The 72089-nt window shown below is 40.3% G+C and overlaps 1 protein-coding gene across 2 annotated transcripts; it reads left to right on the forward strand.

Moving 5' to 3' along the window:
* Window positions 1-1399: 1399 nt before the first annotated feature.
* On the forward strand, window positions 1400-47442 carry LRIG3 (leucine rich repeats and immunoglobulin like domains 3). 2 transcript variants are annotated; one of them, XM_007179715.2, is made up of 19 exons: window positions 1400-1928; window positions 7666-7737; window positions 7955-8029; window positions 28443-28574; window positions 29128-29271; window positions 30308-30451; window positions 30762-30905; window positions 31314-31457; window positions 32406-32486; window positions 33476-33547; window positions 35728-35799; window positions 36316-36479; window positions 38624-38944; window positions 40734-41015; window positions 42000-42452; window positions 43232-43390; window positions 45031-45174; window positions 45265-45540; window positions 46808-47440. In XM_007179715.2, the coding sequence occupies exons 1-19, from the start codon at window positions 1693-1695 to the stop codon at window positions 47050-47052; spliced, it is 3360 nt and encodes a 1119-aa protein (XP_007179777.1). In that variant the 5' UTR covers window positions 1400-1692; the 3' UTR covers window positions 47053-47440. The 2 variants fall into 2 exon arrangements, with proteins under 2 accessions (XP_007179777.1, XP_007179778.1); XM_007179716.2 differs by lacking the exon at window positions 45031-45174 and having other exon boundaries at window positions 46808-47442.
* The last annotated feature ends 24647 nt before the right edge of the window (window positions 47443-72089 follow it).

Here is a 72089-nt window from a genome sequence, read left to right on the forward strand (position 1 = left end):
TTATATGAAATAGATGAGAGAGACTGAGCTGGAAAATCCATACCATGACTGGGGTGTGCCTTGACACTCCCAAGCAGGCAAAATGATAACTCAAAACTGAAGTACCCTCATTATAAATATTTTCTAATTGTACATCATTTTTAAAAAAAGGCGGTGGGGTGTTTGTTAACAGTAGCTGGAAAGAAGAGGATGGGGTATCCTATCTAAAGTGGTGTGCCTCAACTTCCCAGTTGAGTCTCTTCCCGCCCTCGTGAACGGTGTGTTCATACAGGTAATTTGCCACAGTGGAAATCAATGGGCATGAGGTGAAGTTAAAGTCTCAACTCTCCAAGCGATCTCCACTCCTCAACAACGAGCAGTTTAAGCAGCCCCAAAGCATGCTTTGGCAGACAACATGCAAGAAACAACGTGTAGAGGTGAAAGGATAAAAATAAGTTTTCAGTTTTTGCCACAAGCAAGTGTATCTCCTCACCCAGAGGAGGAGGGTGTCCCCAGATGGGCTCGGAGGTCTCCATCATTTCCTGTGGCCTCAGTCACCTGCAAGAGTAAGTCAAGGCACAGACTTCACTGGCAAGTCCTGTAGGCCTGAATCCTCCCCTGGCAGAGGGATCCGGCAAGTACTACTTCTAGCCTGGTAGCACGCTCAATCAGGATTTGTCAGCACTCAAGGCACAGGTGGGCCATGGTGCATGCATTAATTTTTCCTGCAAGGTCCTTGTTTTCCTTTGGCTTTGAAATATTATGGTGACTACTTTTATTATTTTTACCTATTGCGTGCGATCTATGATTGCCATCTCGGTATATTAGAAGGTCATTTCCCCCCAGCTCTATCCAATGCACTAACGCTGGCTATTTGTAACTCTACCATTTCCAACACCATGACTTTTTCATTTTATTATTCTTTTTACTTTTGGAGCTGACATACGGAAAAAACGCGAACAGTGTTAATGTTAAAAAAAAAACTATATTTTTATTTAAACCATTGTTTCCTCTGTGAATAGTAGGATAATTTATACTTATTTTAAAATTTGGAATGCAAGGTTTCCTCGTAACAGAACTAACTTTACTCCCCTAAAGTGCCCCCAAATACCTCCAACTCCGAGAGCTGGCCTAATATTTGCTCACTTGGTTGCTCACTCCCTTTTTCTCCTCAGCTCCATTTGATATATGTTTCCCAGGACGTAGTGGAGACTTCTGGCCCGAGAGGCTGGAAAATGTAACTCGGAATTTCCTACAATCTCAGCTCCGCTTTCTCAGCGCTCCGACCCGGGGCGGGAGCCTTGTTATTGTCACGTGGCCACGGGGGCGAAGCGCCCGGCAGGCCAATGGGCTCGCGCGGGCCTTGGCAGCCCCGCCCCTCGGCTCCGCCGCACGGGGACTTGGCGCTCCGCCGCGGGGAGGAGGCGAAAAAGTTTCGTTTGCGGGCGAGGAGAGGCCTTGGCGCGCGGACGCTGCTCACACTGCAACTCTGCCGCAGCTGGCCGTTCTTTTCGGTTTCCCTCTCGCTTCCCCGGGGCATGAAAGAGCTTTACTGCCAGGACTAAAAGAAAGGGGTTTACCTGGGAGCGTTAGAGGAGGGCGCGCGCACACGGCCCCGAGCGCGGGCGTCCACTCCCGACTGGAAGTTGGTGCCGGGTCCCGAGCGCGCGCCGGCGCGGAGCCCGGGTCACAGCGAGAGACTGCAGGACCGCGATGGGCGCGCCGAGGCTCCGCGCACCCGCGGCGGCTCTGGGATTGCTGCTGTGCGCGGTGCTGGGATGCGCGGGCCCGGCCGAGGGCGGCGGCCGCGGGGCCCTGGGGCCGCCTTCTGGGGTCGGCGCAGAGCACTGGTGCCCCGTTCCGTGCCGCTGCCTCGGGGACCTCCTGGACTGCAGTCGCCAGCGGCTGTCGCGTCTGCCCGAGCCGCTCCCGCCCTGGGTCGCTCGGCTGTAAGTATTCTTCCTGAGGGCGGAGGGGGAGCCACTCGAGATTCGGGACTGCGGGCGAGGGGCCAGGATGCTCGGCGCGCAGCAGCTTTTTCCAGGGCACCTCCTCTTGGCCCAGGCCTCCAGCGGCCCTCCGCGGAGATGGAAAAGGAGCCGACCGGGCCTCAGTCTCCCTCCATCCCCCAGCGCCTGGCGGGCCGCGCAGGTGGGCCCTGAGTGCGCCCCACCCGGCCGCAGGTGGGTGAGGGGATGCAGCCGCTGACAACTCCCAGGGGCAGAATCGACGTCCTGCACCTGGAGCTCGCCAAGGGGGCTCAGATGCGCGCCCTGCCAGGCTGGGGCGGGAGAGTTGGCAACCTGCTGCCGCCCTGAGTTCGCAGTTCTCACTTTGAGAGGATGATGCCGGGGCTCAATAGTTTATAACAGTTTCATGCCACTTTTCGCGTTCCCAACTAGTAATCGAACGCGCTCCTTTCGTTTGGGAAGCCCCCTCTACAGAGTTCGGTCACTGTCCAAGCTGTGGTGGACATCTTTTTGTTGTTCTTTACCCTGGGCTTAATTTCGCGTTAGTAAATTCCCCTCTTCGACCAAACTGTAAGAAGTTGGCAAGAGTGATCAATGGATAAGGAAGGGAAGGAACGAGAGCTGTTCCAGAACCGAGAGCGTGATTTCTGTAGCTTCTCAGCAGGTCCAGAAGGTTTAGGAGAGAGCGCTGGGTGCTGTTATGCAAGTGTTTGGATGCTAGTTGTGGAGTCTGAAAACCTGAAATCACTGCCAACTGCCAGAACGAGGAAGAAAATGTAGTTTAGGTCCAAATGTCATCTTATTCTCTCCCACTCTAGTTTTGTTAAAATTGGAAGATTGGTGCAAAATGTAAACAGTCAAAACTTGTGTTTCTTTTTTTTCAAAGTAGCTATACTGTTAAAATAACAAAAGTGCAGTCCTTCCTTAATCCTTAGATTTGGCCGTAGCAGAATTGCAGTGGAAATTTGAAACTCTGGAAACAACTCTAGTCGACTGTCCTAACATCCAAATAATAGTGGTAGGAAGTTTGGTCAGGTAGTTTAAGAAATTGTGTTTTTAAATCCCTGTGCTCATCAAAGTCTTTATTTGTGAATTGTAGAATTGTGGACCATCAAAAGCATATTCTTTGTGTTAATATGCCTTAGTTTAATAAAAAAAAAGTAGAAGTAGAGAGTTTTAGATTGATATGTAATCTCTTATCATGGGATGTCTTGTTTAGTAGTTTTTATTACAATTGAAGAAGGAGATAAGGGCTTTAACCTAAAGCAGGAAGACTTTCAATTAGTTGTGGCTAATTCTGTTCAATTGCCTCTTGTGGAGGTCATGTTGCCTTATTCATGAGATGTGAATGGCTCTATTGACATCATATGGAACTGAACATTTGAATGACTGGAGGTGAACATGTATGAATAATAGAGGGATGAGAAAGAGAAAGAATACAGTGCTTCCTGGGGTGTGTTTAGAAATGCTCGAATCATTCACCAGATCTAACTTATTATTCAGTAGTTTCTCAATGTTAAGTGGCCTATCGGATCATGCCAGTGTGCAGTATATTTTTGTGTGTGTGTGAATGAATGTCTCTTTTAAAAATTGGATGTCTTAAAAAAAAAACACAACTGTATTGCTCTTGATTAGAAGTTGAGTTAAACCAAAAGGGGTTTGATACCTATTCAAACATTGTCTTAAAAGTAGCTGACCTAATTAGGATTTTGTTTTGCAGATAATTTGGTGGCACACTAAAAACAAATTACAGTTTATTTGGTTAGCACAATCTTTAATTACATTTCCGCCAGCAGTAAATTGTCTTAATACAAGTCCACATTCCTTAAATGTATGCGAAAATAAGTTCCACTTGTACAAATAAGCACTACGCCTGTTGTCAGAAACCCTGCTGTGATCACTCATTGGACAGCTCTGTCATTCTTGTACTTGTGTGACTTTGTAGTTGTCACCAAACCATGTGGTCCAAATTCTTTATTGTAAATGTTTCTTTTGTTTGTGCCTGAAGCTCTAGAGGTCTCCTTTCTCCACCTTTGAAAGGAGCAGAAAAATACGTGGAATTGAGCTTTAACTTCTCTTTAACTTGGTATTTGGAGCAGGAGGCATAAGATAGCTGCTTCTTAAATTTTACATAATTTGAAAAGCTTTTAAGTAGACTGTTTCCAGAGTTCAGAAATAAGTAGAAAAATGCATATTGTTCTACCCCATATCTTAACTTCCTTTTCCTCAGGTAATTAAGAAAGTAAAAGTTCTCCTTAGGAGTACTTCATGAGAGCCCTCTTCAGAAAAAGTTTGGTGTCTAGCTTTTGTTTCATTTGTTGAATTGGTAAGTTAAAAACTTAATCTATTTAATGTACGTGTGTATGTATTTCTTTCCAGTTTATTCAGTTGTAATTTATGGCCATAGGAATCCCATGTGTGAAAAGTTGAATTGTTTGACCTGTAAAATAGTCATATTGTAGTTAGTTCTCTTTTCAAAAAGGAACTTTTAATCCTTTCATGAAAGTGGCTCTTAAAACAGTCACTATTTGCAGCGTTCCTTACAACTGCCTTTAAAAGCAGACTTGAATTTACATCTAGAGTGTGTGCTTACAAAGAGTTGGGAACCCAAAGAGGAGTGCTAGTTAGAATATGTTTACTTAGCCAAAAGAGGGAAAAGTTGCCCAATTATCAAGAAGACTTTCAAGTATTATTAAAATCTCAATGGAATTTCAGAACTATTTGTCTTCTCACATAGAAAGCTTTGAGTTAGCTGGGCTCAGGCAAAGAAAAGTCTGAAAGGTACTTTCTGCTGGTGTGGCTTCTTTAGTGTCTGCCTGTTATAAATCCTCTGGTTCGTACCAAAATTGGGGCTCGGGTTAGGGGTATTAGTCCTTATGGTTTTCACAGCTGTTTTTCTATATTTTCCAGACTAAAACTTGAACATAGCAGGCTGATTTATGAGTCACTTTGGATCAGTGTCTTAAAACAGCTACAGCTTGGCTTTTTGTTTTTCAGCTTTCCAGATTTCTGCTGAATTAGCAGCTCTGCAGGCCCCAGTGGGATTGATTAAGAAGCTGTGCTGGATTTGCATTTTAAAATTTGACTTGGAAGTCAGATTTCCAAATGCTAAAAGGAAGAAAATGAGAGCTGGAACCAAATGTTGTATATTAATTATTTTCCATATATATTTATTCGCTTGCTAATATGCAGGAAAAGAGACTTCTCTCTATTGTGTAGAGTTTGGTTTGCAAGTGTTTGGCCAGCTGAGTTTTGGGTAAATAGTTCACACCTCCTTGCCTCGCCACCTTTCCCATTTATTAACCTCATTACAAAAAGGTTTTTAGGAAAGGTTTCTGAGGAAGATGTTCATTACTGGAACTCTAAAAACAAAGAATCTGCCTTCCTTATTGAATGTAATGGGGTTTAAGAAAACATCGACATTGTACAAGTTGAATTTGTTTTTAATGGTCTAGCCATGAAAAACAATACAAGGAGATTTAGGAAAATGTGGCATCCTTTAATCATTTCTGAAACATAAACTGTATTAAATCTAAATTTAGGTACATTAAAAGTTTCATGGCTTTAAGTATTTAGCAGTAAAAGTCACTTCAGGGGTGATTTTTTTTTCTCCCCCATATAATGTGGTTTTAATAGTACACGCAGCTCTGGAATGGAAGTGTGCCACAATAACCGAAATATTTAAGGTTGCCAGCTCCTGCTTCTGGATCAGAAGTGAGGGGTCCCCAGCATGTGCCCTGTTCTCTGAAGGCACAGTTTCTCATTTTACAGGTCTTTTGTTGGGGATTTCATCCTGTTACTGGTCAGAAAAAAAAAAAAAAAGTTAAAGCACGCAATCTTTTTATTTATTTTTCCTCACGGGATTGCCCTGAGAAATAATCCTTAAAATGAAATGAAAAGTGGAATTTTCGTTCTTTTTCTAATCAAAAAGAAAATCACCTGTGTGAGCTGGAAATGCCAGATGGGTGCCCCCTTTCCACTGAACACTTGAAACAATAGGGGATGCAGTTGTAGGCTTAGTGCAACGTTCTTTAGTTGAGTGGGTCCAAATGAGCCTTTCTGTTGATTCAGGCTACCTCCCAGGTGAAGCCCTCTTTTCCACGGTTGTTTTTTAGAGCCTGTGGGAAATCTGTGACTGTCTGGGGTGCTAAAAGCACACAGGTTTTGTCTGAATCCTAACGTGAGCCGTGGGGCCCATGGTTTCCTTGATGAACTCCAGATGGATGCAAGCTGGGCCGCGAGGGAAAGTGTCTGGTTCCAGCGTGGGGCGCACGCACAGCAGTGGTTGTAATTGCAGGATTTTTATAGTTTAAAGACTGTGCCAGATTTTTTTTCATGTTATAACTCTACCGGAACAAATCTGCTCATGTCTGTTACTGTCTGGTAGGTCTTTAGGCAAACATGTTTCAAATAAAACCTTTTGCAAAAAATTTTTTTTTTCCTTTTAGGTGAACTAGAGAAATCCAGGTTTATTGTCAAAACAAAAATTCAAAGACTGAAAGGATCTCTGATTTCTAATTGTTACCCTAATGGATGTGCACAAAGTAACACTGTGCGTCTCTGGATGTGATTTCTCTGCCTTTTTTGTTGTTGTTGCGGGAGGCATGCTTATGTATTAATATATAGCAAATGGTTCCTGCTTTTCTCCAGTCAAGTCTGGTTATCTCTAACTTCGGTTATTCAAAAATCTTCACTTTTAAACGCTGAAGGAATTAATCTAGGAAGGGTGGGTATGCCTCTTTCAGGGGGAGAGCTTTCAACCATCCTGTTTGGCAGCCGGGTTTTCAGTAGCTGTTCAGCCATTTCATTTTCCTTAGACCAGTTTGAAGGCACTTAGTCAATGTATTGACCAATATAACCAAGTATTTGCCGGATTTTGTTTCACATTTTCATCCTCAATGCTGAGCTGACGTCCTAGCCTAGAATACTGCATACGTAGGAGTTCGGTTGATGTCCTATGGAAGTGGTTACTGAGTTATATTGAGTCTCTGAGTTAGAAGCAGGTTTGTTTTAATAATTGAAAAGAAATCTGATCACGGATTTCTGAACAGTCTCCTTAACTTTGTTAGGTGGTTGATGTGGTTTAAATTATACATTATATTGAGATATTGAGATTTGGAGAATTCAGGAAAGCAGAGAGTTTGGGTTGTTTCCTACCTGCTACACACACACACACACACACACACACACACACACACACACTTTAAATAATTTGATGCCTTAACCCAGGGAAACAAATATGTGTGAAAAGGAATTTCTACTTTATTTGACTGTAATAAGGACTCTGATGCTTAGTTTTGTGATAATAAAAAGGTTTCTTTAGAGGTTTTAGTTTCAGCCACCTGACTAATTAACCACTTTTCATAAGCTATGACTTCATCATATCAAGTTGGAAGTGAGGAGTTGGTAGTGGATGGGGAGGGTGAAACAAAACAACCAGTTAACAAAAGATCTGTTCACCCTGGACCAAAAACCATCTCCTAAAACATTTGCGGGCTTGGAGCATTTGAATCTGCCAGCCTCCTGAACTAACTTTGTCCTCAGAGTTTGTATTTTGGAGTTTGCCCTCTCGTTTATGGGCAGGGTGGGCCAATTATTTCTTATGCTGTCGCTAGCGTCGAGAGAGAGTTCATAAATCCACTCTGTCTTGTACATCATTAAGCACTATTAGTGATTTTTGGAAACTACTTATAATTTTATTTTTGTTTTTTCATAGGGACTTAAGTCACAACAGATTGTCTTTCATCAAGGCAAGTTCCATGAGCCACCTTCACAGCCTTCGAGAAGTGTGAGTTCAGCTATTTTCTGCTTGAGGTTTGAATCAAATGTACTACCCATCACAGTATTTAATTGTAAAGAACGTTTGGGTTACAGTGAATTATTTAAAACTTTTAACTTGGGAGGGATCTTTAAATAATTTTATAAAGTTTTCACCTCTGTGGATTACAGATTGCATAATCTGCTTCTCTCTCTCTCTCTCTCTCTTTTTTTTTTGGCGTTTATAGGAAACTGAACAACAATGAATTGGAGACCATTCCAAATCTAGGGCCAGTCTCAGCAAATATTACACTTCTCTCCTTGTAAGTGAACGTTAGGAGGGTTTTGAATGTATGTTTGCAGGGACCAGGGGGAGCAGTTCCATATGGGCTACAGTACAGATCTTACAGGCAAAATAAGCTTCCTTTAAACTGGTTGACTTGTTTCCTAGCCTCTCTCTCTCTCGCTCCTAAATTTTAAGTATCATTGTAACCAGAACACTTTACACTATGCTGTTATTGCTGCTGTGGCCTTCAAGACTCAGAGAAGCCGCCTTCACCCCACAGGGACATGTATTTGATTATGGTGGACTGAGACTTAAATTCTGGTATCACTCGATGGTTGGCATGGGATCTGTGGATTCGGTATTACATAGTTCCTAGTGGAGAGTGATCGGAGTTATTTGGGGAGGAGAAATGGAGTTGGTAATGAAGCATTGAGGTATCCTCTTTTATCCAAGTGTGGCGCCTGCAGTGGAAATCAAGGTCCAGAAACATCAAATCAAAATATCGACTTGATACAGTTAAAATTCAATAGGTCCTTGAAGTTAGAAATATCATTGCATGTTATTTTGCAGTTCTGAGTTTTCAGATAAGAGTAAAATTGTGTTAAATTTTGTGTATTATTAGGGCAGATCACGTGTTTATAGTCATGCAGTGGAGATGTTTTGGAATCATTTTAACTTTTGGCCTTTAAAGACAGCATTTAGAATGAGCATGGTTTGATTTCTAAAATTAAATAGTCTACCACCTTAATCTTGAATAATTTAAAAATATATTTCAGCCACTGAAGTTTAAAATGTTTTCCTCCTTTAAACAACTTAAGAAAAAAAAGCACCATTGTTAGTTGTATCTGGGAAAGGTGTTAGGAGGGTTGAAATTGTACAGTAAATTTCAGGAAAGCTGTTCAATTAATTACAGTGATCACTACCCGATTGCTTACATCTGGTGATTTATAGAGGTTTGTTTTTACTGAGGGCCCAGGTCAGCTAAGTCACGGGTACAGCCGCTGTGTCTGCTTTCCTCTGTTTGAATGAGAACTAAGTGACATTTGATACTGATGTGGTTTTTCCAAAGATCAGAAACAGAAAGGAATAAAAGAAAACGCAGTTGGTATTTGACAAATAAGCACTGAATTTAAAAAAGGTTTTTATGCTAGCATTAATACCTGTTTTGGCTTTCCCAATTGCTTAAAATTTTGGAGTCTGAATGGAATACTGCTTTTGGTATCTTTAACATCTTTAGCTATTCTCATTTGACCGCTGAGGCCTATTTAAATCCCAGGGAATGCCACTTCCTTGCCCTGCTGTCCTTGTCCTGTGTATTGGCAGATACTGTCAGCATGTTCAGGGGTCTTGAGGGTCACTGCGTGATTCATGGCTGAGAGGGTCTGCAGTGGAGTTTTGGAATCTGGGTGGGATGAGGAAAACAATCTTCACTTTGGCATGGTATAGAGGTGAAAGCGTAAGAACTTGTAAGGAAATTAGAAAGTTTGATCAGAAGTAAATAACCTAGTGATTTTTACACTTTAAAGCTGTAGTTTGTAATTAGAAAACTAGAAACCTTCAATATCTGAACTCTTCTCCATATTTTTGTTTGTGTTTCACTTTAGTGAGTGCTGAATAAACTTTACTAAACTCGAATAATCTCACTTTTTTCCCCTTAATTTGTCGTAGTATATCTAACCAGGGATTGCTTTGTTCCTCTTACATAATGATAGATCCTATTTATTACCTAGATCACATAGACTCTCCAAAGAGTAATTTATGTCACGGGCCTGCTAATTCTATGTGCATAGTAAAAATTGTTTTTATATCTATGAAATATCTTGAAAAATTTACTTCTCTGGCTGTCCTTTTCTGTAAATGTTTTGTTTCTTCTGTAGGCTTCTTTGGATTTCGTAATACATAGTCATTGTTTCTAAAGCACTGTTAATTTCTGTCTTGTGTAGGGTAGACTGTTTTTGTTTATATAGAAGCACTTGAAAATAACCAGAGCCAAAAGTCAGTACTTAAATGCATTTCTGAAATTTCAAAAACAAAAAATTGTTAAACCACATAACATGGCTCAGATTAGAAATTTGCTGTAGCACCACAATTAAATCCCATATCTTTCCAAGTAGTTCCTGAGACTATTTGACTTCTGTCAAGACTTTTTTTTTTGTACCGTTGCTGCTCTGTGCGGTGAGGGCCCCTGCCAGCTGGATGGCCTGGATGCAGGGAAGACTGTACCTGGTAAGACCCTCCTCTTCTCTCAGCTGCAGGAGCCAACAACTAATATTAGGTCAATTGTCACCCATGGCCAGAGATGAATTCACTTAGGGACCAGTTCTGATAATGTCAGGGAAGCCTGGTAAAATGCCAGCATCTTGGAATGAAGGTTGGATGAGCATTCAACTTCCCCATTAACAAAGCTCATCTCTGACCATGGGAACTTTCAGGAGGTAAAAGACCTGAATAGACTTGCTTTCCTTTGAATCCCACACAGCAGTAGCTCAGAAGTCAACTGGCACGCTGTGGGCAAAACATGGTTTGTACTTTGTGTTTATTTTTCTTAATTTCCTAGCCACACATGGCAGGATGGTATATTTTAAGGGAAGAAGTGGAATAATTTTTGGAATGAACATATCTTATACTAAAACTGTTGACCTGGCATAAGCGAGTTGATTTTACCAGATGTGATAGTTCTGGCTTCTTGCGTATTGCATGAGCTGCCCAACATTGGACATTTTTGAAACCTGTGACCTGAGTTAGGGCAGGTTTGAATCCATAAGTTATGTAACGTTACTGTTGAACAAGAGGCCTTATTGGTCATAAAATAGAGCTAGTTGGGTCTTGTCTTGACACTGATCGTTTATATGGTGTCATCCAACATGCAGGTGCTTTGCCTGGTATCTTAGACTTGAAAAGGTTTACGTGAAGGAATGTCAAAGGGATACCTAGATTACTGGTTAAAATGTAGATTTCCTAACCCCATCCCTAGAGATTCTGAATTAATGTGTTTGGGTGGGGCCCAAGTAAATCCATTTTAACACATCTACTTGAGATTCTGATCGGATATTACATACATATTTCTGAATTACTGAAGAGGCCAATTTGTCATAACCAGATAAGCCTTTTCTCATTATTATCTCGAAGGTAGAGCATTTCTCCCAAGTCCATCCTTTTCTTCATAACCTGTCATTTTTTCAGAGATGACAGTGTCATCCTTCTAGAGAGGTTATTACAAATACTGATCACTTTTGCCGGTGGGACCCCAACAGGTATGCTCCACCGCCATTGAAGTGATTTAAAGCAGAGTGAGGTGATTAGTTTTGCTATTGGAAAATGTCATTCTGGCTTTAGTGTGGAGAATGGCCTGGCAGTGGCAGGAGGGGGCTTAGAGGGGCCAGATAATGAGGAAGCCACCACAGTAGACCTGATGCAATGGTGGCCCTGTTGTCCCACAGTGCAGCTTCCGTCGAGCCAGTAGAACAGTGATTAAAAGCAAAGCTCAAGTTGGATGGCTTGCCGTTAATAGCTGGCTCTTCTCTTTGGTAGTTTGTGCCCTTGGGCAAGGTACAGTCTGTCTGTGCTTCCTACTGTGTAAAATGAAAATAATAATAGCACACATCTCATCAGGTTGTTGTGAGGATTGGGAGAGAGAATATAGTGAAACCTGCCTGGCATAGGCTGAGTGGTCAGTGGACATGAGCCACAGGCATGGGGATGATGGTCATTCATTCAAGGAAAATTTGTCAAAGAAACAAACAGTGCCAGGTTCTGTTTAGAGTGCTGGGGACACCACAATGAACAAAGCAGACAAAAAACTCCCTCTTATTGTGAAGCTGCTATCCGTGTGAGGGGTGAGAGAAAAATAAGTAAACAAACTTTAAAAGAAAAGATAACTTCGGTTCTTGATAATGGCTGTGAAGGAAAAGAAAGGAGAGCGAAGGGATGGAGAGCTCGGTCAGCTGCCCTTTAGGATGGTCAGGAAGGCTGCTTTTTGAAGACTTACCAAATCCTGCTATGTGTTTGGTGCTATTCTAAGGCCAAAGTTCAACAGTGAACAAAATAGACAGAAATCCCTGCCTTCGTGGGGCTGACCTTCTCATGGAAGGAAAAAGACGGAGAGTAAAATAAATAAGAGATGGGACTTCTCCGGTGGTCCAGTGGTTAAGAATCCGCCTTCCAATGCAGGGGACGCAGGTTTGATCCCTGGTCAGGGAACTAAGATCCCACATGCCGCGGGACAACTAAGCCCATGCGCCTCAACTGTAGAGCCCGCGTGCCGCAAACTACAGAGCACACACACTCTGGAGCCCGTGCGCCACAACTAGAGAGCCCACACGCCACAACTAGAGAGAAGCCTGCACACTGCAATGAAGATCCCGTGTGCCGCAACTAAAGACCTCACACAGCCCCCCCCCCCGCAAAAAAAAAAAAGAGAGATGTGATCAGAAGGAACTAAGTGCTAGGGAGAGAGGAGGTATAGGAGTATGTGTGGTGGAAGAGGGGGAGCAGTTTACAGTTTTAAATGGGGCTGAGGGGAGGGGCTCACTGGGAATGTGACACTTGAATTAGTGCCTGCAGGTGAGGGACGGAGTCATGAGGAGCATCCTGGGGGTGGGGCTCATCTCCGTAAGCCTCCCCTGCCCTGTCCAGGCCCATCTTGCCTTGTATATCCAACTGTTACATGGCCATGAGATGATTTTGTTCATATTTTTCTCCCCTACTATGAGGCCTCTGGGGCTGACTCTTGTTTTCCCTGGTACTTAATGCAGGTTATATGGCATACAATCGGTGCTTAATTAGTATATGAATTGAATTAAGGAATATTTATGAAACAACCACATGCATTTAACATTATTCAGACAGATCTCCTCCTAGAGACTTAGTCTATAGAGGCTAAAAATTTACAGTGGAGAAAATGCCTACCTATGTCTTAACCTGTGTTCAGCTGTGCATGCTTGGCAATAAACAAAATAAAAAATTACAGCAACAGCAATACTAATAATTAAAAGAAAGAAAGGAAGAACACAAGAGAAGTAATTTAAGTAGCAAAAGGATTTAGCTCACCATTCTACCCAGCAAGTACATGCCCTGGAGTGTGTGTGAAATGAAAGTATGCAGGAAATAAAAGCCCCCTTTCCCGTTTGCCTTTTGAAGTTTGTATATCTCAGACAACCGAGGATGACTTTGGTCTTCAGAGATAGATATATTTCCTAGCCCCTGTGCCCAATGTTCATGGGAACTACTTCATCAGGTCCTGAACTAAAAATTCAAAGTACAAAACAACAACAACAACAAAACACAAAATTGACCTGTCCTAAGACCAAAGGAAAAACTGGCCCTACAGGAATCATTGAGAGAGAGAGAAAGAGAACACATGTGTGCATAAAAAACCTTTGCTGGTGTTTTAAGGGTTTTTCAAGGGTGTATCAATGATAGATGATCTTCCCCCCTCCACGGGCTTTAGACCCTGATTCTGCCTGAGATGTAGCACCATCACATCATGGGAGATGCTTTGGGGATGCAGGAAGGTATGAGAGTCCTGCCTTCCATCAGAGGTCTGATCTGATTTATATGCTACGGAGAACAATCCTGGGTAGTAGGGAGTATTAGCAATTGCTGGAGCGTGAACAGTAGTCATTGTAGAATTTGGAGAAGGGTGGTGACCTTTCTTTCTTCAGTTTTGAAACTCCTACATGCGCAGTACCTGTGGTTCTCCCATGGCATTTGTCATACCTCTCACTCCAGGGTTGGACTCGTGTCTTACTGAGCTCTCTGTCGCCTCAGGAGCCCAGTCCAGTCTCTGGCACATAAGAGGTTCTCATTAAATATCTGAGCAGATGAGAGATCTCGGGCCCTTGTGCGGAAGTAGAGAGACCTGAGCTGGAAATGGGGCCCCCAGGTTTTTGTTTTGTTTCACGCTAATGACCTGTCTGACCTCAGGCAGAGCTAATGAACTCTGCTTTGTTTATCTGTAGGAACAGTGTAAGATGTCTGCCCGTCTATCTCATATGGTCCCGGTGAAGGATCAAATGGCATATTGTACATGAAAGGGCTCCGGATGGCCTGAGCGACCACAGCTGCTGCTGATACAGTTGCAGTGGGCTGGGGGGAGGCACAGAGACTTGGGGGGGGGGGGTGCACAGTGGATTCTCGAACAGGAGGGTCACAGGAGGAGGGCAGGATTTAGAAACATTATCCTGGTGGCAGTAGATGAGGGAGGAAGGAAGAACTTGGCATTTGGGGTGAGTTATCAGGAGAACTTTTGCTCTCTTCAAATAGTTCCAAAAAAATCAATGAGCACTCAATTATAATTAATAAATGAACACCGTTTCTAGCCTGAGGGTTTATATAACTATAAGGTGGATTTGGAGCTGTTTAAAGTGCCCCCAAAACACCACCTACTATGTGCTGAGTGCTGGAGAACGAAGAAAAGTAGCACTTGGCCTCTGCCTTCCAGGGACTTTGAATAAATATAATGGGCAGACAGACAATAAAAAATAAAGAGATACTCCAAGGAGGAGATGCCCTGGATAACACAGGGAAGCAGAGGAGGGCTGTCCTATCAATGTGTGTAGAGTGAGAGGGTGAGTGAGGTCTAGACCGGGAAGGAGATTTGGTTACACTGACAGGGATCAGCTTAGGTGTTTTACAGGTTTTGGGGGAGGAATTGACTTTTTTTTAAGCAGAGGAATGAAATAACTACATTTCAATTAAGCACCAAATCTGCTTCTCTCCTTTTTCTCAAGTAGTCATTAAACAGTGCTCATATTCAAAGTCAAGTGCCATAGACCACTCAGTAATGTGACTTTGATAATTAGCAGTTATGACTTGCCAAATACCTGTTATCCATCCACCTTTAGAACCGTTCTGTGCTCTGAGCCTTGCTGTATGTTAGGGCCACACCTTTTCCCACAAAAGGAAATTGGCCATGGCGTGGGAGTCATGTGAGCGTGGGCTCCTGTATGCTGAAAGGAGTAGAGTCGAACTAATGACTAGAAGTCAGATCTGCAGTGTTCTGTTATCTGTGTGCTGAACCCGGCACCGTGTCAAGTGGGAATTCCATCCAGAAGCATGCGTTCTCATTACAGTCCCCAAATCAGACTAATGAAGAATCAGTTTGGGAGACTTAAGAGGCTATTGCCTGGTTGCTTGGCACAGAATGTATTTAAATGATTCACCAAATTCTGCTTATAACTTTTAAAATGCATTGTTATTTTAATAGCTCACAGCTCAGAAATAAAGCTGCATGTGGGAAAGGCAAGCATTTTTATATGTTCTCAAGTGATGGTAGAGCTAAGTAATTTTATAACCATGAGGTAAAGCTCAAAGGTAAAAACAAAGTTTTTTTTTTTAAAACCAAAGCCTATATAAATCAGTATTGGAAAAGCAGTCACCAATTTATCATGTAAATTAAGGAAATTAGGGAGACGCTTCACTCAAAATGAGAACTTAAGTTTCTGGGGAATCAGGGTTCTGATGAAGTGGACACAAACGGTATCCCATCTTTACCCACATGTGGGTGTAGACGAGCCCAAGGAATTTGACCACCTTAACTGAAAAATTCATCCCCAACTGTGTGCTCTACAGATGAGGATAAATGGACTAGTGTCTTCATATGTGAAGGACATTGCATTCGAGGGCCACCACCTTCACCAGTACAAGCAAGCCAGACATTACTGTGTTTAATAGCAGTAAGCTCATGAAGCCCAAGTCTTACAGAACAAACACATAAACACCTTAATATGATAAGTTGCAATCTTTTCTTGGATTTTAAAATGTTTATATGTGATTTGCACATAAGAGAGCTTACTGTACACAGAGCCGTATGTGTAATACTCTCTAAGTTTACCTTCACATTTAATCATAAACTGGTCCCCAAAATATACATTTGCTAGGTTTTTGAATTCTCAAGTTACAGTGGCTGTATTTGAAACATAAATTTGTGATCGTGTCATGGCTCTTTAAACCCTTCAGGAATTTCCCATTGCTCTTAGATCAGGAGCAAAAATCCTTCTCAAGATAGACAATTCTCTGCGTGACCTGAGTCCTCCTTTCCTGTTAGCCTTCTCTAGAATCCTTCCTCATTTCTAGGAATGTGCCAGCTTGTTCCTGCCTCCAGTCCCTTTGCCTGGAGTACTCACCCTCCCCCAGCTTTTGCTAAGTCAGACTTACACATTTTCATATTTCCTTTATTTACAATGTCTATGTTGTTATCATAAATGCAATCTCATTTTCAGTTGTATATTTGTGATTCTTTAGTGTCCACTTCCACCACCAGAATGAAACTTTATAAAAGCTGAGATCATGTCTGTTTTTGTCCCCGTTGTAACCCTGTCATGTAACTCAGCGCCTGGCATATGGTGGCCACTCAGTCCATGTTCGCTAAATGAATGACTGAGTCAGTTTCCCAGTCCAAATTAATACATGGTTAATTGCAGAAGAGACTAGTCAGTTAACCTTTTTGTTCCTGCCTCTCTGTACACACTTAAAATTGTTTTCATTAACAAAACTTTGTTCCAAGGTGGCAACATTCTTAGATTTGACTTGGTGACCCATTGGGCACCTTTCTTCAATGATGGCTCTTGGAGCCCATAAAATTGACCCACAGTCCCTCGAACTTGACCTTCCAGTGTAACTTGCCACAAGAAGTCCTGTATTACCAGTGTTTATCCTGAACCTACAGCATTTTCTCATCCTTTCCCTCAACTTCACGTTAGCCTTTTGTTGGCTGCTTTGAAGTATCAAATACAGCTCCTGCCAGAGACTTCTCTCTGCTTGTGAGGCTTGTGCTTCCAAGACAGACAAAACAATAATGTTACAGCAGTTGCTTTTCATGACTGGGAGGCAAGATTCAACATGTGTCTCTGTCCTGGCCTAGTTACTTTTCCTCCTTCTCTCCCTTCTTTTACTGTCTGTGCTGTCCTCCATAGCCTAGAGGTATGGGCTCTAGTTGTTGGTTAGAGAGAACAGAACAATGAAACAGGGCTCTAACCAACACCTCCCCTTTTCTGTCTGGCTGCAAGTTGCTTAAGTACTAAATTCAAAACATGAAAGAAAAGACAGTTATAAATATTAGCACCACCTTTCTAGCACTTAAAGTCACCTTCCTGGCTGTCTCCCTTCCTCTCCAGAAAGCTTCAGCTGCTGGATAGAGCAGTCTCTAGAGTGAGGCTGAAGGCAGCATGAAATATTAAGGTAATATTCACTGCAGGTACCATTCAGCACAGGATAAACATGGTATACATTCTTGGACTGTCAGTTTTACAATGCACAAACCATTTTAAATTTTTTATAACAAAACGAACATACGGAGTTAGAATCAAAACGAGCATAATTTTTTTTGAAAAAAATAAGATGCTTTTGTACTTCATCACCAATGGCCATGTCATCCTGCATAAGATATTGGCCTGGGAATAGAGGGCAGTACTCTTTAAAGATGAATGCATGTTTACAGAATCAGGACTCTCATCAGTTCATCGTATAAATCCCTCTTTTCTCTTATTCTCCTCCTCCTGTCAGTCTTGCTTTCAGTTCCTCACCTCTATCCTCATACAAGTATCAACAAAAGGGTGAAGGGAATTAGAAATGGTTTACTATATTATATAACTGGTCAGAACCCATGTCTTGTTAGTTTTGAGTGTCTGCATGCAATCCTTGTAACTTTGAATTGGAAGAGATATTTCTCACTGAAGGGAGGTTATGCAACCTCCCCTTGAGCCCTTCCGGGGACAAAAGCTCACTCCTGGGTGAGGTGCTGTTCCATTTGGAATAGTTCTGATTGCTGGGACTCTTTATTTGTTAAGCTGGGCTCTGCCTTTCTGCAGTTGCTGCCTATCGTCCTAGGTCTGTGCACCAGGGAGAACAACTTCAGTCTATTTTCCGCATCATAACATAATACTGACAAGTCTTAACCTGTAAGGTCTTCTTAAAGCTTTCTCTTTTCCTGGCTCAAGTTCCATTTCCCATTTTCTGTACGATGTGGGGTCTAGACCAGTGCGGTCCAGTAGTGCTTTCTGCGATAATGGAAATGTGTGCAGTCCACGGAGGTAGCCGCTGGACACATGGGGATTGAACACGTGAAATGTGGCTGGTGTGATGGAGGAATTAAGTTTTAAATTTCGTTTAAATTTAAAGAGCCACATGTGGCCAGTGGCTATTATGCTGGACAGTGCAGGTCTAGACTCTGAAAGTCCTCCTGTCACCCTCGTCCTTTAGCATGACACTAAACTCCAGTGCCCAGAGCAAGATATTGAGATGTGGTCTAATGCAGAATATGGTGGACTGTGTCTCTTGACCAGAATATGGGATGTTAATGAAGGATAACATTATATTAGCTTTTTAAGGACCATGTTGTATTATGGGCACATACCAGGTTGCGGTCAGCTGAAACCCCCAAGTCTATTGTCATTCTCGCACGAATTGCTTCCAAATAGGCCTTTTTAAATGATTGATTAAAAATTGAAAACACTGCCTTTCCCCAGCTTAATTTCTCTAGTTGCTTCTAGACCATCACTTTAGTATATTGAGAGGTTTGGGATCATATCATCTAACGGATGAGGTTTGGGATCATATCATCTAACGGATGAGTTGCACTTGATTATTCACATCTCTATTCATATTCATACAAACGTTGACAGCACAAGGCCACAGGCAGCCTCAGTAGCAGGCCACTTAGCATCTTCCCTAAAGGTCCATGCCAGTCTCTGAATAAAGACTAGGGATGCAGACTCACTCGTCTATGTGATCATCACCACCGCATGTTCTGTGTCTTATTCACAAGGACAAGTTAAGTACTTGGTGAGATCAGGACATTCTGTGTTCGTGATGTTCCTAGTCCATTGGTCTGTGGACCACATCAGAAAAATAAAATGACATTAATTTAGCCTGATGTGTTCATACAGGATTAATCCCCTGTATGAGAACTGTTTATTAATTTGAGGTTCAGAATAATGATGCCATGTTTTCTGGTTCATAGTGTCATCTTAAGGTAAAATTTACATAGGCTAATTTTTTGTTAGACTATCTAAGTTGAATGATGTTTCAATTTAAAAAATTACAATAACTTTTGTGAGGGAAGGTTTTTAGAGAAAAACTGGTCTTATTCACTGATCAGATTCCCATTAAAGACGTCCTATCAGGCATGGTGGACTGAGCACATTTGTTTCACTCTGCTCCATCCTAGAACCCCCTTAAAATGAAAATAAAGGACTAAAGTGCACACCGACAGGAACAAAGAGAAAACAGGAGAGGAGACAGTCCGAATGAAAGATTTCATTAAAATCTTTCAAGCAAGCACACAAGTTGTAAATGATTTAGAGAGAGTGGAGTGAATCCCAAAAGAAGCAAACGCTTTTTTGCTGCAGAAGCCCAGGATGCTTCAGGAATTCAAAGTCGGTAAAGATAGGGATGCAGAGTAGGACTGAAAATGGGGGATTGGTGAAAACTCTTTTATAAGAAGCAGACCTCCAGGTTCCCCCTCCAGAACTTAAGGCCCAGTGACCGACCCTCCCTTGATGGAGGCAGAAAACTAGAAGTTTACTCTCTAGAGAGTTGAAACGAAGTCTCTGGAATTTGGGGCACAGGCCCAGCTGGGCAAGGGATGGGGATTGAGGGCAGCATCTTCTGCAGTCAGGGAAATTAAGTCTGATCTGAATAGGAGGGTGACAGTTCTCCCCTCAGCTTATGTTCCTGTTCACCTTCCCAGACACTAGCAGTCAAGCTTATCCCCACCAGCCCAGAGGTTGGAGGATCTGAGTGATCAGACAGGTGCCTGTGGATCCATCGTGAAACAGACCACCTGTGGTGAGACTCACCAGTCAGCAAGTCCTTACCTCACAGCCCTCAGCAAGCTTTCCGGGACTGCTTTTTACTAAATATGAGTGGATAGCCAGTGATCACTGTCTCTTGAAAGGGTTTGTAAGAATAAAGTCAGAGTCTGAAATACATAGGAAGAGGAAACCAGAGACAATGGAAGGAGAAGGGAACTTCAAAACAACTTAATATCTCCAGAGAGAAGAGAGATGTTATATCCACAAAATAAGAAAAGAGTAGTAAATAATAATAATAAAAAGGAATATTTCAGAAAATAAGAAAGGGACTCTTAAAAGTTAAAAATATAATAACAGGGACTTCCCTGGTGGTGCAGTGGTTAAGAATCTGCCTGACGGTGCAGGGGACACAGGTTCGAGCCCTGGTCCAGGAAGATCCCATGTGCCGCGGAGCAGCTAAGCCCGTGCGCCACAACTACTGAGCCCACGTGCCACAACTACTGAGCCCACAGCCTAGAGCCCGTGCTTCACAACGAGAGAAGCGACTGCAATGAGAAGCCCGCGCACCACAACAAAGAGTAGCCCAGCCCCTGCTCGCTGCAACTAGAGAAAAGCCTGCGCACAGCAACGAAGACCCAATGCAGCCAAAACAACCACCACAACAAAATATATATATATATATATATATATATATACACACATATATATATATAAAATAATAACAGACACTTTAAAAAGGTAATAGAAGTGTTGGAAGACAGTTGAAAAACTCTCAGAAAGAAGAACCAAAAGATAAAAAGATGGAAAACTGGAGAAGAAAAAATAAGAAAATTAGAGGATCAACTTGGAAATCTAATTGGAATTCCATGAAGAGACATCTATGGAAATAGAAAAGAGGAAATTATCAAAGAGGCAAAAAAATTTCCCAGAGCCACAGAACACACATTTCTAGGTTGAAAGACCCTACTGAGCGCCAGCAAATGGAAAAAAAAAAGACCTACACCGAGGGACATTACTGTGCTCTTTTAGAACATCGGGTTTAAAGAGAAGCTCTGAGAGGAGGAAAAATAAAATACACAGCAGGTCACCTGTAAGGATAGATAGTGGTTCTCCCCAGTGTAAGCCTCACCGCATCAGCATCACCTGGGAACTTGGCAGAAATGCAGATTCTCAGGTCGCACCCAGGCCTACTGAAACGGAAACCCTGAGTGTGGGGCTCAGCAATCTGTGCTCCAAGAAGCCCCCCACCCCCAGTTCTGATGCCTGTTGCAATTTAAGAAACACTGGAGTTGAGAAGCAGAATGGCCGCTGGCTCCTCAAACTTGCATCCTTGAGTGTTGTGATAGGGTAAAACAGTCTTCAAAACCCTAAGCAACATGGTTTCTAATCTCAACTTGGTACACGCCCAACTGTCAATCCCATAAAGACATTTCCAAGTATGAAAAAAAAAAAAGTACCTCTACAGATGGTTTCTTAGAAAGCTCATGGAGGATATGCCCCAGGAAAATGAGGGAGTAAACCTAGGAAGACTGGGCAGCCAGGCAGTGGGACTCCCCTAGGAAAGAAATCCCCCAAAAGTGAGGCCAGGATCTGTAAGAGGCTGCAATTTTATATGATGATTATGTGAAGCCTCTGTAGCACATCTGGTCATTTGCTGAATTGTCATCCAAATCCACAACTCCTTAGAGCTGGAAGAGGACATTTCCTTCCATTTCCTTCCACTGACATTGAGAAAATCAAGGTTTACAAAGTATGGTAGAACAAGACATACAACTGGGAACAGAATCAAAATCTACTTGCTGGGGAGCTGTGGTATGAACTGCTGCTTCAAAGAGATCCTACTTTTGACAGGTTGATTGATGTATGGAATCCCAGTTTTATGTTTACTTTTTCTGGCTGGCAGCTGTGGTGGTCATACCACTTTCTGATGGTTGTATGCATCTTGAACCACAGTGGAGGTACATCCTTATGGACCAATCTAAAGCTTGATCTAGAGTTTCAAGACTAATTAAGACTATTTGGTCACTTCAGCATCTTGAATCCATTCATTTAATCCTGAGTTTGGGGAACCAAATATGAATCAGAGATTTTCTTCAATCACAAGTAAATCACAAACTTGTGGGGAGACTCAAACTCACAGCTTAACCATAGCAGTGGTTTGACCTGTGAAAATGGCTGTGGAAGACCCTGCCTCAAAAGAGAGGTAGGGAAAATTTTTTTAATTTTACTAAATAAAAGTAGAGTTAATTTTTATTGTATATAATTCAGTTATTTCAGATTAAAATAATTGTTCAGTAAGTGTCTTGTTTAGGATCCTGTTGTCTTCTAGGACCTGCCCTTAAACTTCTGTTTACATAAAAGGACTAAATAGAATTTCTATTTGGGGATCAAAAAAGGTTTTTTATGTGGTGTAAATGAGTTTCCTACTTCTATTTCTTTTTTCAAGCTTACATGTATTATAATTGGCACATAACTAGGGGTCTGATTATTGAAGGATCTCTGTATTTTAAAACATTGTGGGCAACTTTATCATGTTCACAATCCAAAAGATAATTATATTTTATGTTGACCTGACTTTTAGCTGAGAGAACGGATTCTTTGCTCCTTACCGTGGCTCCTTTGCTGCTTAATATCACTGCTTCATCAAGAATCTTTCTCCTTGCAGAAGCTTCCTCAGTTGGCTTTATCCTTTGATGCCACAGGACCAGTGGACCGGTCTAAACATGTGTTCTTTTAATGAAACTTCTTAATTATCTTTTTAGGAAAAAAAAAAAAAGATGAGCAGAGACAGTTTATTTTTATCTGCATGGGAGAGGTTCTTTGCTTGCTAAGTCTCTCTGCTAAAAGAAGCCTAATCTTATGGGGTGTTAGTTATTCCAGCCAAGGTAGTTTTCAAGGAAGCTTTTTTTTTGGTGGGGAAGGGGGGTAGGGAGGGGAGAGGAGTTATTGTTGGAAATATAAGTGATCTTTAATGTGTTTGCAAAATGTCGTGTTTTCTTTAACAACTTGTAATACCTTTATAAATGGTGTTAAACCAGTTGCTTACAATTTATATATAGAAATCAGTATTTCCTTGGGGCCAGGCCAACTGTCCCAGCCAGTACCGTTAATGTGCTTGCTCTATGGTTGTACAGAGTGAGCACGGATTCAGCAATTTGTTGGCTGCAGTAACTGAATTGGATTTCAGGGATGTGGTCAGAGTAATGCATTCTAAGAAAGGGGGGCATTGCAACATGTTAAAAAAATGGTTTCAGATTAAATTTCACTGCACATACCCTCTCTAAAAGGAAAATGCCACACGTGCATACCTTCTCTAAATAGCCAAATTTGCACGTCTTTACACATCAAGCTGCAAAGCCTTCAGCTGCCTTTATGTTGTGCAGTAGGTAGGAGACACCTGAAACTATTGACAGAGATTTCTTATTCACCAAGAAGCTACACTTTAATTGGTTTCAGGAATTCCAGTGTGAAAAAACCTGATATTCCGGTTCCTCACAAAGAATATTCCACTGTGGGACTCTCTTCTCCGACTCCAGAAATAAACTCATACCGTTTATATCCACTTAGGTGTGCATGAAGTTCTTTTGAGACTCTCATGCTTTCTGGAGATCACAGTGAGTCAAAAAGAACCAATCATCATCGTACCAAGTGGTCAATAACCTCATAGATTATATTTTACTGTTATTAATCTAGTTCGGGTTTACATTTATTACAAGTGTTCCGAGTATCAGAACAAATGCACACATTTCTTATATATAAGAATAACACATTTGTCCATGTTCCTGGTGATCACAGACATGAAAATGCCAGAGCTGGGCTATTCTGGTCAGTAGCTTCTCACACCTGAGCAAGAGAGGACCCTACTCTGCTTTTGAAGGGGTCCCCCTGCTTTAGAGGGCCTCTCGTATAAGTGGACAGATCACAGGGGTAGTGAGTAGTGTGGATGGAAACTCCAGTAGTGCTGAACTGGGTCCCAGTGTCCAGAGGCTGCAGAGCTGGAAACCTGAGCCTGTATGTCAGGGGAGGGGGAAAGCATGGCCTGTGCCCTGGAAACCAGAGGAAGAACGGTGCTTCACCCCCAAAACAGGTGTCCAGGCAGACCGTTGCCATTATCCCTCCATCCCTCCTCTGTCCTCTGTCCTTCCTCTTGCCTGTGCCCCACCCAGTCTTTCTCCCCACTGCTGCCAGAGCAGTCTTTCCAAAATGCACATCGAATATTGTCACCCCACCATTCGAAATCCTCTGTCCTCCTTCCTCTACTTGATCTTGAGACAAAGGCTAAATGCCCAACATGGTTTACAGGGTCCCACTTGACCTACTCTCTTCTCCTCCCAGCACCTCACTCCTCAACTTCCTTTTTCTCCAGTGTCCACTGATTTCCTCAAGGGAAAGAAGCCTTGCCTTGCTCTCAATTGCTTCTGCTTTGAACTCTAGCCTTCTCCTTGCCACGGGAAGTTTGGCTGACACCCACACCCCTCCCATCACTTTTTAGGAGACTGTCCTTTGTTCTTCCACTTATCCCTCTGGTGGCCACTCCCTTTTGCCTGCCTGTTCTCCCCCACTAGAATTTCAGTGCTGTGAGGTCAGGGACCATATCCATCTTGTTCGTTGTCAGATCTTCAGGACTCTCAGAGCAAATATTATCATGTAAATATCATGTCGGGTTTGCTTCTGCTTAAAGGTATTTGGCAAAGGCTGAAAGGTGAAATTAGCGACGAAGTGAAACCATTATTGTTGAGCCTGAGAAGCCAAGGCTGACATACCTAGGCCTCCTGTTATTCCCATGGCATCTGAGAAGCCTGAGGGAACCATCTGCATTCCAGCTGACCAGGCCCCCAAGTCTGTGTTTGTCTGTAAGGGACTGGTTGACCTCAGCAATGATTTGACCATGGAACGCCTTGACCTCAGCAATGATTTGACCATGGAACGCCTTGTACTATCAACAAACATAGATGACCAAAATATTCGTGGTCCTTACGATGGATTTGCACAAGGCTGAAACGCCCTCCTATGCTCAGAGTACAGATTTTTGAACAATGGAAAGATGACATTTCCACATTAACTTAAGTAATGGAAAAAGATAGCTTGTTTTGTTTTGTTTTGTTTTTTGTTGAAGGATTGCACATTTCCTGCCAAAAATATTAATTAACTGCAGTGCTTTAATATGTTCATCAAATTTGGCATTTATCCATAATTGGAGAAAAATTGAAGCCAGAGTTGAATTGAATCTTTGTCTCCTAGAAGTGGTTACTTGTAACCCACTCTATTAAGAAGTATGTTTACTTTGAGGGTTTTAGGTGATAAAAAGATTTTTTAATCTAGTTTTTTAAGGTAGTTGTCTTTTTTTTTAAACCCTTCTTGTTTGACATAAAGCAAGTTTTTTTTTTCTTTTTTTTTAAACTTGTACATATTAGGTGGTTATTTGCCAGTTAGTCTGAGAGCTAATATGAAACTGGTATTTGGACTTAATTCAGTTCCATTAGAACAGAGTTAAAATTTTGTGATACAGGGACCATTATCCTGGCAGTTGTAAGGGATTTTTGTGCTGGGAAGAAGTGCTGACAAAGACTCACTGTACAGGCTCTGTTTATAACTGAGCACTTTCACACTGCAATTTAGGAGGTGTGCAGCTCAGGAAATTGCTGGCTTTGGCTGGAGCATACTTTAACTGCAAGGAAAATTTTATTCGTCACTCAAGTAACTGGCAGTTTTAATACCTTGTTCATAATTACCTTATAAACAAACGAATACACAAACCAAAGATTGTATGGCCTGTTATCTAACTTGTAGCCTTATTTGAGCAGCGTGATAGACACCTGTGGGTCTCCCTCTCCCTCCCACCAGAAACCAGTTTGCTCCATTTATTGCGAAAACCTATGGCTGTTTCTTCTTGTTGTTAAATGTAAGCGTAGCTGTACTAGCTAGCCCCAGACAACCTGGGGACCAAAACCAGGTGCAGAATTTGATGGGCGGCAGTGGCTGCGGACCGGACGGAGAGGGAAGGAGATGAGAGGAGGGTGCTTCAGGGTTACTCTGCTGTTTGTGGGGGTGGGGGGCTTCCTGGTAATGCAAACATTTGGGTTGTGTGTTTAAGAGAACATTTTTGTCCCCTAAAGTGTGGTTTTCTTTAACCCACACACCCTGACCCTGAGGCCCTGTGGCTTGTCTCTTGGACTGAATCCATCTCCGGGATGTAGAAATTGACTAATTGTCTCACTTGCATTACCCTGTACCTCACAGCTAGATCAAGGGGTTTACACACTGACGAATCCAGATGTGGGATATGGTCAGAATCAGAGGTCATGGCTGACTTGACTCTAAACAAAGTCTGTAAGACTTCATGGGAACCTGAGGGGTTTGATAGTTGTGACTTGTACATGGGACTGCTAACCACCCCCCGTTTTTTTAAACCTTACTATTATCGCAGAGTTCAGCTGTTAGGGTATACATCACCCCTGCCTGTTACCTTGTATAGGATTACTTTTAAAATAGGGTTAGATTTTTGGATGACTTGGGTCAAAAAAGATGATTCCCTGACAGTCCTTAGAAGTAACATAGGGAAGATTTTTCACAATATTTTGAGAAGTTTTGTTAGTTCATTGTTATTTAAATAGATTTAAAATGTACAACCTGGTTTCTCCACTTACTGGGGAAAGCAGCACCTGGCATTTGCACACATTCAGGAAGCTGGTCTTCTACTCTGTTGGGTGCCAAACACCTGCAAACTCTTGGTGACCCTCTTTTCCTCCTGGGGTGCAAGCACAGACTGGGGGGAACCCAGTTTCCAGGGCATCCTTAGTGTTGGCATGATGATGGCTCCGTGAGCTGGTGTGGATTCCCACAGCAGTTTGGAACCGGTAGCTCAGCATTTTTGCGAGAGTGGGAAGTTGCGGGCCTTTCTGGAGGTGCATCTTCACCTCCAGAAAGTAAGAACTTAATTGCCAAAATTAAGTTGTTTGAATGTTTGAAACTGTGTTCTATGGAACAGCCTTCAGGGATTGCTTTGGGACCAATAGGGACTTACTCTGTGAGGTGGCCTGGGGGGAGTGCTTGGACTTGTTACGTTAAAAGCTCTAGTTTCCTAATTTAAACAGCAGAGAAATGTTATTATAATTAAATGGCATAATATATGAAAAATGCGTAGCATAGGGCTTGGCATCCAATGCCCTCAGCGTTATTAGATTCCATATACATTCCAAGACGGGGATAGATATATAGCCCTGCTTTAAAGGAGCTCACAGTATGGCAGAAAAGACCAACAGCGTAAAAAGTGCTGTGTCACACACAGCAGAGGATTTTGTGAAAACACATAAGAGGTGCTCCTAACGCAGGAACCTTCTGTGATGGTGAGAGGCCTGAGAGTTACAGTAATGCAAAAGAACTTAATGAACTCAAAGCACTGTACAAATGCAGTTATTGGTAAGAAAGATACACATATGAAATCTCTTTCTAAGTTTTCCCCTTAAGTGAGGGTTTACCTAAAAATGGCAGCACGTGACTCATATGACATACAGAGGTCTACTTAGAGCCTTCGATTGTTTCATTGTTCCTTGAGCTGTAAAGCGAAGACCCTTCTTTGTAGGTGGACTCTGCCATCATCCCAGCCTTTCTCCCTTGACATGTCATTTTTCCCCTGCCTAATAATGGTCTAAAAAGTCCAAGCTACCTGGTCTAATATGACAATAAAGATGGCTTGCACATCAGTTTGGTTCCTGTTTTCTAGCAAGATTGTTGTTTAATGCTGAATCTCCTCCTTGGAAACTGTTGTATTGATGACCTTCTAAAAGCTTTGACTTGGCCTCTTTTTGTTTTATTTTGTTTATCTTTTTTCATTTGTGGTCTAGTATAGTGCTCACCAGTAGAGCTTTCCACGATAGTTGGGATGTTCTGTGTGTGTACTGGCCCATTTGACAGATACCAGGCACCTATTCAGGACCTGACATGTGGCTACTATGACTAAGGAACTGAACTTTAACATTTAATTTTAATTTAAATGTAAAGAGCCACATGTGGCTACAATATTGGACATCATGGTCTGGTGTTTAAGACAGTTAATGCCAAACTTTTAAAAAATCTAATTGCTCCCAGAGATTATTTAGACTGGTGTGCTCTTATTTTTATAATATTCAAAGCCTTGGAGCGTATCCACTGGTTTTGAAGACTATGGCCATGCATTGAAACTTGCTATTTCCAAAGAAAAAGAGATTTCTCTAGGATGGCTTTTAAAAAGCCCAATCTGAAGAGTATTTTAAGTTCATTGGCACCTGTAGTGTGTATGCTTTCCAAGAGAAGAATTAGAAATGCATTAGGACTCAAGAAGAAAGAATAGGGAACTAACACACCAGTGCCTGGAATGCCAACTTGGTGCTAGTCATTTCATATCCCATTTCATAAAATGATAAGGAAGAAAGACTGTTAACAAAATAACAAAGAAAAATCAGTTTAAGTGCATTGCATTTAGATAACCACAGCTGTTAAACACACCCAGATTTATATAGGAAAGCTTTTCATAATTCTAAAATTATGATTTACTATTTAATGCAACATTAAAGTGACTAAAGAGTTGCTTTTTAACGTGCTGTGTAGAACAATCAGTTTTCTAAATTTCTGAAGAACGAGTTAGAAATAGAAGATATTTTTCACCTTTCAGATTGTTGTACCATTAACCCTGTTATCTGTGCTATTCTTTAAATCCAGAGCTGGAAACAAGATTGTGGAAATATTACCTGAACACCTGAGACAGTTTCAATCCCTCGAAACTTTGGACCTGAGTGGCAATAATATTTCAGAGCTTAAAACTGCACTTCCACCCCTACAACTCAAATATCTGTAAGTCGTTTTTAACAGTTTTCACCTGTGATGAAAATATTGTGCTATATTAAAAAAAGGAAACAACTTTAAGATAGGGACCAGAACTCTGACCATTTCTTACTGCTGATGGATCAAAAATGTAACTTTCTTATTGACTGGTAATTTTCTGTAAGCGCGAACAACCACAATCTTCATTTTATTCTTACACTACTGGATTACAAAAATTGAGACTTCCTTTGACTCTTATAGAAAAACCAAGTGCTTCTGTAAAAAAATAATCAAAATTAAACCCCTGGTGTATTTCATTAATAAATGAATTTCACAAAAATTGGGTAAGGGTCTCTAACAAATGTTTGTTATCTTCCTATATTTTAGTCACTTTTTCCCCTAGAGATATGTGTGAATCACAGTCAATATTGGCCTGCAAGGGCCTAAAGAGTTAATTATTTTAAGTGCCCATTGTTACAAGTGATGGGTAGGTTCTCTGGAGAGTCTTTTATATACAGAGAATACATGCACTTTAACTTCCCGAAGAACCAGAAAGAGAAGCTCATCTTCAGACTTTCAACAGGTATATCAACAGCAACCGAGTGACATCCATGGAACCTGGGTATTTTGACAGTTTGGCCAACACACTCCTGGTGTTGAAGCTGAACAGGAACCGGATCTCAGCTCTCCCACCCAAGATGTTTAGACTGCCTCAACTGCAACACCTGTAAGTAAAATGTCCTCTTAGATTCTGTTTCCTCACCTCCTCTAAACCTTTGGCACCTACCCCCTAAAATCCACAATGTGGCAGAAGGAGTTTAGAAGCAAGGATGTAACCACCTTTCCTCTGAGAGCTGGAGTTGTAGAATCACTGACTTAGAAAGAGCCTTAAAAGTCACCCGGTACAGGCTTCTGCCTGACAAGGCAGGTTGGATTGTTCCTGAAAGAGTGAGCAGTGTAATCATTGAACAACCTTCGTACAAAGGCATCATGATGGCACTGAAGACATCATGGTGACTCTCCACAGCTGTGGATCGTGAGAACAGTACCAATGACTGCAGGGCCCCTGATAGCTTAAGGAGCTGTAAAGCACTGTCTCATTAATAACGGTGGAATAATCTGTGAACAGGCTCCTACAGTATAGTGGTTTTCAGCCTTGGCTGCACATTACAGACACTTGGGGAGCTTTTAAAAATCCCAGTGCCCAGGCCACACCCTAGACCAATTACATTAGAACCTCTGGGGGTAAGATCCAGGCTTCAGTAATTTTTTAAAACTCCCCAGGTGATTCCAGGGTGCAACCAAGGTTGAGAATGACTGCCTTAAAGAGGAAGCATTAAACACAGTACAAATCGTGACAGAGAGGAATCAACTTTTGTAAGCAGTTGAACAGGATAAACTTGACGGCCCTGCTCCTGAATAGACCTCGTGTTTTAATGTGATATTCAGTACTCCCATTCTGGATACTTTAAAGACCAATATTAATGTGTTTACTTCTATACTGAATGGACAACAGTTTAGAAATTGAAGTGCAGTCTGGTGACAGTATTTGATTATCCCAAAAATACATCACATGTTTCAGAAGGAAATTTACTCACTGCTAGTAAATCAAAATTCTTCTCAATAAAAATGCTTAGAAATTTAAAACATTCTATGTAATTTAACACAGGCTGGTTTAACTATATTGCAGTAATGTCACATTTTATTACTGCTTCCAGAGTTTGTCATATAAGCTAACTGTTTAACTATAACATCCAATGTAGTGAACTGAACCGAAACAAGATCAAAAACGTCGATGGGCTCACGTTCCAAGGGCTTGGTGCTCTGAAGTCTCTGAAAATGCAAAGAAATGGAGTGACAAAACTTATGGATGGAGCTTTCTGGGGGCTGAGCAACATGGAAATCTTGTAAGTGCGGGTGATCAATTCCTACTCAGGTGGTATGATCATGGAATGCTCAGTGAGCATTCAGCAGCGTTTATTTGAAATCCTATGTTAAAATCTCGTCATTTACAGTCTTATAATTTAGTATTAAGTTTTGTTTCAGGTAATGTGACTGAGAATTTAATAAGCATAGTATTTTCTGCTGATGTCTTTGTATAACAAAAGCTACACATCTCATGACAATAGGAATATGTAATAGGTTGTAATATGTCCCCTTTGAAGAGTCTAGATAATGAACTTGGGATCCTGCTTTTGATTCTTATTGTAAATGTAGGCAGCTGGACCATAACAACCTAACAGAGATTACCAAAGGCTGGCTTTACGGCTTGCTGATGCTGCAGGAACTTCATCTCAGCCAAAATGCCATCAACAGGATCAGCCCTGATGCCTGGGAGTTCTGCCAGAAACTCAGTGAGCTGTGAGTTGCCTTTTATTCTCCTCAGGTTTGAGAGCAGGAGTCATGCCAGAGCATGAGCTTCTTACCACTGATCTGTGAAATTTTCATAACAAAGTTTCCAAGGTGACAGCTTTTTTTCACAGGCAACCTGGTCATAGTTTTGTGATAAGTTGAAGCCAGCTCTGCTGTTTCAATTCTGTGGCACATGGGCTAAAGCCATGGTGGTGATTCTCACATAAAGAGAATTTTTCTTTAATTACTGGGATTAGAAATAATGTTTACCTGAGTATTATTAAGAAGGCAGAGTTTTAAAATAAGGGTAATTGTGGCAATATATATTACCTGTTTTTGTGGGGTTTTTTAAAACAAATCATTGCATTGAACTGGAAAATAAAAGCTATCGTTTTTTTGTTCCTTTTTTCTTTACAGGGACTTAACTTTCAATCACTTATCAAGGTTGGATGATTCAAGCTTCCTGGGCCTAAGCTTGCTAAATACACTGCACATTGGGAATAACAAAGTCAGCTACATTGCTGATTGTGCCTTCCGGGGGCTTTCCAGTTTAAAGACTTTGTAAGTTACACATTTTGCTCTTCCTCCATGAACCTAATTGGTTCCTAAATGCGCCCACTTTTCTCCAAGCAGATTTCCTTTGTTATGAAGGAAATGTGTACAGCCTCAGAAGTAGTGTCTTAATCTTTCCCAGATCAGTTTGATTAAGATCGGTCCATTTCATCCATGTGTGCTTCTTAAAGGGATTAAAAAGGACAGTGGTCAGATTGGTTTGGTGATTGCAGTCAGCCTTCTCAGGATCTCCAGGAAGCTGGTCACTGCTCAAGAGGAAAACAATTTTAGATCCACTAATTTTTCTTTGTAAAAATGCAGATTAAAAATTACCCAGAACAAAAAAGATATACAAAGGGCAGCAAAGGAAGACGCCTGTTTATCGGACCAGTTATATCCAGACTTGATCTCTGTCCCAAGAGAAAGAAGAGAGAGCTGGATTAAATGGCCTTTGAAAAATCGTTCAAATGTTAATTTTAACGTTGTGCAACGGGCTTTTGATTTTTGCACTGTCAGAAAGTTTTGCTGTGTTCACTGTTCGAAGCATTACATGACTGAAAGACATGCTGTGTGCTTTGGCGAGCTGCTGCTTGTGTGGTTGGAGCAGTGGTTTTAAAGTTTAATGTATTTTTCAGACTATTCAAGTCTTTCAGAATTTAGTCATCTTGGTAGAGGAGTTAATAGGGCCGGAATCAACTCTCCTGATCTCGGACAAAAGTATAAAATGCTGCTGAGGGTGGAGGGCAGGAGGTAAGATCTGTGTTAGGGAGAGAAACACTTTTCTGTTGTTTTGAAAGGGGCAGAGAGAGATGATATGGGGAGTTATGAGGAATTCTTCCAAATTACATGCCACCTGGGTGGTGATCTTAGCTTTCTAAGCATATCTCTAACAAGAATGCCTGTATCTTTTGTTAAGTACCTGGTACCACTTTCGGTAACTCTCCTTTTTTGAACCAGGGATCTGAAGAATAATGAAATTTCTTGGACCATTGAGGACATGAATGGTGCCTTCTCTGGGCTTGACAAACTGAGGCGGTTGTGAGTATGATGTGCTTCATAATTGGCGTTGCTTTTTGACCTAAACATTTTGGGTTTGGGGGGGGGGTTTTTTGGCTACACCACACAGCTTTCGGGATCTTAGTTCCCCAACCAGGGATTGAACCCCAGGGCCACGCCGAGTCCTGACCACTGGACCGCCAGGGAACTCCCTAAACACTTTGTCTTAATTGAGCTCAGTTCCACACACAAGTTGACATCTTTAAAGAGTTTTAAAATAGGTGCTTAATCTGGTTGCTATTGATTAGATTTTCTTCCTTGGGTATAGTGGTTTTACTCAACACTTGGGTTAGTGCAGCTGACTTTAGTATCCAGATAAGAATTTTAAGTTGTTTTGAGTGCTTAGACCCTTGGGATTACTACTGTGTAAAGGTTAGTGCACTAAGTTCAGCATTTGGAAACGTGCAGTGTTGCACTTGCCTCACAGGAATGTTTAAGTGAAGTGATCCAGTGACCAGTGATAACACTGCAGTGGGTTCCAAGCAATACAGGATAAAAACGTGTTTCTATTTAGCCACAAAATGGCCTTGAAGATGGCTAAATTCTGTGTTTTAAGCAAGCGATCTTCAAATTGACTTCCATTTAGTCCTAAACTTCTGTGGGTGATGAAGGTATCCGTGGTGTGGGGGGGTAAGGAGAAAGTCTCCAGTATTACCTGCTTTATTTATTAGTGTTCTGAGACATTTTACTTGGAATAAAGTTTCTACCTCTTTGAAAAATCACTGCTTTGATTTTACCATCAGAGTAACTTCTCAAATACCTAGTTTTGTTGGGTTCTCTGTCGAATGCTTTGCAGCCATGCTGAACCGTATTACTGAAATAGATGGCACGGATACATTTTTTTAAGGATATCTTGTTTAATTGAAGAAAATAGAATATTCACAAATGATTTAAAAAGCAGTTCTTTTCAGGAGAGTTGCAGTCCAAAATGGCTTTTATTAACTGTTCCATTATAATTTTTTTTTTTTAAGAATACTCCAGGGAAACCGGATTCGATCCATTACCAAAAAAGCCTTCACTGGTTTGGATGCATTAGAACATCTGTGAGTAGCAGGAATTTAGTTACCCTAAAGGCAGTCTGAAATGGTTATCTACTTATATGTCATGAAAGATAACACAAACTAGTACATAATTTTGTTGGTATCCTCTCAGTACAATAAAATACACACATCTATCCGTCCTTTGTCTACCTACCTACCTACTTATCTGTCTGTATATCTATATGAAAGTATAAGTGTACAGGTGCATATTTCTTTTGCCTTTAAGGGCATTGCTTTACATCACTTTAGGGTTTTCTTTTAGTTATTTCTCTCAAGCAGTGGTATATTTAATTTTTTTTAAAACTACCATTTATCACGCACCCACTGCACATCAGGCATTATGCTAGGTATTTATTTATATTTTCTCATTTAATACTCACGCGAAAACTACTTAATAGCTATTATTATCTTAATTTTTAAGTTAAGATGTGGTGGCTCTGAGGGTTCGTTGATTCCATCGGACAGTTAAGAAGGCAACGCACATCTTAATGCTCAAAAAAGAAGATCCCAGTCCTGGAGAGTGACAGGAGAGTTTTAACACTACTTGGAGAATTTTGTTTATTGTTACTGTTGTTTAATTATGAAGCATACAACCTGTTTTTCCTCCTTTATTCCTTTTCTCGCTCTCTTTTGCAACTAACCTGCAAGTTAGCAGCTGGCAGAAGCAGGGCTCAAACCAGGGCAGCCCCTGCTATCACAGCAGCTCTTGCCTTCACATCTTCTGCCCCCAGTAACTCCTGGCACACATTTCTGAAATGACACTTAGGCACTCGAATATTTTCAGGCACTAGGAGCACAAGCTAACCAGCCTTGATAGGAGTCAAAGCCTGCAGGAGCACACAGCCAGCTTCTGATAACCGTGGGTGCACGTATATGTGTTCAGTGGGAGTCTGAAGCAGCATAAAGAGTGTCCACCTTGATTATTAAGGAATGCTTATAGCCAAAAGTTGTATGATCTGTTAAGCTGGACAGAAGAAGTTGTCATGTAAAATACACATTTGCTTGGTACCGTCATTGGTGCTGTGTGTTTAGCTGTTAATCTGTGCACCACCATCTTGCTGCCTTCGCAATGACCCGTTGGTTGCAGGGAGCTCTGGATCGCCAGCCATGCCGACAGGGTAGCAGGGCAGGTTGTAGGGGATAACTGCAAAGCGTCATCTGGAAAGGCGGGCCAGTATTGCTGGGCTCACTGAAACAAATTATTTTCAAAGGGAAACTAGCCAAAAGGGTTTGTCCTCTGACCCATTCCATTTCTGGGAAAGTGGAATTCGTGGATCCGTGGAGCATTAGCCTCTGCTTCAGTTTCCTAAACCTTCGTGACTCTCTCAGCCTCTTTCTGTGCCCACGTTCGAGACCTCGATTCTGTCTTCTGTTGCCACTTGTCTCATTCAAAATCCCTTTTCTCCACTCTGACGCTTTTAAAGGAAAACGGAGTAGTAATCACTGTGGAGAGGACTTTAATCCAGAGCGCTCATAAGCACCAGTTAAAAATAAAGCCAGCCCCAAATAGTCTCTCATTTTATAAATGTCCTGCCTGAAGTGTTTGTTGGTTTGTTTGTTTTGGTGAGAACCTCTTGTCTGAACACCTACCTGTCTCCCCATGAGTGAGCTGTGTGTGGCAAAATGGGCTAGTGACTGAGAACATAGGTTTGGAAATTGAAAATAATTGAGTTCAAATCTTATCTGTCCCTTTCATGCCAAGCCAAGGTAGTTATACCATCTGCTTTTGGGTTGATGTGAGGATTAAATGTAATAATGTGTAAACGTAAATCAGTTAACATGGTTGCGTATCATAGAAGGTATTCTATACATGATGGTTTTTTAAAAGCATAATTATGAGGAATTTTGTTTCTGCATTTAAAAGTTACTAATGGTTACTAATTTGAATAATAAGAAGTGTAATATAATAACATGGCAGAACAGCTTAGGCCCTTAAGAGTCAAAAAACCTGTATGTGGTGATATGAAATCTCTCTCACCGTAACAGAACCTGCCTCTGATGTAGATATCCTTGTTCTTGAATCCAAGCTTCCTAACGAGTTCTTCTAGTCACCCCCATTTGTGCATCTCAGCACAGAGAGTGTTTTTGTGGCGAATGGGGTGGCAGCGTGGGCCCACCCTTTGCCTGAAGGCACATAGCGACTATAATTCCCTCTAATGTATTTGATTTGGTTTCTTTTTCAGAGACCTGAGTGACAACGCAATCATGTCATTACAAGGCAATGCATTCTCACAGATGAAGAAACTTCAGCAACTGTAAGCTTTTCTTTTCCTTCCAAGAGTTTCACATAAAGCATCGAGGGGGAAACTGATGTGGGGTGGATCATCCTGGATTATGTATCTATAGAAAGTGTCTGGTACATTCATCACATCCCTTCACTTTGGTTACCAGAAAGCAAGAGGAGTTCGTTTTTTGTTCCCTTTGTTGAAAAGAGGAGTTTCTTTTTCTTTCTGTTACAAATTGGCGGTTGAAATTTGTGGGACCCAATACAGTACAGTGCCTCATCGTAGTAACCAATTTTCGGTAGTAAGGTATTTTCGGTATATCAGCACTTATGTCTCTGCTGGTCAGTAAGAACACCACCAACAAAAATAAAACAGTGCTAGTTCCATGTCTTGCATTTGAAGATGGACTGTAGAATATGTAGTCCATGGGATGTGTGTATTTGTTTTCCCCATTCATTGCTTTGTTAATATTTACTTGAGTTTAGGTTATACGTGTAGAAATCTGCATTTCGTACAAAACAAATTGCATGTAATTACTCTCCTCAGGCACTTAAATACATCAAGCCTTCTGTGCGATTGCCAACTAAAATGGCTCCCACAGTGGGTGGCGGAAAACAATTTTCAGAGCTTTGTAAATGCCAATTGTGCCCATCCGCAGCTGCTGAAGGGAAGAAGTATTTTTGCTGTTAGCCCAGATGGCTTTGTGTGTGGTGAGTGGAACTATGGCCTTTGACTTTTCTATTCATTCTTCTTTTTTTTTTCTTCTCCCATTTGTCCAAATAATGGACTTCAATAAATTTATGTTCCCTTAATAAAGCTCTTATTTCTGCTGAGGTAGATGAGAATGGATCTGTAGCTTGCTGATGATCACAGTTTTACTGATGGAAAGAAAAACTTTTTCTATAATTTTTTCTATAACTTATAAAATTGGCATCAGAGTGGTTTGGTAGAAAGAGAATGACGTTGGATCTTGGGAGAACTGAAGGATAGTCACAGCCCTTCTACTTAACTGTGATTCCCTAAATCTCAGTCTTCGCATCTATGAAATGGGAATGCTGCTGTCTGCTCTCCCCAGTTCCGGGGGTTGTTGAGAGGCTCTTGTGAGCTCGACTTAAATCCTGTGCAGATGCTGTTTATGGTGAATAGAAAGAGAAAATTATTAGCTAGTGATTTATAGTCCGCTAAAAATTTTACTATTAGTGGGTAAAACATTACAAGTAACAGAAAGTTTGAGTTTATTGTAAATAAATTTAAGGTCCATTGTTTTAGCATCTAAGCATCTCAGCGTTAGAAATTTGCTTACCCAACTTCAGATAGCTAGTTAGCAGATCTGGATCAAAAACCCAAGTTGTCATCTCTCTGGTGTCGTCTTCCGTCTGCTGCGCTACACTGCTGTTTACTATTTGCTGCCATGGAGACCTTTGTAAAACTAAATGTGCGTACAGAACATGAAATCAAACTTTGTTTGAAGTTTAGTATGTGTGTTAAGATATTGCAGAACCTAATTCTACATTGGCCTTTAAAATTTTATTTAAAACTGCTTTGCCTATGATTGTTTAGCTAAGTACAAGAAAACCATATTTTTTTTTAGGTTGCAGCATTAAGTGGTGCCAACAGTTTCCGGAAATAAAACATCTGATGTAGCTTTTGGATCTAAATAAGCATTTGGCATTCATCTGTAAGGGCCTGAGCTATTCCTTTTCCATGGTCTTGATTTCTCAGTTCTGTAGTCTTCAAGATATGAACTCTCTATTACTTTGAGAGAGAGACACACACACACACACTCTCTCTCTCTCTCTTTCTCTCTCTCTCTCTCTCTTTCTCTCTCTCTCTCTCTCTCTCTCTCTCTCTCTCTCTCTCATATCTATATAGTACCCATAGATTTTTTACCCGATGAGAATTTTAGAATAATCACACAGAAGAAGAAACTATCTTGATTACAGCATGCAGGCGTGGCATTGGAAATTACCTGCATTGCAGTTGTCAGAGGGTCCCCCATACCCCATTCATAAACACACACACACACACACACACACGTTATTTTTTTCAGAGCACCCAAATAATACATTTTGGTTGCTTTAAGATGCTTCCTTCTGGGTTTAGACCATCTCTGAGAAACTGAAGTTCAAAAAGGTAACTTTTCCAAAAAGTAACAGAGAACTAAAAATAACTGTTTGGAATGAAAGAGTTGCTTAGCTGTAATTATAATGTAGCTCTGACAGTGTGGCACAGCGACCCGATGGACTGTCCACTCTACACTCCAGGCTGCAGCCGGGGGCTCACAGGGAGCTTGAGAAATGCTTTTCCTTTCACTACAGGATTGTTTTTTCCTACTCTACCTAAAAATGACTGGTCTTTTTAATGAGTTCTATTTTTGGTAAGTGGGGTGTTAATTTGCTGTCTTTAGTGGTATTGATTATCATGATTCATGTTTGATTTCTTAATTTTTCTGCTTATTTATGAAGAACATGGGGAAAAAATGCAGTTCCTAATAGTAGCATTTAAAGATGATCCATGAGCCTGGAAGTGTCTTAACCGATTTCTTCTTGTATTTATGTTAAAAAAAAAAAAAGCACAAGAGGTCTGCAATAAACTGTATTCCAAAATATCAGTCTCCTCCCAGTTAATGATGGATAAATAGGGCTCAGTCTCTAGTTGAAATGAATGAATTACTTTATAAACTCTCTCCCAGTCTGTTATTTTCAACACTGGGACTGCTGGTCCAGCTGTGAAACATATACAGAGGGTAAAAACCTAAGCCACTGTTTGTTTTGAGTTTCTTGGTGTTCAGATCTGAGTAACATTTGGACTCAAGCTTAAAACTGTTTTGTTTCCTCCTCTCCATTTTGAACAGATGATTTTCCTAAACCCCAGATCACAGTTCAGCCAGAAACACAGTCGGCAATAAAAGGTTCCAATTTGAGTTTTGTCTGCTCAGCTGCCAGCAGCAGTGATTCCCCAATGACTTTTGCTTGGAAAAAAGACAATGAACTACTGCATGATGCTGAAATGGAAAATTATGCACACCTCCGGGCCCAAGGTGGGGAGGTGATGGAGTACACCACCATTCTTCGGCTCCGCAGTGTGGAATTTACCAGTGAAGGGAAATATCAGTGTGTCATCTCCAATCACTTTGGTTCATCCTACTCTGTCAAAGCCAAGCTCACAGTAAATAGTATGTGATCTGACTTTTCCTTTTGCGTTTAAAGATATGTTTTAGAAACAGAAAGTACCTGGTTTCCTCTCTTTTTTTTACTGCTAACCCTGTCCTCTGCTCTTATAGTTCTCCACCTAACCCTTCTCACTCCACAAGATTAATAGTGTTGGTTAAGCAAGCAGTTTTTGTGTTGAAGACCCCATACTTAGCATGGTGGGTAACCAAGATGAACCAGACACGTTTTGCTCTGTGAGAGTTCACGATGTACTGGTCTGATGTGGGAGGCCATGAAGTATAGAGTTAAAGGATATCACCTTTTTTTTTTAAATGAAGTATAGTTGATTTACAACACTGTGTTAGTTTCAGGTATACAGCAAAGTGATTCAGTTATATGTATTTTTTTCAGATAATTTTCCATTATAGGTTATTACAAGATACTGAATATAGTTCCCTGTGTTATACAGTAAATTCTTGTTGCTTATCTATTTTATGTAAAGTAGTTTGTATCTGTTAATCCCATCCTCCTAGTTTCTCTCTCCCCCTCTCCCTTTCCCCTTTGGTAACCGTAAGTTTGTTTTCTGTGTCTGTGAGTCTGTTTGTTTTTTATATATATATTAGTTTATTTTTTAGATTCCAGATATAAGTGATAATATTTGTCTTTCTCTGTCTGACTTCACTTAGTATGATATTCTCTAGGTCCACCCATGTTGCTGCAAATGGTAATATTTCATTCTTTTCTATGGCAGAGTAAATATTCCACTGTATATATGTACCACATCTTAAACCAGTTGTCTGTTGATGGGCACTTAGGTTGCTTCCATGTCTTGGCTATTGTAAATAGTGCTGCTATGAACACTGGGGTGCATATATCTTTTTGAATTAGAGTTTTCATCTTTTCCAGATGTATGCCCAGGCGTGGAATTGCTGGGTCATATGGTAGCTCTATTTTTAGTTTTTTAGGAAACCTCCATACTGTTTTCTATAGTGGCTGCACCAATTTACATTCCCACCAACAGAAAGCACACCACCCTTAGCTCAGAGATCTGGGTTTGAACCCTGCCACTCCTGCTTACAACTGTGGGACTCTCAGCAAGTTACCTAAACTCTATGTGCCTCCTTTTCCACATCTTTCAGTTAGGAGTAATAGTACCTACCTTATAGAGGTATGATAATTGTTAAATAAAATCATTTGTGTAAAGAACTTAGCAGAGTGCCTGGAATAGCGTAAGTACTCAGTAAATGCAATAAGTGTTAGCTGCTGTTCATAAAAGTATCTCATCCTGTGCTTTGTGTGGCAGGTAGACAGTTTTACAGTTTAACCTTTAATTGTTTATATCTTTCATGGTAGTAAATATGATTCATTCATTCAATGAATGGTTGCTGAGGCCTGACACATAGGGCAAAAAATTGTGGGACAAAACACGTGTCTAAAGTCATAGAATGTTAGAACCAGGAGGGACTTAAAAAAAAAAAATGGAGTGGTCAGGGTAACAAAGAGATAAACTGATTTGCCTAAGGTCTCACAGATAATTATTGAGGAAACTAAAAAGCGACTGGAAAATAGCAGAAAGACCATCAGTCTGAAGCTCAGGTGACCTGTTTCATCCTGACTCCATCATTTCTGTACCTGTGTAACCTTGAGGGAGTACCTTAATCACTCCATCTCATCTTGCAGTTGGAAATAACCCCTGCCTTACTATGTCAGGGACATTCATAAGTATCAAAAAAAAAAAAAAAAAAAAGGGAATGAAAATGAACCTCTCAAACTCCAGAATGCTAATTGCCCATGTTGTGTCTCTGATTTCAGTGCTTCCTTCGTTCACCAAGACCCCCATGGACCTCACCATCCGTGCCGGGGCCATGGCACGCTTGGAGTGCGCTGCCCTGGGACACCCGGCCCCACAGATAGCCTGGCAAAAGGACGGGGGCACAGACTTCCCGGCCGCGAGGGAGAGACGCATGCATGTGATGCCCGAGGATGACGTGTTCTTTATCGTGGACGTGAAGATAGAGGACATCGGGGTGTATAGCTGCACAGCTCAAAACAGTGCAGGAAGCATTTCTGCGAATGCAACTCTGACTGTCCTCGGTAAGTGGATATTTTCAGATTTTGTGATATACGTTAGTCTTAAATATACCGGCTCACCCAAAGGCCCTAAGAAGCTGTGAGAAGTTGTGTCTGAAGTTGAGCAGGTGAGAGATGATCCATAGGACACTGCCCTTTCCTGGAGGGGACAATGGCTTCTCAGAAGCTTTGAAGTCGCGAGTGTATTACATCTTCAGGCCTGTGGCCAGTGAAATGAGTCTGCTCCCTCCCTTGTGAGGAGGGGGAAAAGTAAATGCTTTGATGCTTTCCCTTTTGCAGGAGTCACCTTTCTCTGCTCTTTCCATCATGCAATCTCTACTAAAAGTCTTAACAATATAAAGAATATAAGAAAATAAGTGTATAAACAAATTGAAAGGGCCCTAACTTTTTTCTCAGCCTCCCATAACCACTGTGGAAATCTGAGTTCATCTTTTATCATTTACCTAAACAGATGCTTTTTAAAAATGTGAGCATGTTAGTCATTTGTGTATCTTTGAAAGAGTAAATCAGAGTAACCTATGAACACCAAATAATAAAAGTAAATTATTTTCAGAATTTTAATATAGGCTGGGACATCTAGCACTAGAAAGTTTCCCTTTGAAAATGTAAACATTCTGAGTTTTTTCATCCATCAACACACAGTTGTGCTTGAAATTATTTTTATACATTTTCTAATTCTAAAGAATGTCTAAAATGTTTTGCTTTGCCCCACTCCCACCATTCCCCAACCTTGCCAAGAGTCAGACAGACTGAGAGAAAGGAATAGTAAATATTATCCTTAACTGATGTTATAAGTAAATGACAGCCAAATGATGAAATGAAATCCCAGATGTTATATACATGTTTAGGGTCTTAAAGAAGCATGGGCATGAGTTTGTGGGAGAATACAGTTTTCAGCTCCCATTTGAATAAATTTAAGTGCGAGGTCTCATGCTGTGCGAACCCTAATTTCATGTCGGAGATTAAAAACATAACTTGTCATTTCAGAGACGCCATCATTTTTGCGGCCCCTGTTAGATCGAACTGTAACCAAGGGGGAAACGGCTGTGCTGCAGTGCATCGCGGGAGGGAGCCCTCCTCCCAGATTGAACTGGACCAAGGATGACAGCCCTTTGGTGGTCACTGAAAGGCACTTTTTTGCAGCAGGCAACCAGCTGCTAATCATTGTGGACTCTGATGTCAGGGACGCCGGGAAGTACACATGCGAAATGTCGAACACCCTGGGCACCGAGAGAGGCCACGTGCGCCTCAGCGTGATCCCCACCCCCACCTGCGACTCCCCTCAGCTGACCGCCTCCTCACTGGACGATGATGGGTGGGCCACCGTGGGCATCGTGATCATCGCGGTGGTTTGCTGTGTGGTGGGCACGTCGCTCGTGTGGGTGGTCATCATATATCACACACGGCGGAGGAACGAAGACTGCAGCATCACCAACACAGGTGTGTCGACAGAAGCCTGGCACAGGGTGCAGGAGTCGTGTGTGTGCTTATGGTCCCGCCGTGATTTCCTTCTGAGTGCGCGTCACAGTCTCAGGCCGTGTCACGAGGGTGACTCATTTGTTTCAAGCTGCAGAACTACGGTTAGCTAAAAATAACACCCTGGCCCAAAATGAAGCTGATGGTTAAAGATGAGTGCTTTCTGTCAAGACCTCATCAGAATATCCTGTTGGCTATGAGAGACGGTCCAAATCACAGCGTAAACCAGTCTGACCCTGTCACAAGCTGGTGATGGGGGACCAGGAACAGCCCTTCAGTCATGAGGCTTACACTCCGCCGTCGTTTTTCGTTTTGTCATGTGTGAGCATGTGTGCATGTATGTGTACAGGCCTCTAGGGAAGATTCTAGTTATTGGTGGGAGAGGGACTTTGACTTATATGTGCAAAACTCCTACATCAGTGAATAATATTAAGTTGGGAATATGGCAGAAATCAAGCTTAATTCAAAACCTTAGATATGCTCTCATGAAAATTACCTTTACCTTTGTCAGCATTTGTTGTTTTTGAAATTTGGGAGGAATATCCCACAGGCCATAAAGTAGAAAGTCAGCTCAGGCGCCCCAGAGCAGCAGAGCCCTGGTTTGCCTTACATCAAGATGGTTTTGCAACAGTCGATTGATTTGATTTGCACCGAAAACAAAACAGAACGTACCATTCATAAGGGAAGCCCGTGTGGCATTTACGATCATTCTTGGTTAATGGAATGCTGTTGTTTGATTCCAGATGAGACCAACTTGCCGGCTGACACCCCGAGTTATTTGTCATCTCAGGGAACATTAGCTGACAGACAGGATGGGTACGTCTCCTCAGAAAGTGGAAGCCACCACCAGTTCGTCACTTCTTCAGGAGGCGGATTTTTCTTACCACAACACGGCAGTAATGGTACGTGCTGAAAATGAACGTGGGCTGTAGTTGTTTTGAAATAACCCAATGGAAGGTTCAAATATAATATTAATTTTCACAAGAAATTGATACCCCCATATATGGAGGGCCCTGGCCCAAAATCACTAGCAAAGCTGAAATTAGATAGTTATGCCCTTCTCTTAAATACTAGAAAAATCTTTGTTTCTAGCAATAACAGAAGACAAGTAGGTTAAATAAAATTTAATTCCTCCAGGCTATGTAATACTTCCTTTATGTTGTAAATGTTCTTTGGCCCTGAATGTTCTTCTTACTTAAATGACATTAACTGGTTTCATGTGTGGTCTTAAAAAGTCAAAGGATTTAAAATCATTCTGTTAGAGACATCTAATACTGACTCTCACTTTAAGGACTGTATTGTTTAAAGAATAATAAGGAGGCAGCGTAATACAAGGGCATCAGCTTGGTTCAAGACCCACTTCTGACACTCCCTGTGTGACCTTGGGCAGCTATAATCCTTCCGTATTAAGTTGTTGTGAACTTTAAATACAATGATAACGGAAAATGACACGTATTAAGGGCTCAGTAACTAGCAGCTAGTGACATTATTCTCAAACATCTTACCATCTTTTCCCACAAGCGTTGATTGAATATCTGCTCTGTGGTGGACTCCGTAGTTGGGAGGGAAGAATATTTGTTTTCAGTTTCACAGTTTAGTCAGTGGTGAGACAAAAAATTCCACAAATAATTGCAAAATGCTTGGCAAGGCAGTGATAGAGGGCATAGAGATAGAAGATTTGAGCAAAAAAGCTGTAGTCCCTGTTAGACTCATTTGGCTGCAAAGAGCAGAGGCCCAGGCTCATTCAGCTGGAGCAGGGTTTACTGAAAAGATGTTTACAAAAGTCTAAAGGGACAGAACTGGAGCATAGTAGTGCCATGTCGCCTGGATGCTGGGGCTGGAGATTGGTCCCCCCTCAGAGCAGCCCTAGAGGCCACTAGCATTACTGAGTCACATTCTGCACACTTGCTTCTTGCTGAGACCACCACCCACCCTCCAGCTGCCCAGTTCTTGCTGCCCAGGCACATGGTCCATCGTGGCATCTCTCACCCTCATGACGTCTCTTGTCCTTCAGCTGCTGTGTCCACTACTAACCAGCATGTCATTTCTGGGTCATTTAGCTCAGATACTCACGGATACGTTTTTTTTTGTTTGTTTGTTTGTTTTTTTGGCCGGGCTCATCTTTGAGCTGGCCGTTAAGAGGTCATTGGTTAAATGCCAATGCCTTATCCTGGTCATCAGTGACTTTCTGGAGGAAGCAGGCAGTGCTGGTGGCATCATGTGGTTCAGACCATGGCTGCTTCAGCTGCAGTGTCCATACACAGATCAGTGTCTCTTGGAAACTAGGTGGGGCCAGCAACGAGGTTAGCTTCAGTTCAATGGTTAATCAAGTCCTCCTTTAGTAAGATATCACACATTTACTCAGTTACTAATCCATAGGCATCAATAAATTTTGAAAAAACTCTACCATAAATTTCTGCAGTGTTTCCTTTGTATAATAGTCTATCTGAACTTTCATCTATAAAACTGTCAAAAGTGGAGAGAGACTGTTGAATGGTATTTGAACAAAATTGGTTCAGTGACTAAGATGTGGTTTTTAAAGGGACATGCCACATTGACAACAGCAGTGAAGCCGATGTGGAAGCTGCCACAGACCCGTTCCTTTGTCCCTTTTTGGGACCCTCAGGCCCTGTGTATTTGAAGGGGAGTGTGTATGGCTCAGATCCTTTTGAAGCCTATCATACAGGTACGTGGTTTTCTTATCTGAGTTCCGTTTCCTGGAGAGACCTCCAGAAGCATTAACTCTGTCTCCTGATATTGTCCCCAAATTTAAAAGGTTGTGGTCCTGACCCAAGAACAGCTTTAATGGAACACTATGAGCCCAGTTACATAAAGAAGAAGGAGGGCTACCCGTGTCCTCATCCTTCAGAAGAATCCTGCGAGCAGAGTGTCAGTGATACAGGGTGGCCTTCCCATGTGAGGAAGTTACTCAGCTCTTCTTACTCTCAACACGAAGGACCTGGAATGAACAACTTATGTCTGAACAAGTCTTTGGCAGATTTTAGTCCAAGTCCAGAGCCAGCATCGGTTACTCTGAGTAAATCTTTCATGGGTAAGTTTATTAAATTATTAGACACCTTGACTCAGGACCCACATTCCAAGTTGCATGCGGGAGAGCCATGAGAGCTTTGAATGCCAGACTGGTGAAAAATAGTTTTTGGTGTTGTTTTTGGGTTTGTTTTTCTTTTTAATGATGCTGCCGTGACATCGTATTAGTTAGTATCTTTGTTTCTAAAAGCAAAGGCAGATGTGAGGATTTTACTTGATTATGTATTTAATCCAGCGCTAAGCCTTAGGAACTTTCTGGGCAACTCTGTGTGTGGCAGCATCTAGAAGACAAGAGTTTTGGAAGTGACTTAGGAGTGCAGTTTGTCAGTCATGTGGAAAAAGTGGTTTTGGGCTACAACAGCCTTTGGGGTGGAGTTGTGTGCACAGCATGGCTGTGGTTTGGGATGTCTGGTGGCTTATAACTGAACTCACAGTCCGAGGGCAGCCGGCGTCCTACCTGGCAGCAGCTGCCCATCAGCCAAGCTGGACCACCTCCTGCGAAGGAGGCTGTCAGAGCCCTAAAGCCCTCGGTAGTGCTGGTGGACACTGGCTGGCGCTGAGGTTCATTTGTGGATTTTTCAGTCTAGTGCATGGGCACGATGGGATGGAAGAACTGAGATCATCTTTTCACTGCATGGAAATATGGAAAAATGAACCACAACTTTTTTTTTTTTTAAATAGAATTTTAAAATATTTTACCCAGCTTTTAAGAAATTTCATGTTTTGTCCTGGTATAATTTTTCATATTCCTTTTTGAAAAAATGAAAATAATATCTTTTACATGACTGAGGCAAGAATTTGAGTCAATGGAATAATAATTTGCTACTAAGGAAGAAAGGGCAAGACATACGGGTTGTTCTGAGAGGAATGTGCTATACTCAGGAACAGTTGACTTGTACGTTACTATCCAGATGCGCTTTGTGGAGAATTGGGGACTCTCGATTAATACAGCTAGGACTCGGGAGAACTTCTGTTGGGGGACTTCATTGCTCAATGATGAATGTTACTATAAGTCCTGAGATGTGGTGAAGAAGGGCTGCTTGTATTCAGTGGATGTGTGTGTAAGAGGGGCACACATGCCCTCAGCTCCGTTCTGTAAGGTCTTTCTCCATAGCACAGATATACAACCATACACCTGAGTCCCATAATGTGGACTTGTAGAACGTCCGTGGGGTACTCACATTCATGGGGGAAGATGCTCCTTCATTTGAAATGCATTTTGTTGATTGCTCCAAAAGGCCCCATGTGCTCAAGGGGGTTCTTTCTTTCAGGAACATTTGGAAAGCCTCTGAGAAGACCTCACCTGGATGCCTTTTCAAGCTCTGGACAGTCATCAGATTGTCAGCCAAGAACCTTTCACTTGAAAGCTTGTTCTTCCCCGAACTTGGACTGTGAGTCCGAGGAAGATGGGAAAGAAAGGACAGATTTTCAGCGAGAAAATCACACGTGTACCTATAAACAGACCTTAGAAAACCACAGGACTTCAAATTTTCAGTCTTATGACTTGGACACATAGACTGAATGGGACCAAGGAAGAGTTCTAACATACTACCTCAAGTGGACTTTTATTTAAAAGAGAGAGAATCCTATGTTTTTAAGTGGAGCTATGAATTTTAAAAGGATAAAATGTCTTATTTATACCGATGGACCAAAATTACAAAAAGTTATAAAAATTTTATACTGGGAGTAACTTTCATATAAGAATACCTTTTAAAACTATTTTACTATTTTATAACTTTGCTTTATGCAGAAAATATCTTATGTAAATTAATGGTATAAATCCATGACTATTTTATGTATTTTTATAATGCCAGATTCCTTTTTATTGAAAATGAGTACTAAAGCATTTTAAACAATAACTGTCTTGTACGTTTTTTGAATAGAGGCCACTTCATTTTATTTTGCACATTACATTTAATAAATGTGTCATTTTGATCCCAAGCCCCATCTATACAAGAACAATCTTTATTGTTTTCAACACATTTTAGGCTTAATGATTTCATATTATCATGTCTCATGTTGGTGAAAATTACATTCAGCACGTTAAAATATGAGCAAATGATCGTTCTTCGTACCTCCCAGGGTGGTTGTAATATAGACTCAAACCAGATTAGTGTATGTGAAAGCACATTGCAAATGAGAGCTACAGAGATCTGAGGTACATTAATTTATTTCTAACTCTACAAACGAAAAGATGTGTTGTTGTAGTCCGGTGTACTATAGTACAACCACCATTGCTGAAATCACTGCTCACGCCACGTTTCCTTAATTATAATAATGCTTTATGTCGTCTAATGCTTTGTGCTTTTCCAAATAGTTTCACATCCACCATCCCTTTAATTATAACAAGAGTGGTTTATTGCGCCTTTCTATTGTTAAAATGTCTAGAGCAGATGTGGTGTTCATCCTCTGTTCCAGGTTATAATGGGACGCTGGTGGAGTTCTTTGCTGTGCTTGGTTTTCTGCTGAATGAGCAGTTCTTACAGAAAAGGTACTCTTAAGCTATTCTGCAACATTCTTTTTTTTTTTTTTTTAAAGGATTTTCTTATTTATTTATTTATTTATTTATTTATTTTTGGCTGTGTTGGGTCTTCGGTTCGTGCGAGGGCTTTCTCCAGTTGCGGCAAGTGGGGGCCACTCTTCATCGCGGTGCGGGGACCGCTCTTCATCGCGGTGCGCGGGCCCCTCTCTATCGCGGCCCCTCCCGTCGCGGGGCACAGGCTCCAGACGCGCAGGCTCAGCAATTGTGGCTCACGGGCCCAGCTGCTCCGTGGCATGTGGGATCTTCCCAGACCAGGGCTCGAACCCGTGTCCCCTGCATTAGCAGGCAGATTCTCAACCACTGCGCCACCAGGGAAGCCCTGCAACATTCTTGAAGAATTAAAATATTTTCCTAATTTGGTCACCACAACTCTACTTGTTAACAACTTAGTATCAAATCTGTTACTTAAACGTATACAATTATTTAAAATACTTGTTTTAAGCAGTATTTAGCTGAAAATATCATTATGTGACTGGCCTATATACACATATAAAAAAGAATATAGTCAATAATTAATAGTTAATAATTCAGACGGTGAAACTGGTTTTTTTCCCTTAGTAAATCCTTGAAATTAGCATTGAAGAAGTTAATATAGTACATTAAACTTTAAAATCTACTAACCTGTTGAAGGTGTGAATTTATGTCATTGTCAGTTCTTTGAACTAAATTAAAAGCATGTATTAGAAAAGCAGATTCTTCTCAGAGGGTATGTTGGGGGTAAAATTTTCCTATTTAGTGAGTTTAGAGCTTTGTTGTTTGTGAGCCAGAAGCCTGGAACCCAGATTGCAGTAAGATTTTCCTCCTTTAATTTAAGACACCAGAGTCCAAGACAGGAAGTTGATCCTTCCTGGGACCACCAGTGACTAAGAGCGGAGAAGCGATTTTGTATGGTTTGGCTTTATCATATTGCCAGATCTTCCAAATCGTGTTAATTTGTCTTCATTATTGCCAGATGTGATCCAGGCATCAATAAGGGGTCTACGCAAGGATTATGAACTTCTTTTAAAGGATTTAATTTTTCCAGACTTAAGCACAAAGGTTTAAATCATTAACACCTAAAATTCAAAAGTTAGATTCACTCTACGTTAACATGATTTTTCTTTTACTCTTCTTGTGTGCTGAAACTTATGGATGACATATAATCTTAGCTGTCTGGAGAAACAGCGGGAGCTTAATTTCTCTTTGACGTTTGCAGGAAAAGAATATCTATAATTTTGAGACTCCATATTGAATTAACAAAGTGAATCTAGTAGGTTAAGATATCCTAAAATAACATAGACTTAATTAAAAATGTAGATAAATATCAAATCACTTGGCTTATTTATGAGAAGGAATGCTTAAAATTTTCAGTTTGATCTTTCAGTGCTTTCTGGTACAAGACTATTCTTTTACAGTGTATCTTAATAGATGTTCACACAACTTTTGTATATTTTCTCTCAGTTGCACTATTGACACTAAATGATGGGATAGTTACTGTGTATAATCTTATCTGTTTTTTTTAAGATATTGGGGAATAAATATTCCTTAATTGTGGTAGGCAACATTTCATAAAAATTAAATTTCTGTGTAACATCACCATTTATTTTCAGTTAGAAAATAACCAAGAAAGAAAGAAGACCAAAAAAAGAAAGAAACCAAAAGTTGTTTCTCAGAATAAAGCCAATGGTAGGTACCATTTTAAAAACTTGACAGAAAAAGGAAGGGATGATTTGGTGTTTGTACACACTTGAGGAGTTTTAGTCCTCTTGATTTAATGTGATAGGAAGTACTTTATAACCAGTATTACAATAGATGTGCTACCCTGGTATTTTTCAAAGAGAATGAGAACCAAATGTCATTGCAAAATGCCTGCTCTGTCTCTCCTGCTCTTGGAATCTGCAGTGACTGGACTTGTGTAATGGGATAATTTAGAACTCACTATTTTTTAAGACAGCATTCTTTTAACACATTGAATAACACAATGTCCTGCCAAAGAAGCTATTAAAGTCTTCAGAGAGGTGTACGGTTTCTTCATGAATTGAATAGCTTCAATATTCCAGAAATATCTCATTACTGGAACTTATCATTTCTGTGGGACATTTCTTAAACTAACGTATAGAGAGTACTGAACAGTCTCAAGAGGTTGCAGATTTGACCTGAAATGGCTCAGAGGTACTTTAGTAGGTATTTTCTTTTAGAAGAGGATTTGCCCACAATATTTATACTGAATTATCCCAATATTTGGGGCCATTTGGTTTTTGGTTTTTGTTTTGTTTTGAGAAATCTGATACTGGTAGGGTGTCTTTTATTTATTTTTTTGTTTTTATAAATTTATTTATTTATTTATTTTTGGGCGTGTTGGGTCTTCGTTTCTGCGCGAGGGCTTTCTCTAGTTGCGGCGAGCGGGGGCCACTCTTCATCGCGGTGCGCAGACCTTTCACTGTCGCGGCCTCTCTTGTTGCGGAGCACAGGCTCCAGACGCGCAGGCTCAGTAGTTGTGGCTCACGGGCTTAGTTGCTCTGCGGCATGTGGGATCTTCCCAGACCAGGGTTCGAACCCGTGTCCCCTGCATTGGCAGGCAGATTCTCAACCGCTGCGCCACCAGGGAAGCCCAGGGTGTCTTTTAATAAAGATGTTCGATTTTACCTGAGGCATACAATCAAGATAAAACATACATAAGAGTCTATTATAGATTGAAAGGTATACAGTTTATTGAATACATTCTTACCATTGCAAATATTTCAAGTTCTTTTCCCATTTGTATTCTATTTAGTATCAAGGATCTGAATTCTGTATCCTGAATTCCATATCCTCCCATACAATGATTGATACCTATGAACACAGAAATTATATCTACTATTCACCTGTAGCTTTTTATTAGAATTATTTTTTTAATTAAAGAATTTTTAAGAATACATTTTAAAGCATAAGGCAAAGCAATCCACGACTGTTACAATTTCATTCTTGGATTTCTTCTACAATTATTTTTTTTTTCTGTCTTTATTGGGTTTCATGGTTGACTTGGCCTTTAAAGAACAAGTTTAACTTTTTTCTTCAATCATGTTTGAATATAACGCCTAATTCCTTCATTGTTTGGCAATACATTGAGAGTGTTGTCATTGTTTTGGTGGTTATTGTGATATCTCTGCATATGGCTCTTTTCCCCCACTCATTACAGAGTGGGAGAAAAATAATAGTACAGAGTAAAACTACATATAATAGATATACATCCACACTTTTTAACGTATCATCTAGAGCTATCTCTTTAAAAAAAATGTTTTAATTGAAGTATAGTTTACTTACAATGTTGTGTTTCAGGTGTACAGCAAAGTGATTCGGTTATACATATATGTGTTTATGTACACATATATATATTCTTTTTCAGATTCTTTTCCCATATAGGTTATTACAAAATATTGAGTATAGTTCCCTGTGCTATACAGTAGGTCCTTGTTGGTTATCTATTTTATTTATAATAGTTGTGTATATGTTAATCCTAAACGCCTAATTTCTCCCCCCCAGCCCCCCACATATGGCTTTATTTTGACCTATCTACGGCTCAGAGTTGGAATTTGGTAACAACACACCATCAGTTGTCAAACTTTTTTATGTATTTATTTTGCATAGGTGATGTGAAAGGATTAAAATGATCCTTGTCCCAGTTACCGGTGGGACAGGAAACAGGTTCATAAATAAATTCTTATCATTCAATGTGTTAAATGCTATGGGTTAGTAGGGAGCCTGTCACTGGCACCGATTTTGTCTTAATTCTAACTGAACTACCTCGATGTGTTACATGCACTCACTCAGCATGTCCTAGAACAAGCTGGTTTTTCCACCTGCGTCCCAAAACGATTCCAGATCTGGCACTCCCTTTTTTGTTTAATCATCAGTCATCACCATTCCTGTTGTTTTGCACCTGAATTTTCTCAAAGCTGTTTATATCTTCCCCCTTATCCCATTGCCATAGCCAACTTCAGACCCTTATCTGTCTCTTGCCGTGGTGTCTTCTTGTCCCTTGTTTCTCTCTCTCTGTTTCACTGTTACCAGAATTATGTTTCTAAAATAGATCTAAATGGGTCACTTTTCTGTTTAAAACCTCTGATGGCTAAACTTTTAATCTAGTTACAGTGTATAAGACCTTTTACACACTGATCCCAGCCCACCCTTCAAACCATGTCCCCTCCCCACCCCCCTACTCCCAGCATTTGTACACACAGTACCTGTGACCAGCCCCTATGCCCCTCTGTGGCTTTATTTTGACATATGTACAGCTCAGAGTTGGAATTTGGTAACAACACTGTCAGTTGTCCCTGTGCATATTTTATCTTTGGTTCAACATTTTTTGAGTGACTACTACGCTAGGTGCTGTCTTAGATACTTGAGCTGTAATACCACTAAAACAAATATTCTTCCCCCAAAAAGCTCCTAGACAGATGACAGAATTACTACCCTGAAATGTTTTTTCTCTTATCTGGCAGAATCCAGCTCCTTTTTCAAAACCAAGCCTTTCCTTTTACCCCAAGCACAGCAACTTCTTCCCTTAGGACTTTCTATGAACCATCGTGAGAAAAACCACAGGGAAACTGTTAATTACAGAGCCAGCTGTGATGTCATTGTACAAGAAATACTAAGAACAGTTAACTTGTATGTCAATAGGACATTTTCTAGGAAGAAATAAAGTAAGTTAAAAGATCAGTGGATTTTTTTTTAAAAAATCTCCAGATGTTTTGGTCTATCACTCATCAGGAAAATCAACTCACATTCAGTCTATTAAAGGTCTACTAAAGGTAAACAGGTGGCTAGGTGTGTCATAATAAAAGATATTAATATGATGAATTAATTAGTGGATGTGATTTGCCTTTCTTATGACACAGCTGATCACTACTCAAAAAAACAATAAAAATAAAAAGTGCTGTTGCCCACGCAGCGTAGTTCCTTTGAGTGGCCTTATAATTCACATATGTTACATGGATGCTAATATCTAAGAAACTCTACGCTAATAATAATAACAGCAGTGTAGGAAAAGAAAAGCCATTAAATCTGTGCAAAAACTCCTAGTGATCAAAAGTTAGAATTTTCTCCATAATACTTAAAATTAATAGTTATACATTTATAATTTAAATATTTTATTATTGACATTTTTTCTAATCTGAAAATGACTAGCCCCTAGACCTCCCCTTATTTTCCTCATTGAACCATAATTATAATTGAAGCAATAGTTTTCAGGCATTATGCATTAGGCATCACAGGGCAGTGTGATACCTAAGAAAAGGGAAACAAATGAGGTGAGCCCTACGATACCAGGTGAGACCCATGTACTAGGCTGTAGCACAGGAGAAAAATGGAGTCAGCCATCTATCTGAGTCAAGGGGGCAGAGCTGGGAGTCTGGGAAGGCCAAAGCCACTAGGACACTACAAAAGAGAGAACTGCACAGATAGAGAATCCCAGAGATCTGCAGAGGGTCCCCCTCGAGTCTTTGGCTGAGTACCAATCAGAACCTGCATGTAAGGAAACTACCAAAGACCAGGGAAAGAGGAACCTGTAAAAGGATTAGAAAGAACAATTCTCAGCGCTCCCAGAGGGGCCCACCAACCAGAGTGGAAAACCTCATGGTTCAAACGGGCAACAGAGAGAGTACTAAGGACATTGCCTCAGCAGTGGGGCAAAATTAAGCCTGGGCTGAAGACTGCTCTTGTTCGACCTAAAAAAGTTTCAAAAGCAAGCCTTGAAAGGATCAACCTGTTTTCAAGTAACTTAGCTGTCTTTCAGAACAAAGCTCAAGAATATTTATAGGAATTCAGAAATATCCAGCACTCAACATGGTCAAATTCACACTATTTGATATACAATAAAACATTACCAGGCATGGAAAGAAGCAGGAAAACATGACTCGTAATAAAGGGGGAAAATCCATGGCTAGAAACATATCTAGAAATGACACAGATAATAAAATTAGTAGATAAGATGTTTAAAAACTCATTGTAACTATATTCCATATATAAATAACATATTTAACCTTGTTATAGAAGAAAAGACTGTTTTTACAAACTCAATGGATACAATAGAAGGAGGGTTTGTTTCTCCTAGGAGAGGTCAGAGGTTTTTCCAGAGGAGGGCATATTTGAGCTGAGTCTAAAGGGATGGGTAAGAAGTGGCAAAAAAGAGATTGGAATTCCAGGCTCTGGAAACTGTAACCAATATCAAAGAGAGGTGCAGGTATAAGGCTATTCAGGGACCAGTGAGTGGCCTTGGGTTAAAGAGAATGTGATTTATGTGGGGGGGACTAATGAGATGTAACTGAAAAGAGAAGTTGCCACCCCTCCATCTTAATCTCTTTGTCCTCAACCTATGGTTATATGAGTCCTATAAAGCAATATTCATCTTTCCTTAACCTCACCTCTAGGTAATCCTCTCTCTTATTTTTCCTCAAACTTCTCAAAAGCATAATTCCTTTTCAACTTGGGAGTTAGGAATTTGCTCAAATTTAATTGAATTTGCTTTTGCCCAGATCACCAAAAGAGCTCATCAATATTCCTTATTGACTGGACTGATACATTGTTGCATGCTCCTTCCTTTCCGAATCTCTACATTCTTCTAGTTCTACTGGTGTTTTGCTGATCATTTTTTTCTTATTCTCCTTCACTGAAGCTTCTTCCATGACCCACTCCTTAAAAAGCAATGCTGCTCAGGGCTTAACCTGATTGGAGTGCCTAACGTCCATCTATTTATTCTACACCAACTTAATTTTTTATTTGCTTGGTGTAGTCTTCTCCAATACTGTCATTTTCAATCTTTCTGTGCAATTTTTAAAGTACAATTTTACTTATTTGAGGTACCTAAAGTAATCAAGTTCATAGAAGCAGTAAGTAGAATAGTGATTACCATGGGCGGGGGGAGGGGGACAAGGGGAGTCATTTAATAGGTATAGAGTTTCAGATTTACAAGATGGAAAAATTCTGGAGATCCATTTCACAACAATGTGAATACACTTAACACTACTGAACATGTACCTGAAATTTTTCCCTACATGGTGTTCTTTAGTTTTTTGTTGTTGTTTTTGTTTTTGTTTTTTTTTATTGGAGTATAATTGCTTTACAATGTTGTGTTAGTTTTTGCTGTACAATGAAGTGAATCAGCTATATGTATACCTATATCCCCTCCCTCTTGGACCTCCCTCCCACCCAACCCCTACCCCACCCCACCCATCTAGGTCATCACAGAGCACCGAGCTGAGCTTCCTGTGCAATACAGCAGGTTCCCACTAGCTATCTATTTTACACATGGTAGTGTATATATGTCAATCCTGATCTCCCAATTCGTCCCACCCTCCCCTTCCACCCCTGTGTCCACATGTCCGTTCTCTACGTCTATGTCTCTTTTCCTGCCCTGCAAATAGGTTCATCTGTACCATTTTCCTAGATTCCACGTATATGCGTTAATATACGATATTTGTTTTTCTCTTTCTGGCTTACTTCACTCTGTATGACAGACTCCAGTCACTGTGGTGTTCTTTAGTTTTTAATAGAGGCGTTCAAACTGTTATCATTTCAGATCACTACTATATTTGGAATTATTTCTGCCATTTTATTTTGTTCTGTTTCCCATCCTTTTTCTTTGCTTTCTTCATTTCTCCCCTTCCTGACTTCTATTACATTACTGAAATTTTCCTTGTTTACTTTCCTTTCCTCTATTTTTTTTTTATTTTTTAGGAAGTTACCACTAAAATTTTGACATGTATTTCTCTCTCTCTCTCTCTTTTTCTGTCTCTTCCTTCTTTTTTCCTAACAAAAGGTGAAACTTTTCTGTCCTTCTCTCAAACCAGGTAATAACTTAAACACATTTTTCCTACACACTGAGTTCCCACCACATCCTACTACCCCCACCATCGCTACTGACATTTCTGGAATTTTTTTGCATAAAGTATAGATTGCACAACATATTTTACCACCCCTTTAATCATTTTTGTTTTCATATTTAATTTCATTAAGTTTGGTTCACTTTTTTTATGATGAACTATATTATTTGGGAATTCTTTTAACCTGCTGAAAGCTACATTTTCATGGCTTTTGTGGGTCTAAAGATATCTTCATATTGTCCTCACTCTTGAATTATGGTTTAGCTTAGTGTAAATCATTAAATTGATGGTAGTTGTTCCTTAACATTTCAAAAATATTACTCCATTGTCTTCCAGTATCATTTGTTGAAATCAGTTCTAAGTGTAATTGTCTTTCTTTTTACTGCTAATTCATCTTTTCTCTCTGGTAGCTTTTAATACTTTTCACTTTATCTTTCATGCTTTTCAATTTCACAGGCATGGGTCTAGATGTGGGTTTATTTTTATTTAACATACTGGACACTAAGGATGTACTTTTAATCTGAAAATGCATGTCCTCAATTCTGAAAAATTAATTTCTAGAAAACTGCTTATCTGTCTTTCTGTTTGTTTTTGAATTCTCAAATTTCTTTAAGATGTGTTTTGAAACCTCAAATAATCTTTCGCATTTTTCATTTACTCTCCTCTGTGTTCTTTCTAGGAACAAGCTCAGTAGTATCTGAATCCTCTAATTCTTTAATGACATTCTAGAAGGTTCTCTTTTTTAAAGTCAAGGACTCTATACATGATTGCTGGTTGTTTCTGTTTTTAGTCATTTCTTCTTGAGTTATATCTGCTAGTTTGTGTTTCACAATTTTTTTTCTGGGTCTTACATTTTTGTGTCTCTGAGAATCTTAAAACAAAATGATTTCGGAATCATGTATAGATTGTTCCATTATTTTTATTTTTTCAAGACTGACACAGTCTTCCACTTGTAGATCTTGTTGGCTATCTCTTTTAGTGTTAGTTTTAATTATGTGCTTTGGGATTTTTTTGTTTGCAGGTTTATAATTCTTCTTTGCTTCTTTAAGGACTGCTTTCCTTCTGTAGTCATCTTACAATTGCCTTGGGGCCCTGCTGGACCCCTAGTCCAGAAGGAAGTTTTATATTAGAAGCTAAACATGATCTGGGGCACTTTTCAGATTCAGTAACAAGAGCTGGCCGGCAGCTTGGGGTAAGTCCAGCCTGTCTCCTTCAAACACTACAAGTGAACAGATTGACAAATGCCTTAGACCTGGTCAGTGGTCACTGATTTTTCTACAGCATTTCACAGGTAGAGACCCTGTCGCCATGTCCAGTTTCATGCAGTGAGCCTGGCTTCATTCCCTTTGACACCTGGGAAACTTTTGACTCTTGGTCAAACTTCTGGTTCTATCTGCTAGTTTTCTGACTTAAAGCTTAATAGAACCATGACTTTAGCCTCTGTTACTGCTGTGTGTTGCTATTTTTTCGTTACTTGAGTTGGTCCATAGATATTTTCATGTCATTTTTGAGAGTCACTATGTCATATATGTGTGTGTGCACACACACACACACATGAATATATATTATATACATATATATATATATATGTGTATATATATATATATATATATAAAATCACCATACATACATAGGTGTTTATACTTGCTGGGTGAAGATTGAAGCAAGAAATCATGTCATCCTGACCAGGAAAAAGATCCTCTAACTGAAATTGAAAGTGATTCTGAGGGAGAAACTGAAGAAGATACCAAAGTCCTAGCTTCTGTGATTAGATGGATGGTAGCACTGTTAACCAAGATACAGAACATGGTAAGGTTGGAGAGAGAGAGGAATGAATTTTATTTTACACAATTTGAAGAACTTATTAGCAAAGCAAGTGAAAATTTCAGGAGGCTGTTAGGAAGAGAACATACAGCTCAGGAGAGTGAAGAATGCTCCTGATGGAGGGATGTGAATCATTATCATGTAAGTTAGTCTAAACCCTGAGAAGTTATGAGACCAAGAAAGTTTGTAGGGTGAGTAGATAAGAGCCAAAAGTATAGGGGACAAATCAATGAAGTGGAATTAGCAATGAAGCCTGGAAAGAGTTTTCAGAAAGGTAAAAGAAAAATAAAGAATAAAAAGGAGACTTAAAATGTATTAATTGCATAGTATTCATTCATTTATTTAACAAACATGTATTGAGCACTTTTTATATGTCAAGCATTATTCCACTTGCAGGGAGTACAAGGACAAACAAAATAGGGGCTTCCCTGGTGGTGCAGTGGTTAGGAATCCGCCTGCCAATGCAGGGGACATGGGTTCGTGCCCCGGTCCGGGAAGATCCCACATGCCATGGAGCGGCTAGGCCCGTGAGCCACAACTACTGAGCCTGCGCGTCTGGAGCCTGTGCTCCTCAACAAGAGAGGCCGCGATAGTGAGAGACCCGCGCACGGCGATGAAGAGTGGCCCCCGCTTGCCACAACTGGAGAAAGCTCTTGCACAGAAACGAAGACCCAACACAGCCAAAATTAAATTAATTAATTAATTAATTTAAAAAAAAAAAAAGGAAGTTGCTGCCTTCACTGAACTTAATGTGGAGGAGAGACAATAAGCAAAATGAGTTAAATACATAATATGTTACACAGTGACAAATGCTAAAAAGAAAAATGAAACAAAGAAATGGGTTTAGAGGTATCAGGGATGGGGCTAAAAATTTTATATGGGGTGGCCAAAGAAAATTCACTATCATTTGAGTGGTCTTAAAAAAGTGAGGGATCCACCCATTTAGGTCACCGCAGAGCACTGAGTAGAGTTCCCTGTGCTCTATAGTAGGTTCTCACTAGTTATCTATTTTATACATAACTGATTCACTTTGCTGTACAGTAGAAACTAATACAACATTGTAAAGCAACTATACTCCAATTAAAAATAAAAGTGAGGGATCCAGCCACGTTGATATCTGGGGGCAGAGCAGTCCACACAGAGTGGAAAAACTGCAAGTGCAAGGGTGTTGAAGCAGGAGCATTCAACTGGGGTAGGGGTGGAGGGGACAAGGGAGAAAAGAGTAGGAGATGCTGCTGGAGAGGTAACACAGGGGTCAGATCATGGGGCCGTAGGGGCCATTGCAAGGATTTTGGCCTTTTCTCAGTGCAGCAGGCATAGACCTTGAAGGGCCTTGATCTGAGGAAAGACTTCTATGTTAACAGGTTCATCTCATGGCTGTGTTGACAATAGACTAAAGAGGGCACATTGGAAGTAAAGAGACTAATGATGTGACCATTTTATTAATCCAGGCAAGATGTGATAGTCCTTTGGGCTAAAGTTATAGTTGTGAAGGTCGTGAGGATTATATTGTTTATATATTTTGAATCTAGAGTCAACAGGATTACTGATGGGTTGGATGTGAGGTGTGAGAGAAAAAGTGGAATCAAGGATGATCATAAGGGCTCTGGTCTGAGCAACTGAGGGATGGCGTTGTCTTATCTCAGATGGGGAAGACTGTGGGAAGATCAGGTTAGAGAATATCAGCTCAGGTTTGGACAGATCCATGAATTCTTAGTGACATCCAAGTGGAAATGTCAAGTTGGTAGTTGAAAATGAGTCTTGGATGGCTTTACAAATTCAGGAATCATTAGCATAAAGATGCTATTTAAAGTCTTTGGACCAAATCAGCTCACCTAGGGAACGAGCGTAGCCAGAGAAGGAGTCCAAGGCTGAGCTCTGGGTTTCTCCAACAATGAGGACTGGGAGATGAGGAAAATCCATCTACACTGACTGAGAAGCCAGTAGTTAAGTAGGAGAGAAACAAGCAAAGACAGTGTCTTAGGAAGCCAAGCAGAAAAAAAAAAGTGTGTCAAGGAGAAGGGAATAGTTGACCATGTCAAATCTGCTAATTCAGATCAAGAAGGAGCAGGACCGAGAATTTATCATTGGATTTAACAATGTGGAGATCGTTTGTGACCTTGACAGTGACCTGTTTTGGTGGAGTCATGGGTGTGAAAACTTGATTAGAGTGGGTTCAAGGGAGAGTGGAAAGAAAGAATTTAGATACAGAAAGTATAAATGATTATTTCAAGGTGTTCTGCTGTAAAAGAAAAGAGAAATAGGGCACCCGCTGCAAGAGAAAAGCCAGGCAAAGAGAGGTTTTTTTGTTTGTTTGATTTTGTTTTATAAGATGGTCAGTAAAATCCTGGTATGTTTTTAGGCTAATGAGAAAAATCTAGTGGAGAACTAATAATTGCTAATGCATGAGAAAGAGAGGGAGAGAGAGAGAGAATTTTAGGACCAGAGTTTAGTGTACCAGTGGGCCACCTTAATCATGAAACCATGAGCGTGGGTGACATCCACCCTGGTGTCAGGAGAGAAAGTGGACCATGTGGACGCTGATACTGGAGGGTGGGTACATGTGGTGATGGGAGGTAGTGGGAGTTCTCTTCTGTCAGTAATATCTTCTAACTTCTCAGTGAACAAGGAGTTGGCTGAGATTGAAATAAAGGAGGAATGTTAGAGACTGATTTGATCTCAGCAGAGTAGGAGAGTGATGTAACTCAGACAATGCACTTCCACCAACACAACGCTTTCTAAGAACCTGAAGAAATGGCTCATAAACTCTGGATTCCTCTTGGCCACATTTTAAAGCTTCATGAATGACAGGATAAGCTAACTCTTTAATGATGTAATTGTTGTATGATTAAATTACTAATTTGTGACCAGTTTAATACATATTGGTAACCATGGTCAAATTATGTATCTACCTTTCCATGATCAAGAAGTCTCAACAACTTTCTGAGGGGCAAGTTGGAAAGAAATGTATGAATGAAACCTACCTAACATTTTAGGATTCACAATTCAATTTATTTTCAGGGAGGCCATATTTTTGGAATTTTGGGGGAGCATTCACTATTGAATGAGAGACAAGTGTGTGAAGGGAGTGAGAATAAGAGAGAAACTTCCTATACAAACAAATTAGATCAAACCTCATCAGTGCTTTGTATTTATTTTTGGAACAAGCATTGAGACTATTATATTACAAATAAAACAAGTGTTTATAATTGAATGAGACATGTCAGTTTAGTGGTGAAGTCCCAGATTCAGGAGTCACACACCCCTGGTCTAACTCCAATTACCTAAGATGTGAGTTATTTAATATCTCCAAACCTCAGTTTCCCTATATGCCATTGGGCGATAACACCTACTTTCTAGAGTTTCTGTGAAGATTATGTTATACAAAAGAATATGGTTCCAAGCACCTGGGTTAAATAAAGATAGCTACTATTATTATTTATTTTACTCTTACTCTATTATTGAATAACATAGATCAAATAGGAAACCTGGTTTCATTTCTGCCAGTGAAAATCTTGGACAAATTCTTTGTTATGGGGGGGGGAAAAAAGACCTTCTCGTATACTGATCTCACTCTGAAATTGTAGATGTAAATGAAAAGCTATATCTTTGAGGACAGAGATTTGGGTTCTCCATTTGACCTGCAACTATACTTTGAGTGTTTCTGGGAACTATTTTTTATTTCCTCACGTTTAAAATCTGGTTCATAAAATGAGTAAAGTATTTGTCACAGGAATGTTGTGGAGATCAGGGAAATGGCATATCTGAAAGCACTCAGACTACGGTACCCTAGACACGGCTGAGTGTAAAGGGCCCAGGACCCCACGGTTGAAAATGGATTCCATGTTCTTATTGTGTTTGAGCTGATAGTTCTTGAATGGTGTTGAGGCAGGTCCTTTCATTGCTCTTGGGATCAGCAGTAAGCCTCCACTGAAGAAGAGGACCCAGATTTGACTATGAAAAGCTTTCTTCAACTGCAGCGGTCTAAAGGATGTTGTAGAATCACCTGTCTTCTGTTCTTCAGAATAGCAAAGTGACCTGCTCTCTAGAAGGTTTCAGCCCTGTTTCAACATGAAGGAAGAAATATGAGAAAATGATCTCTATATATTTTTTCCTTAAGCTATACAGAATTTATACAGTGATGGGGAGAGTGGAGTGGGCTGCAGATAATTCAGCAAAGGTTCACTGAGTAGTTTGTGAATAGAAATGTGCTGTTATATTCTGTTGGTGAAGGAAAGGCATGTTTTTAAGGAGACAATGCTGAATAAGATGAAGGGACAGATTCCTGTCCATCGCCACCGCTACCTCAGTGTGGTCCCTGACAATGGCAGAGACAGTGACTGCAAGCCAAAGGGAGAAGTGATTGATTCTGACTGGCAACCATCTGGCAAGATTTCCCAGTGGTGGTCACATCGGAGGTGAGTCTTGAAGAATAAAGCGCTTTATTTTCCCTAAAGTAAATTAATTAGAACTTTGAAAAACAATATAGAAGTTTACAAAGAATAAAAGTGGACTGTAATACACTCCCCAGAGAACTAATTGTTACCATTTCGGTGTAAATCCCGTAGCTATCTTCTGTGCGTATGCATACGTATTTCCAAAATGCCCACTTTAACATTCTGGGGCACAAATTCTTTTACTGTGTATCAACTTAAATACTATGTATCTTTTACTGTGTGTATCACTCTGATTTTGAGTACCTATCTTCCCGGCTATACTTATGTCTCTGTTGCTTGGCTCCTGGAATCCCACCCTTGCCCTCCACCACCACACTCTAAGAGATTATTTCTAATTACCATTACTTTGCAAACAGAAGTCACATTGTAGCCACATTATGCTGTGACGCAGATGAGCTATGATTCGGGCACACAGTGACCCAGGTACATGGTGATCATCGTGTAACTAGTGGTCAAGGCATGCTAGATACTCTGACTCAAGTACATGGAGACAGAGGCCCACAATAACCAAGGGCTGCTGAGCCCCATCCACATAGGTACCTGCATGAGAAAGAAAGCTGTGGCCAAGATATCATACGACCAAAGCACATTGGTGCCATTACAAAGCTAGACCATGTCAGAGGAGCTCTGTGCCAACATGCTGGGACCAAGTCGCAGGGGGACCAAGGAGCACTGTGACCCAGTCATGGTGTGACCCAGGTACCTTCCGACCAAGACGTGCCAGGTCTAAGGAGTCTGTAACTGAAGCAAGTTGTGATCAAAGTAAATGGTACCCCAGGAGCCCTGTGACCGAGGCATGCTATGAACAAAGTGTACCCAGTGTAACCCAGGCACATGGGGATCAAGGAATACTGTAACCCGGGTCTGCTGTGGCCCAGGAGTTCTATGACCCAGGCACACTGTGCCCCTGGCCTGCCACCAGGACCCCGTTGACCAGCCAGGCGTTCTCTGGGAGCAGCAGAAAGAGGCCCCTTCCCTAGAATTACTCTCAGCTGTGGCCATCCCACAGCCAGAGGCGCAGGTAAACCTAAGTAACTCCTTTCCTTCATCATAGAGCTCACAGCCTCCACACTCACACCATGCCTGTCTCCTCTCATCCCCCACCCCTGCCATACACATCTTGCAGAAGCTTCAGGATGGCACTGTGTAAATCGTTGCAAACCTCACATACCAACAGAGTCTAGGCACATAACCTAAATGTGTGATGGAGCCAGATAAGATACGTTAGGGAGTGGCAGGGACTGTGGTGTCCATTAAGGATGCCAACAGCTAAAATCATGCTGTCCAAGACACTCTGGGGGCTCCACTCTTTGGGAGCTCTTGTATAAACCATTTGTGCCCAAGAACCAAATGTTGCAGTGAATGGAATGCCGTTGGCATTCTCACTGCCATGCCCTTTGGCTGATTTCTCCAGTTTCTCTCAACTTGGACCTAACCTCAGACCAGGTGTTTCTAAATGAGTAATATAGATTTATGTTTCTAATCCAGGAAGAGTGGAATCTAAGTATAAAAAAGAGCTATTAAAGCTAACTACTCTTTTTTTTATAAATGAAGGCTGTCAGACGAAAACATTCTGAAGGAGTTTCTTTATCCTCACCCCTCAGGGAAAAATGAAGCCCACCTTTTAGGACCAGGTGTTCTTTTCAGTTAAGTGATAGCATGGCAGGGAGAGGCTAAGCTCAATCAACTGTTCACAAAGTCATAAAAGTTTATACTGGTTTTGTTAACATCGGTAATTTTAAACATTTCGCGTAAAAATAAAACAGTCAGAAAAACATGGTGTCTATGTTCAATTTTGTTTGCAAACCTCTCCTGTCCACAGGAAACTTGGGAACTGGGTAGTCTGAAGTGGACCCAGGCTCCCCCCGACCCTCACTCCACCTCATTCCTACAGATGCTAATATAAATCAATTAGGGGCTGACACAGCAATTGGCTGCCTGACAAATGTTCCATAATAATACAGCTCAAGAGAATGTGGAATTTCTGATGTGCTGGTTATAACACTTTCAATATAGCTGTAAATTCCATGCCATGTCAGCACAGGTGGAAAGCTGAGTCATAAATAAAATGTTTCCCCAATTCCTAAAGAGCTCCCTAGATGATTAACCAAAGCAAGTTGTGATTTAATTCAACCACTTAAACTTCATCAAATTCAGACCAAAAAAGCCGGGGTGGGGCGGAAAGGGAGGGGAAGAGGAGAATGTGGTGTAGAGAATAGAGGGGAGGAAGAAAGGAAAAGAACACTGCCGGCCAAGTACTAAAATGAGGGAGGCTGCGCCGGCCAAAACAATAATGAGAGGACTCATTATTTGGAAAACAGTAAAGGAAAAGACCATGGCTAGACGTATGCTCAGTTCCATGGGAGTAATTAAAGGAGGCACACTACTTCTCCCCTTCTGTGGACCACAGCATGCCATGCATTCGGTGACTTGAATTTTCCACTGTGTTTTAATGGCTGATGATGGACACATACACAATTCATGTGGTTCTACCTGACCCCTCTTCCACTTTGAGAAGCCTCATGGATTTAAGCCAATCATCTTATCTGAGTGGAGGATGGAGGGAGAATGGTAGTTCTCACAAGTTTTCTCTGTGAACCTTCCCAAGGATAGGTACTTCTTTTAGTATTCTCCATTGCTTTTAGCATAACTCTGAGTACATAGTAGACACGAAAATACTGCAGTGAAGAATGAATAAAATCAAAGGGGTGTCCTCAAAGATGCATTATATCAGGACACACAAGATAAGTAGGGCAGTATTAGCAAGTTTAGTTGAACACCTAAAATTTGAATATACCACAAGCGTGACTTGTTCTTAAACTGGAGTCTCATTTCTCTGTCAAATTTGCTTTTAATTCTTTCAATTTTAGATTTAGTTTTAGATGTCATTATGTCCAAGTATATTTCAATTATTTATGAGAGGAATAAAAACCTTTTAGAGATATAAGTATCAAAACATATTACTATCTGAATTGATGTTAATGCATACTCTTATTTTCAGAGAGATGCTTAAGTAGAGTGAAAGAACTCTTATTGCCAAGATAGTAATTGGTTTTATTTTTACGCTCTTCCATTTCACATTTTATCTAGCTTCCCTGCCAAAGTTATGAATATCTATGTATGTGCATAGATGTGTGTTTGTGTAATTCTGAGTATGCTCTTAGGATACTTCTAAAGATATGAAGTATTATATGTCATTAAATTCCTATCTGATATAATAGCTATAAAGATATTACAGAGCTAAAGATAATATAGTCTATTGTCTGTGAAATGATTAATACTTTTCATATTTGTATTTCACAGTTATGCTTGCTTTTCCATTATGGGACTAAGAGTGACTTTAATTGGGGATATCAATAAGTCCCAGTGTATCTGAATTTCTTAAGTATTTATAAATTCCTTAACTCTTGACTTGCACTTGAAGAATCCTAATTCACCAAGTATTTTTATTATGAATGTCAGAGAAGACCAAATCCCTACCTAGTCAAAAGTAATTAAGTAGTTAAGGATAATTATCTATTTGTTAATATATTTTAATCTTTCTTTCTTATTACAGATATTATCTATATAGTCCCATGAAATATAAGGCAGGAAGAGTAAACCTTCCACCTATCTATTTCTACAAACTCAACTCCTGCTTTTCGCTCATTGTGTACTATACTCAGCAATATTTATATTCAATTGTGTTATGCTTTTCCTGGTCCCCAGGTCTTAGCACATATACTATATTCCCTTTTTTAGAAGGTTAAGTCCCCTGTCCATTCTGTTGACTCCAGCTCATTCTTAATGTCTCAGCTTCAAGATCCCCTTCCCCAGGAAGATTTTACAGACTCCCTAGATAAGGCAAGTCTTCCCATTCTCCTAGATGATCATTTTAACCTCTCTCCACGAGCCTCCCAAACCTCCTCATCTCCTGTCCTCACTCAGCAAACCTTACTGAGAAAATAGAAGCAAACAGAATAGAATTTTCACAAACTCCACCACTACCCACCTATCTGCATCAATGTCCAAATAACTTGCCATCTCTCTTATTTTAGATGAACTACCAATTCTTCAACCAAAGGCTTGATCCTTCTGTACTATTTCCAGTTTATGCCTCACCCAGACCAGTGCACTGTCCTGTCCTCTGCCTGAAGCACCCTAACAACAGTTTACACCATCAAAGAGCCAGGTGTATGCTGCTGCCACCACTGCTGTTACAGAACAAGGGGCCCATTCTGGGCTCTGCTGCCAGTCTCCAGAGTTGCCGTGAGCACAACCCAATGGCAACTTCTTTTACTCCTTAGCTATGCATGCACACCTCTCGCCTCCTACCCCAGCTCTCCCCCTAAGCAAGACAACTTTGACAGATGGGAGGCATGAACTGTTGAATAAATTCTGGACTGTTTAAGGACTTAATGTCTCTGATATGGCATCTCTGAAGATGTCCCTCAAGACAGAGTGATCAGTTTGTCACAAAGGTGTAGTCAGATCAGTAAGATTCTCTTGTTTTTCTTCCTTTCCCACCACACTCTCTTTACCCACATTTCTGCTTCCTTGAGACTTCACCCTCCCAATGAAATGATACCATGTGAAGCTTTGTTTTCCTAGGGAACTTCATGAAGACAATTTTTGTTGTGCACTAGATACTCCCTTGCCTTCTCAAGGCCACTGACCCAGTAATTTCCCCTTTGTCATCATCAATTTTTTCTCTCTATTCTGGATTTTTAAAATAAGGATACAGACCAGTGTTATTTCTCTCATATTAAAAATAAAAATCGGGATGCCATCTGGATGCCACGTCTTTCTCCATCTGCTCCACTTTCTTCCTCTTTTTTATTTTCCTTTTTTCTATTTTTCAAACCACAACACCCTTGGAACAGTTGTATCTAATTCCTCAACTCCTGTCCTTTCATGAACCCATTCCCTTCAGGCTTCTGATCCCACCTCTTTTCTAAAATTTCTTTTGCTATGGATATCTGTGATTTTCATGTTTCCAAATCTAGCGGTCACTTCTCAGTCCTACTTCTGCCTGACCTACCAACAGCATTTGACAGTTCATCAATCCTGCCCCCTTATAACATTTCCTCCTCTTGGCTTGCAGGATATTTTTTGAATCTTCTTTTTACTCCAGAGACTGTTCCTTCTTCCATGGGTGGTTCTACCTCATTGTCCCAGTCTCTTAACATTGGAGTCCCCAAACGTCTTCTCATCTCTATCTATACTCAGTCTCTATGAGCACTGTCTTATCCCAGGACTTTAAACACCATCTAAATGCTGCTGATACTCATGTCTCTATCCCCAGCCTCAATCTCTTCCCTAAACTCCTTCTATGCCTCTGTCTCCTTGACATCTCCATGTAGACGTCTATTAGACATCTCAAGCTTCACATGTCAAGCCGTGGACTCTTTATCTTTCCCTCTCAAAAGCTTTTCCTCCTCTAGTCTTTCTCATTGTATTCAATGGCAACTCCATTCTTCCCTTGCTCATGCTAAAACAATAGTCACTTTTAACTTTTCTCTTCCTATGCTACCCTATTTCCAGGCCATGAGCAAATTCTGTTGACTCTGCTTTCAAAATATATTCAGAATCCAGCAACTTCTCACCTAATCCCTTGCCACCAACCCGTTCCAAGCTGCCTCCGTCCTCACCTGAATTAGTGCTCTATATTCATAATTGGTATACTTGCTTTAGTATTTGCTATCCTTCAATCTATTCTTAGGAAAACTACCAGGGTGATCCTATTATAGCATATAGGTCATGCACCTCCTATGCTGAAAACATGCACTGACTTCAGAGTAAAAGACAAAGACCTTTATATTTGTCTGTAAGGCCATATAAGATCTGTATTACTCTTACCATGTTAGATTTCAACCATATGAGTATCTAAAACCAACTTTCCCTGAATGCCTGTTGCAGTGTTTCTCCATGCCCCGCTCCTTCTTTGCCTTTTTTTTTAAAGAAAACAACAAAAATATACTTTTATTATTGTTGTTCTTATTACAAAAGTAATCACTGTAAAGCTTTAGAGATATTAGTTAAGAAGAAAATAAAATTCAAATGATCTGTCATTCCTCTGGTGATAAACCTGTGTGTATATCATCTTCATGTATTCTCTACTTGAAATCTGATCATATTTTTACACTTTATTTTCTATGTAAAACACGATATGTTCAAATATATAGCATTAAATATATGTATATATAGATCACATATATGTATAATATAGGCATAATTTTAAAGAATATAGCTAGACTTAGTGTGGTGATCATTTAATAATATATACAAATATCTAATCATTATCTTGTACACCTAAAATAACATAATGTTATATATCAATTATACTTCAGTAAAAAACATATATATGTATATCATAATTTATCTACCTATTTTTATATTTTTGGACATTTAAGTTACTTAATTTTTCCTTAATGAAGGTAACACATTGATAAATGTTACTCATTTGTTCAAAACAAATATCTAGAAGAGGAAACATTAGATCAAAGGATATGTACATTTTAAAGCTTGATATATTTTTTTCTTTTGGAAGACTCCATCAATTTATACTGAGATAGCAGAGGAGACTAATTCCCCAGTCCTTATCAGAAGTATTATGATGTCCACAAATTTTTGACAACCTGAGAACTGAAAGATGGATCCTCCTTGTTATTTTAATTTACCTAAAAATTCTTCAGTGCTTACTCTATGCCAAACACCTTTCAGAGCACTCAACGTGAATTATATCATTTGATCCTCACAGTAACCCTGTGAAGTACTATGAGGTAAGTCCTATTAATACCATCATATTACAGGCAAGGAAAATAAGGCACAGATAAGCTAAGTCCTTTTTGGTAGGTTAAAATGTTAAACTAAAAAATTTACCCTAGGTTAAAAAAATGGTAGCTGTAGCCAAGCCTGGATTTGCACACACAAGGCCTGACTTTGAGACTAGTTCCTTAATGCCTATGACAGCGAGACAGAATTTTTTCATATGATTATCGATTCTTTTTCTTACTCTTGTAAATTTACTATTCAAGTCGTTCTCCCATTGTTTTTTTTAGGGTTTTCACCTTTAATTGATATGTAAGAAATATTTATATGTTAACTCTAAAAATACTTCCTGATATAATTTGCAAATTTATATCAGGTGAGTCATTTGTCTTTATTCTGTATGTAGTAATTTGGCTTAAAGAAGTTTTATATTTTATGTAATCAAATACATCACAGGCTTCTTTCTTAGCTTTTGCTTTGCTGTAATATTTACTAAATCATCTTTATACCAGAGGTATAGAAATGCCACCTATATTTTCTTCTGGTTCTTTCAGGGGTTCACCTTTTACCTTTAAATTATTGGTCCATCTGGAATTTATTTTGATGTGAGGAAAGGACCTAATTTTTTTTCAGGTGACTTAACTGTTCCAAGACCATTTATTAAACCATCCATTTCTCTGTTACTGATACAAAGTGCTTCCTTTTTTGTATACTAAATTCTTATGTCTACTCAGATCTGTTTCTAGATTTTTAACCTCCCTTAATTTTAGAAAGGTATATTTCAAAGTGCCATCTTATGGGGTTTTTAGTGTTGTGATTTGGAAAGAACATGGAATTTGGACTTTCTAGATATTCTAGCTGTGGAGTTTCTTCGGTCCTCTTTTTTTTTAATATAAAATAAGGAGGAAGCATAATATCTGCTCAACCTACAGCTAAGTTTATTGTGCAGCAGAAACAAATTTTTAAGGAAAACATATTTAATTAACCAAAAACCACTACACAGATATTTTTCAGTTGCCGTAGTATGTGATAGTCATTGAATCATCATTTTAAAAAAGTTAAAGGTAGAAAACAAGTTCCTTACGAAAATTAACTTGAATAAAAGAAATTATTTTGTCAATTCACATTTAGTTTGTAGTGCTACTTCTCAACCAGGTCAATAATTTCATTCTTTGTAAGAAAGGAAGACCCTTTTAACACACAGGAGCAAGTCTTCCCTCGTGTCCATTTGACAGCCAGTTTTCCCCATTTCCTCTCTTTCATAATAGTTTTCTTTGAAAAGTCAGGCGTGTACTTTTCCTCTGAATATGAAAGCAGATGTGGACATTTTCTCCAAGTGGTTATATATTAATGCCAGAAGATCACAACCAGCTTTGAGAGGTGCCTGTGCAGACTCTCCCTCCTCTTGAGCTGGAGACCCCATGGTCTTACCCACACGTGTGGCTCAGAGGCCCACAGGTTTGCTCACTTACCTGTAACCCACTCTTTACAGTGCATAGAGTTAAGGATTCCTTGTGCTCCAGTGAGTCTCGTCAGGCGGAGAGGCAGTCACCTGATGAGAAAGACGTCAAATATCCTGGCGCTGGTCCTCACTTAAATATCCCAATTTTTGATCATAGAGCCTGAAACTGCACCACTTCTTGGGTTTTGACAGCTCTTTCCTGGTTGTGCAAAGAAACTTTGGAAAAGCCCTCAAGTCCAAATGCCATCTCAGGCTCTATGACCAAAAAATTTAGGATATATTTGTGTTGATGCCTTCAGCTGGATGCAAATTCTTCCTTATCTGAACTCTGTCTCACCTGAAACCTCCCTTACACAGATAAGTACGTGCTGCCCTATATTAGAGTCATTTGTGTTCCAGGTCTCTGTTTTCCCAAAGTAAGCTCTTGAACATAGTTTTGTTACCTTAGCCCAGAGCCATTCCTAGAGTAGTTACCCAATATATGTGAGTTGGTTGAAATAAAAGTCAGTGTGGGGGGGAAGTTATTTTAAAACTATAGGAAAACAAATTCTCCAAGCACAAAAAGGAAAATTTAAAAAGATTTTATCTCCCTCATGGTTTTGGCATGCAGTATCCATTAAAGAAAAATATATCTATTATTACTCCAAGTTTGCCACAGTCGTACCCCAAACCCTCTTCCTGTGGTTGCCTCCCATTATTCTGCAACATCTTCTTTTTTTTAATTGAAGTATAGTTAACTTACAATGTTGTCCTAGTTTTATGTGTACAGCAAAGTGATTCAGATATATATATACATATGTATGTATGTATGTATGTATGTGTATATATATATATATATATATATATATATATTCTTTTACAGATTCTTTCCATTATAGGTTATTATAAGATATTGAGTTTAGTTCCCTGTGCTATACAGTATGGCCTTTTTGGTTATCTATTTTATATATAGTAGTGTGTATATGTTAATCCCAAACTCCTAATTTATCCCTCCCCCACCCCCTTTCCCCTTTGGTAACCATAAGTTTGTTCTCTATGTCTGGGAGTCTATCTCTGTTTTTTAAATAAGTTCATTTGTATCACTTTTTTAGATTCCACATATAAGTGATATCGTATGCTATTTGTCTTTCTCTGACTTACTTCACTTCATATGATAATCTCTAGGTCCACCCACATTACTGCAAATGGCATTATTTCACTCTTTTTTATGGCTGAGTAATATCCCATTGTATATATACAACATCTTCTTTATCCATTCATCTGTTGATGGACATTTAGGTTGTTTCCATGTCTTGGCTATTGTAAATATTGCTGCTATGAACATTGGGGGTGCATGTATCTTTTTGAGTTATGGTCTTCACCAGATATATGCCCAGAGTAGGCTCACTTGATCATATGGTAACTCTTTTTAGTTTTTTAAGGAACATCCATACTGTTCTCCATAGTGGCTGCACCAATTTACATTCCCACCAACAGTTTAGGAGGGTTCTTTTTCTCCACACCCTCTCCAGCATTTATTATTTGTAGACTTTTTAATGATGGCCATTCTGACTGAAGTGAGGTGATACCTCACTGTAGTTTTGATTTATTCTGCAACAACTTATACACTCTCTTCAGTATAGCCCTCATGAACAGCAGTTGTGCAAGCCTATCACTGACTCTCTTTCTCCTCCATGTATC

Source organism: Balaenoptera acutorostrata, chromosome 11 (assembly GCF_949987535.1).
Source record: "Balaenoptera acutorostrata chromosome 11, mBalAcu1.1, whole genome shotgun sequence".
Classification (NCBI taxonomy): Eukaryota; Metazoa; Chordata; class Mammalia; order Artiodactyla; family Balaenopteridae; genus Balaenoptera; species Balaenoptera acutorostrata.

What these genes read in the sequence shown, in the direction of transcription:
- LRIG3 (XM_007179715.2), top strand. Translation starts at nt 1,693, where the DNA reads ATGGGCGCGCCGAGGCTCCGCGCACCCGCGGCGGCTCTGGGATTGCTG. An exon ending in CCGCCCTGGGTCGCTCGGCT is followed by an intron (nt 1,929 to 7,665) that starts GTAAGTATTCTT and finishes GTTTTTTCATAG; the next exon opens with GGACTTAAGTCACAACAGAT. An exon ending in TCTGAGTAAATCTTTCATGG is followed by an intron (nt 45,541 to 46,807) that starts GTAAGTTTATTA and finishes TCTTTCTTTCAG; the next exon opens with GAACATTTGGAAAGCCTCTG.